Source organism: Engystomops pustulosus, chromosome 2 (assembly GCF_040894005.1).
Source record: "Engystomops pustulosus chromosome 2, aEngPut4.maternal, whole genome shotgun sequence".
NCBI lineage: Eukaryota > Metazoa > Chordata > Amphibia > Anura > Leptodactylidae > Engystomops > Engystomops pustulosus.
This window is the reverse complement of record NC_092412.1, coordinates 188,529,745-188,601,833: the sequence shown is the minus strand read 5'-3', so window position 1 is coordinate 188,601,833 and position 72,089 is coordinate 188,529,745. Positions and strand designations below refer to the sequence as shown.

At 40.5% G+C, this 72,089-nt stretch overlaps 1 protein-coding gene and 1 long non-coding RNA gene across 2 annotated transcripts; one reads left to right on the top strand and one right to left on the bottom strand.

Annotated features, from left to right (window-relative positions):
* The first annotated feature begins 18,101 nt into the window (after positions 1-18,101).
* Positions 18,102-55,428, top strand: PPM1J (protein phosphatase, Mg2+/Mn2+ dependent 1J). The gene is made up of 10 exons (XM_072137619.1): positions 18,102-18,701; positions 37,239-37,377; positions 38,288-38,608; positions 44,036-44,148; positions 45,157-45,241; positions 46,819-46,937; positions 50,644-50,707; positions 52,403-52,510; positions 53,310-53,461; positions 55,052-55,428. The coding sequence occupies exons 1-10, from the start codon at positions 18,445-18,447 to the stop codon at positions 55,191-55,193; spliced, it is 1,500 nt and encodes a 499-aa protein (XP_071993720.1). The 5' UTR covers positions 18,102-18,444; the 3' UTR covers positions 55,194-55,428.
* A 7,987-nt stretch (positions 55,429-63,415) lies between these two features.
* LOC140119029 (uncharacterized) lies at positions 63,416-68,037 on the bottom strand. The gene is made up of 4 exons (XR_011853308.1): positions 67,872-68,037; positions 66,715-66,741; positions 66,416-66,468; positions 63,416-64,953 (listed from the first exon to the last, which is right to left on the bottom strand). It is a non-coding gene; the product is annotated as an uncharacterized lncRNA (long non-coding RNA).
* Between the last annotated feature and the right edge of the window lie 4,052 nt (positions 68,038-72,089).

The following is a 72,089-nucleotide window of genomic DNA, read 5'->3' as shown; positions in this document are numbered from 1 at the left end:
AGCTGAAAAACACCCATAGCATGATGCTGCCACCATCAGGTTTCACTGTTGTGATGAACAGTGCTTGGTTTTCTCCACACATATAGCTTAAAATTAACACTGAAAAGTAAACTCTTTTTAACTAGAAATACTCACTTCACTCCTCTTCATCTTGATCTGGCGGTGTTATTCGCTAGTCTTGACACCCTGGGATCACCCTTAAAAGAAACGTCTAATTTGCAAACTTTAGCGCAGGGACAAGACGTTCGTCGCTTTGGCCTACTAATTATGCATCCTCCCGCACCTGTTGCGTGACTTCACCTCGCTCTTCAACGTTCCCAGACTAGGTGTTTTTTCAACTGGTTGATTTGCTTTAAGACCACAGCACTTTTCATTTCCATTCCTAGCCTTCTCAAAATCACAACTTTTTTTTTTGTTTACATTTTGCACCATTTTCTTACTGGCTTTGCTTTTATGGCTTTGACCTGTGTGGTCCATACAACACAAATACTTTGGTTCACAACAATCATTGAGATATCAAATTTATCTGGGCCAAGGAAAAGCACTCCATGCACTGGAAGGATTTTCAGGACCTATTGTTTCAGGACCTATTGTTTCAGGACCTGTTCTCATAGAAGCTGATATTGTTTCAAGTGGGCAAAAAACAAAAAACTCCAAACAGACCGGGGTTCCGTAGCTCCTTTCCCAAGGAAGTTGGTGTTGTTTTGGTGAATAATAAATATCACTCCCAGAGATCAATAAACCATTTGGTACAAAGACCTGGCAACTGAGCACCATCATATATCTGAGTATGGGTGGAGTCATGGGCATTTATGGGTGTGATTGCTGCTTAGGTGTATCTGTTTAGTCAAATATTGTACCTTGAGGAGTATATATATATATATATATATATATATATATATATATATATATATATACATATATATATATATATATATATCATCTTGTTTTATTTGTTACCATTTATTTTACTTTTAATTAAATAATCCTTTCTTCGAGTATTAGACTATAAATCTATAAAGGCAATTCCAGGATAGGATAGTTAGCACGAACAACCCACTTATTACACTGTGAATAGGGGATAACTTCTAAAGCTGGGACAACCAATTTAATGACACTGTACCAAAAAAAGTACAATCTGTGGTGTGACAGAGTGTCCGGAGAAGTGGTAGATTCTGAACTTCTACGTACTACTAAGATACCAGGATATGTAGGTCAGTTCTTTTGCAGATCACTGCATTTGGGTTATATGTAAAACCCACAATGAGCCAATGTTGCTTGAGTGGGGTTGAGAGGGAAGCAAATGGCAAATGTTCGTGTGTGGGGGGCATAACGCTGGGACATGTAGAACAAAAAAATGTTATGGTAATAGAACATTTAGTTAATCTTATTGCTTGGACTTGTTCGATCTGTGTGTCTTTTTCCAACCTTATCTACTATGTTGTATAACTGTTCTTCAGTTCTTTTGTTCTTAATTTTATTTTATTTCTTTTTAAGTATAAAAGAAAAATAAGTGAATTTCTGCTTCTATTTGAATGCATAACATATCTAGATATATTTTATACCCCTGATGTTCCTTCTGCTCAGTCTCTTTAATTTGTGAACCAACGAATATCAATTAAATTCTTTTTTTAGAATAAAGTTTCAGGATCCACAGAGCTTGGCATGGATTTAGCTGAACATGCCTATTACGCTACAAGCCAGACTGAGATTTTGAGAGTCATGCCTAGGAACACGTAGCTTCACAGAGGCTCCTTGTTAGCGGAATAAGTCCAGAATCCTATAAGTTCCATTGAGGTTGTGCATCAGGCTAAAATGAAGTGGCAATATTCCAAGAAGCAGCACTGTATACATGGAATAATATGTTTCACAAGCTGGCATTCTGAAAGTTGGTTAAGAAAGCTGATCCCCACTGATCCCTGAAAGCGTCAAGCTGAAGGTTTGTTCATACTTGTACAAGTAGGTCCCATGAGAAAAGAGGATTTTATTAACTCAAGGATGCATTTCGTACTATATTAATTATTATTACTGAAATTTGCTTTAAAGGCTGAGTGTTAATGGGTTTGCCTCATGAAAATATCCCAATTAATATTCTGGGTTAGGAGATATAGATGTGAGAGGGACAGAGAATCTCACTATAAGGCTGTTTGACACGTTGCGGATTCCATGTACATTTTATACAGTAAAATCAAAGTGACTGTCATTTGGAAAATTATTGTAGATGATGCATTTTTTTCAGCATGGAAATTGTTGTTCAGTTCCTATATATGATCATGAACTACACTGGAGGACATGCTCAATAACTAGAAGCATGGTGGGACACAGTCTCAAAGTTTACTGTTAGTAACCCACAAGGGCACCCTGCTCATGCGAGTGCATGTCCAGGCCCATTTGAAGTCTCATCGAATTCCAAAAAGGCCTACCCATTGTACCTAATACCAATATCTATATAAATATAGTGTATAGCAAGAAAAACAGCTGGAAAGACGGCGCAGGAGAAAGTGAAAAAGTCCAAAAAGCACCAAATGTCCAAAAGGAAAAAACAATAGCAGTAATGATCACCGCATCTACGTCCTTGCCAGCTTAACTTTAGTCCCAAGTACACATAAAGCACAGGCATAGATCCAGGTTACACAGTACCTTTCGCTAATGAGTATATAGTCGGCGTCCTCTCTGCTTGCCTCCCCGGGTTGGCATTTCTCCGGCTGTACTCGTCAATGAGATACTCAAATAGCAACTGATTCCAGGTTTGAAGGGTTCAGTCTTCCGACTGGATATTTGAAGTCTGCCTATGACCATCTGAGTGATCTAGCGGTCATGTGGTTCGATAAGACCAAAATAGAACTATCTTTTATCAATTCTACTTGCTATGTTTTAAGGAAGAAGAAGGATGAGTACAACCCCAAGTATAGCACTGGCAGAGCTACCACCTAAGCACTCAGTGGCACCCTCTCTACGTCAAGAAGACGCATATAGTTAACAGCTAGTTAACAGATAGTTAACAGCAGTGGAACCTCTGTACCCGCAGACCAGCGCTAGGCCGTGCTTCACCACCCACTCTGATACCTCAGGAATACATCTGCCCCAAGCCAGACATGAGTATAAAGAGGAGGGTAGTGTAGACTCCCTGCCCTATCCGCCAAAGTTAGTTTAGCATCGAAGCAGGGCCGGATTAAGGTTGGTGGGGCCCCTGGGTGCAAAATATGGTGGAGGCCCCCATTGAATGTAGTCCAGACAGGGAACAGCAATTGCTATATACCACTCCCCAGCAATAACCATATACAGTGCCCAGTATTCACCATTTACAGCCCCCAGACATCACTATATACAGCTCCCCCAGACATCACTATATACAGCTCCCCCAGACATCACTATATACTGCTCCCCCAGACATCGCTGTATACAGCTCACCCAGCAATCACTATATACAGCTCCCCCAGCAATCACTGTATACAGCTCCCCCAGCAATCACTGTATACAGCTCCACCAGCAATCACTATATACAGCCCCCAGCAACCACAATATACAGCTCCCCCAGCAATCACTGTATACAGCTTCCAGTAATCACTATATACAGATCTCTTACTTACCATTGGTGGAATAAATATTCACTATTTATCTTGGAGTGCTGCTTCCTTCCTTGGAGTTTGTATGCATATGGGATCCTGAGTCAGTTCCTTGAAGCCTGCACCCACATTGGATTTAATCCGGTCATCCACAGTGCTGCACCTTCTACCTATTTATCTATATACAGACCTCTATAATAATTATATACACCCCCTATAGTAACTACATAGAGTCCCCTATAATAACTTCATAGGGTCCCCTATAATTATATTGAGTCCCTCTATAATAACTATATAGAGTCACCCTATAATAACTATACACACCGCCTATAATAACTATACACACCCCATGTAATAACTATATACAGTCCCCCTAGAATAACTATATACACACCCCCTATAATAACTATATACAGTCCCCCTATATTAACTATACACACTCCCTATAACAGTGATGGCGAATCCTTTTAGAGACCGAGTGCCCAAACTACAACCAAAACCCACTTATTTATCACAAAGTGCCAGCACAGAAATTTGTACTCCCTGCTCTGTCACAACTTTCATTCATATCAGCAGACATAACTATATACAGTCCCCCTATAACAACTATATACACACCCCTATAATAACTATATACAGTCCCCCTATAATAACTATATACAGTTTCCCTATAACAACGATATATAGTCCCCCTATAACAACTATATACAGTCCCACTATAACTATATACATACCCCCTATAACAACTATATACAGCCCCCCTATAACTATATACACACCCCTATAATAACTGTATAGAGACTCCTATAATAACTGTAGAGAGACTCCTATAATAACTATATACAGTCCCCCTATATTAACTATGCACACTCCCTATAATAACTATATACAGTCCCCCTATAACAACTATATACACACTCCCTATAATAACTATATATAGTCCCCCTATAATAACTATATATAGTCCCCCTATAACAACTATATATAGTCCCCCTATAACAACTATATATAGTCCCCCTATAACAACTATATACAGTCCCCCTATAACTATATACACACCCCTATAATAACTGTATAGAGACTCCTATAATAACTATATACAGACCCTCTAAAACTAAATACAGTCCCCCTATAACAACTATATACACACACCCTATAATAACTTTATAAAGTCCCCCTATAACTATATACACCCCCTATAATAACTATATAGAGACTCCTATAATAACTATATACAGTCCCCCTATAATAACTATATACATCCCCCTATAATAACTATATAGTCCCCTATAATAACTATATAGTCCCCTATAATAACTATGTACACCCCCTATAACAACTATATACACCCCCTATTATAACTGTATACAGTCCCCCTATAATAACTTTATACATCCCCCTATAATAACTATATGCAGATTCCTATTATTGCTATATACACTCCCCTATAATAAATAGATACAATCCCCCAATAATAACTATATACAGTCCTAGATAAAATACTAAAATTGTACTCACCGTCCATCATTCACCCGATGCGCACCGTCCTCATCCTTCCTCACGGTGTCAGGGTGGATGCAGGTGGTGTAACTACAGCGGTAGCAGCCATAGCAGCCGCTATGGGGCCCGCAGTGTCAGGGGGCCCGCCATCCGACCTGACACAATAAAGAATGGAGGATGTGCACCATTATATCTATATTGTACAGCACATGTCCAGCATGATATGTATATAACATATACTGTGATGTATATATGCAGTATCTGTGATGTGTATATGATGTGTGTCTGTATACACTGTATGTGGCAGTGGATTAAAGGAAAAAAAGTGAATCTTCCTGCTACATTGATTTCAGGTTCAACCAATGTTTGATCACAAAATCATTTTATTCAACAAAGTGTCAATTAACGGACTTCATTAATTGACACTTTGTTGAATAAAATGATTTTGTGATCAAACATTGGTTGAACCTGAAATCAGTGTAGCAGCCAGTGTAGCAATCCACTGCCATTTTCAATACGGTCCTTCCAGGAGGAACCGGTAGGAGCACTGCAGCGCTACATCATCTCTTGACACACTCTGAGTAGTTATGCACTGAGCATAACTACCCCAGGTAAGAGCATAACTAACCCTACCTTAGTCACCAGAAATATGATTTCCTTGAACCAATGGGTGTTTGCCCTATGAGCGCCTTTGTGTCCTTTTATTTTTCGTTTTAGTCTACTGTATACACTGTATGTGAGTATGTTGCATATGGCACTGTATGTGTATGTATATGCTGTGTGTGCACATGAGTGTATTTATATTTGATTGTAACTCGCATGTGTCAGTATACTAATATGTCCATTTTTTAAGTGGGAAGGGGGGCCCCATGTAGTAGCCTGCTAGGGGGCCTTGTCTCTCCAAGTTACGCCACTGGATGGATTTAAACAAAGATGGCAGCGCCCTGCTACACTCACGGCGTGGTGATGTCACACGCTGTGCCATCTTTATTGTTCCCCCGCTCTGCCATAGACTGAAGTCTGGCACATCGGCGTTATTCGGCCCATCGCCCAGGGACCCCGATGCCAAATACACTGTTGGCAATTCGGCGATCGCGACCGCTGGAATCGCCCACATTTGGTGGGGGCCTAGGGGCTCGTGCCCTGGAAGCCCCCCCTATGATCCGGCCCTGCATCAAAGTACAAATCGGTGGCTAACTTATTAAAACTTAACTTTTTAATTAAATAATAAAAATAGCAATGTGCAATGTACCCTAAAGTGAGAAAAGTACAATGACTCCTACCGGAGCAATACGAGTGGCAGCCATCAAGGACTAGGTAAAGTGCCCATATAAAGGCGCTGACTGCTATTCTTCCTTTAGCCAAAAAATACCAATGGAGATGCAGAGGTCAGGTCCGAGGTAACAACAGGAATTCAGCAGAGCAGGGAACAGGATACACTGGGAAGCTTTCTCTATGGCAATGTGTGCAAAGATCCAGCAGGGAATCCTGGGAACAGCTGGCTTTTAAGGAAAGCTGGGAGTGCCAGCACCAATCAGCCATGCGGTGGACCTTTAAATCTTCGAGTGCCGGGGTGCGCACGTCCTAGAGAGAGGGGACGTGCACGTGGCCTAGCCGGGAGAAGAGCAGGATCACGCAGAGGTAAAAGCGGGCCAGCGACCGGGGCAGTGCCGTCACCGAGAGGGGCGCGGGTGTGCCCGCGATCCGTGACATGGATCGCAGGGGCACCCTTGACAAGAATGTGAAAAGTATGGCAGAAAACTGGCGCATTGCCCTTGTGTATCATCCAGTGTAGAAGGGAGAGATAACGAGAAACAACGGGGCACATTATTTATGTCGTTTTTGTCTATTTTTTGGTGTGGGCTGCCAATTTTTCCAGATACGTCTCCTATGACCTTCTTTGATTTATTATGTGTCGACACCACATACTTTCTCTTTTTCCGATGCTTACAACTTTTAATAAATAAGCCTCTCAATTTGGTGCTCAGCAATTTTCAACACTCCCATACTATTGAATTAAGCAACAGGACACATGTTTGTCTTGCCACTCCTATTAGTGATAACAAGACCCCCATTCTGAAGATAACTAGGGGTCTCATTCTTATGATCAGTGTGGTTGCATTAAGTCAGACTCTCACCAATCAGCTTGTTATCTCCCTTTCTGTGTATAGGGAATAATTTGAAAGCATGGTAGAACCCATTTAATACATAATACATTTGATACATGTATGCACCATGGGGGCCCTGAATAATTTTTAAAGGGAACAGTATATTTTAACTAATATATATTTTGATATCTAATATCTAAAGCTGAGTGTAGGTGTGTCCTCAGCGGGGAAGCGACACATGCAGGATATTGGGCGCACGATCTTAGTGAATCTCGCCGGACTTCATCCTCGTCAGACAAGGCACCTCGGGATCAGGACAGGACCGAGTTAGTAAATGTGCCCCAAAGTGTCAGCAGGGGCTGAGATCCATTAGCCCCCCAGTACCCATACTGGCAGGCTAATCTCCCACAGACCCACTAAAACGAGGTCACTGTGATGTTCTGGGTGGTTGGGTGATTGTCCTGATGTGTCCTGCCTCCTGATCCCAGTCCCGACACACCACAATTGCAGGGCCAATGTAGCAGAGGAATTGAGACCATGAGGCAAGATCAGATTCTTCTGCCTCTACACATCTGCTTCTGCTCTTTAGCAGACATGTGTGGAGGTAGCAACTCCCCTAGACTGGCTTCTGCCCCCTACCTTGAGTCCACTTCAGAGCTTGGAGAAGGGAAAGCAAGACTGCTGTGGAGGAACAAAGAAAAATTAAGTTATAATGTTTTTTTTTGTTTAATACTCAGCACAAGGAGGGGACAGGGGCTACAATGTGAGGACAATAGAGGACAGGGGACACCATATGATGGGGATGGAGTACGGGGGACACAATATGACATGGGTGGATGACAGGGGGCCTCAATTTGAGGGGGTGGAGGAGAGGTGGCAACAATATGAAGAGAATGGAGGATTTGAGGCTACAATATGAAGGAAATGGATGACAGGGGACCACAATATAAAGGGGATGGAGGACACGGGCCACAATGGAAAGAGAAGGAAAATAGGTACCAAATTGCTGTAGAGAGGGGCCACAGTGATAGGAGGAGGGGTGCTAGGAATATAGAATATAATGGGAAATTATAAGTAGTGGAAATAAATACAAGTGGGGGACCAAAAGTAAAGAGAGGATATAATTAGAGAGAATTAAAGAGGGGGTATTAAATGTTGCTAAGTTGCATTAGGGGGTGTTATATAGGTCCATAGAGGAGTTTGTCACAGGAAGGGGGCATTTTACTATGTGAGGGCCATTAAGGTCAATATCATACTATGCTTGGAGGGGGGTGTTATGAAGAAAAAAGGGAGGGACTTTTTGTCTAGTACAAAACTTGGGAGGTAATTACAGTATATGTGGATGAGTTTGTGCATAAATATGCGTAGGAGAGTTTGTTATGAGAACGTATGAGTAAGGACAGACAAGAGCCCTGGCATAGGAGGAGGACACCATGACCAGAGAGGAGTGGAATCTCGTATTTTAAGCAGCTGTTGAGCTTTAGCACAAGATGGCAGGGGAAGGAGGAAGGTGCAAGTGTTGTGTATGACTTGTTCACGTGTGTTCGTCCATATAAATTGCTAGAGTGTGAATAAGAATTGATATGCATGTGCAGAGGTATCATAGTATATGAGGCTGGAAAAAGACGCAAGTCCATCAAGTCCGACCTTTAAGAATTAAATAAATGTTTTATCCCCATAACCTGTGATATTTTGTCTCTCCAGAAAAGCATCCAGGCCTCTCTTGAACATGTACATAGAGTCTGTAGAGCCAGAACAACCTCCTGCAGCAGAGAGTTCCATAGTCTCACTGCTCTTACAGTAAAGAACCTTTGTCTATGTTGATGGTAAAACTGCCTCTTGTCCTGGTCACAGGCCTAGGTATAAAAAGATCTTTGGAGAGATCCTTGTACTGTCCGTTCAGGTATTTGTACATTGTAATGATGTCTCCCCTCAGTCGTCTTTTTTCTAAACTGAATAATCCCAAATTTTGTAATCTGTCATTGTATTCTAGTCCCCCCATTCCCCTAATAATCTTGGTTGCTCTCCTCTGTACCTGTTCCAGTTCTACTATATCCTTTTTATATACTGGTGCCCAAAACTGTACACAATATTCCATGTGTGGTCTGACCAGCGATTTGTATAAGGGCAAAACTATATCTTTATCATGAGAATCAATTGCTCACCTGATGCATTCCATAACTTTATTACCTTTAGCAGCAGCCCCCTGGCTCTGGTCACTAAAATTAAGTTTACCATCCACCAATACCCCCTAGTCCTTTTCAGCTCCAGTTTTACCAAGTAATCGACTGTTTAGAACATAATTATACTTTTTGTTTCCATGGCCCAAGTGTATAACTGTACATTTATCTACATTAAACCTCATCAACCATTTCTCTGCCCACTCCTCAAACTTCCACAAATCTCTCTGTAATGCTAAACTATCGACCTCAGTATTTATTACTTTACACAGCTTAGTATCATCTGCAAATATTGAAACTTGACTGTGTAAACCCACTACAAGGTCATTAATAAAAATATTAAAAAGAAGTGGCCCCAATACTGACCCCTGTGGCACTCCACTGGTAATGTCAACCCAATCTGAGAATGTGCCATTAATGACCACCCTTTGTTTTCTATCACTAAGCCAATTACTTACCCAAATACACAGCACCTTATTTCACACCATCTATTTTTCAATCAATCTTCTATTTCTCTTCTACTGTATTCATCTCTCATATCCACCTACTGTATATATAATCTACTTTATAGTTCTGCATCTAGAAATCTCTATCATCTTTCATATTTATCTTCTATCATAATAATTATAATGAATAATTCTTTATTTATATAGCGCACAGAGATTACACAGCACTGCACAGAGCTTGTCACATCAGTCCCTGTCTCCATGGGGCTCACAATCTATTCAACCTACCAGAAAGTTTTTGGAGTGTGGGAGAAAACCGGACGACCCAGAGGAAACCCACACAAACACAGAGAGAACATACAAACACTTTGCAGATGTTGACCAGCGCTGCAAAGCTGTAGTGCTAACCACTGAGCCACCGTGCTGCCCATCAATCTCTCTCATCTATCTATCTACTATAAAATTCTCCAATATTACAGTTTGTTTTGCTATACTAAAGGGAGCCTCTTGTTGACTGTGACTGGTCATAAAATAGTTTTATTTTGGGGCCCCACTTTTAGTTTTGCCCAGGGCCCCACTTTGTCTAGAACCAGCCCTGTCCCCCATGATAAGTACTTCACCATGCTTTGAAGCCGCATCCATTTCACTTATCAGCATTTCCTCTGCTGCCTCCATTATATTTGGAGCCTTATAACAAACCCCTAGTGATATTTTATTATTCTTTTTCCCTCCTCTTATCTCCACCCATAGGGACTCCACATTTGTGTCACCGATGTCATCTCGCAGGACAGGCTTGAGGCAAGAATTCACATATAAACAAACCCCTATGCCTTTTTTTATTTATACGATCATTTCTAAAAAGACTATAACCATCTATAGCAACAGCCCAGTCATAGCTACTGTCCAGCTATGTCTCACTGATACCCACTATATTTGCGCTCCAACATAAAGAGTTCCAGTACTCCATTTTGTTTGTGAGGCAAGGTGTGTATAGGCAAGAGCACTTACATGTACTGAGGTGTGTATAGAAGAAAGCACATGCATGTGTAAAGGTGTGTATACAAGAGGGGTCATGCACTGCGTAGTGTGTACAGTACTGTGGGAAGAGTTTACCACCCACTTATGAAGCTTTCCTATTCTTCCACTAATTACTCCTCATTTTTATGCTCAAGTCCCATTTATTCTTGGTCCCACTTTGGCTTGGATGCATGTATGGGATATAGAATAATTAGCTTATCCAGCAGTTAGATTACCACAGAAGCTCAGCACAGAAAGCACTGGTTTTACTGGTAACTTTCCTGTCATTTTCTTTCTATACCACTAGAGGCCTCTATAACCACATGTACATGTGTCTAAAAACAATAGCCAATAACAGAATTTATGTACAACACCCCTTATTAATTTATGTAGAAAAACCCTATAATAAATTTTGTGGAACCTGTCATATTGATTTGGGACATTAAACCATTAAGACATTAATTCTGTTATATACATCAGAACAATGTCATATCATCACCTGTGTAATGGGGACATGCAGGTCTTGTAACTATCAATGGTTGGACATAGAACCTCCTGGATGTTTGGGGTAGTCACCCAAACTACCCACCACCAAAATATTTGAATGGGGCCCACCACAGTATAGCTACATGCAAATATTACCCAATATCCATTTGCAACTTCCTAAAACTGACCCATAGCTTACAAGTCTTTGCCTTGAACTGTAATGGTTCTAGGAGCCCTGACAGTACCCTGTTAACTGGCATTTGCCTTTAACTCAGGCCCTCTTAGCTCTGTGAGACAATATATGCCCAATGGTAGGGCCTGGAGACCCTCCAAACTCAAGAGCCCACCGTTGGATTCTGGGGGAACCTTTAGCAGACACACATTGTTTTTGGGACACCTGTGACTGACGTGCAGTTTTATTTGGAAGCCTGTAACTGGCATACACTCAAAGGGGCACTGAACTTGGGTTGGCACATGCTATTATGAGGCACCTTTGTTTGGCACATGCTCTTTTTGGACACCTGTGGCTACCATATACTGTTTGTGCTAGCTGTGATGCACATGTTGTAGCTAGGCACCTGTGACCAACACATGAAAGCAGGGCTGGATTAAGGTTGGTGGAGGCCTGTGGGCACAAACTTTTGCTCCCCAAAATTGTTGTTAGTAATAAACATGTCCAGCCCCCTGTAATAAATATATCTCAAATGCAGAGGGTCTGGAGTTCAAATCCCAGACTGGGTAAAAATTTATTTAATTTAATTAAATAAAGAGCTTGTGTCTGGGGAAGCCCTGGAGACCATATATGGACAGATGCTGATCTGAACCAGATGACGTGGTGCCTGCTCACCCGACACATCTCTCAAAAGGATTCCCTGCCCGATGTCTGCTCTGGGGAACCCTAGGAGATGTGACCATATATGGATAGAGATCTGAACCTGATGACGTGGTCTCTGCTCTCCGCTAACCCTACACTTCTCTCAAAAGGATTCCCTGCCTGATGTCTGTAGAAGCCATTCAGTACTATTAGTTCAGGCTTTGAAAGTGTTTACTATGTGGGACACAGAGCTGGGACATACGGGACCTGGAGGGAAAATCCGTGAAAATCTGACAGCTGCCCGTGACACAGGGCAGAGGTAAGAAAAACGGGACTGTCCCGGCAAAACCGGGACGGTTGGGAGTTATGCTAAAATGTATACAATCCCACTATAATATACACAGCCCCCTATACTAAATATATCCAGCCCCCTATAATAAACATGTAGAACCTCCCTATAACTATATACAACCTCCTTATAATAACAATATACAGTCCTACTATAATTCAAAAATTTGACTTTTTCTCATATATTATATAAGGTCCTGTGAGAAACACATACAAGAAAAAGCCTATGTGGCTAACTAAATCCTGTAAAAAGCAGATTAAGGCCGCAAAAATAGAGACTGAGAGAAATATTACCAGGGAGAGCAAAAATAATCCCAAATTATTTTTCAAGTATATAAATGATAAGAAACTAAAAACAGAGAGTGTGGGTCCCCTTAGAAATAACATGGGGGTCATGGTGGAATGTCGCCATCTCAACTGTCTTTACCCAGGAAAATCCCCTGGTGGAAGACACAATGAGGAATAATGTAAATTCTTATGGAATGTCAACAGTTTAACCCAGGAAGAGGTACAGTGATAGACAGAAAGTTATTTTTAACCCCTTAAGGACGCAGGGTATTTTCGCTGATTTCTCGCTCTCCATCTTCAAAAATCCATAACTTTTTCATTTTTCCGTGTACAGAGCTGTGTGAGGGCTTATTTTGTGCGTAACAAATTTTACTTTCCCATGATGTTATTTATTATTCCATGCCATGTAGTGGGAAGCCGCAAAAAAATTCCAAATGTGGAAAAATTGAAAAAAACTGCATGTGCGTCATGTTCTTGTGGGCTCAGTTTTTACGACTTTCACTCTGCGCTCCAAATAACATGCCTACTTTATTCTTTGGTTCGGTACGATCGCGGTGATACCAAATTTATATAGGTTTTATTGCGTTTTAATAAATTTTCAAAAATTAAACGAATGTGTACAAAAAAGAAAAAAATTTTTTTGCCATCTTCTGACGCTAATAACTTTTTCATACTTTGGCGCATGGAGATGTGTGAGGGGTCATTTTTTGCGAAATGAGCCGACGTTCTCATTGCTACCATTTTGAGGACTGTGCGACATTTGGATCATTTTTTATTACATTTTTTATGTCATCTAAAAAGGTGTAAAAGTCGCATTTTGGACATTTGGGCGCCATTTGCCGTTCCGGAGGTCACCGCCGCCCGTAACCGTTTTTATATTTTGATAGATCGGGCATTTTGGGACGCGGCGATACCTAATGTGTCTGTGATTTTTACTATTTATTATATTTTATATCAGTTCTAGGGAAAGGGGGGTGATTTGAACTTTTAATATTTTATTATTTTTTTACATTTTTTAAACTTTTTTTTTTCTCTTTTTTTCCACTGTTTCTTAGACCCTCTAGGGTACATTAACCCTAGATGGTCTGATCGCTCCTGCCATATACTGCAATACTGCTGTATCGCAGTATATGGCATTTCTGCTCACTATACATTACAATGAGCCACAGGCTCATTGTAATGCATGTGCAGAAGCCATGTATCCTCGGGTCAAACGAAGACCCGAGGCTACCATGGCAACCGATCGCCGCCCCCCGATGACGTTCGGGGGAGCGGCGATCGGAGGTAAGATGGCGGCGCCCACGCGCCGCCAAATTTAAAGTGCCGCCGGCGACTTTGCCGGCGGCAAAGAGGAGGTTAACACCCGCGATCGGTGCAAGCACCGACCGCGGGTGATAGCGATGGGTCTTTGCTGCGATATGCAGCAAAGCCCATCACTGTATGAAGAAGGCTCAGCCCGTGAGCCTTCTTCATACAACCTTCACAGCTCCGTGGCGGATATATCCGTCACGGAGCGTGAAGGGGTTAATATTTGAAGATTCACTGAGGACTGGTTATGTTCCACAGGACTGGCGCATAGCAAATGTGGTACCAATATACAAAAAAAGGATCAAATACAATCCTGAAAACTACAGAGCCGTGAGTCTAACTGCTGTGGTGGGGAAAATATTTGAGGGGTTTGTTAGAGATGCTTTCCTGGAGTATCTCACTGTGCACAACCTTATAACCCAGCGTCAGCATGGGTTTATGAGAGATCGGTCCTGTCAGACTAATCTGATTGGTTTCTACGAGGAGGTAAGTTCAAGACTGGATCTGGGGGACGCTGTGGATGTTGTATATCTGGACTTTTCAAAGGCATTTGACACCGTGCCACATAAAAGGTTGGTATATAAAATGAGACTGCTGGGAATAGGAGAAAATCTGTGTATTTGGGCAAGTAATTGGCTTAGTGATAGAAAACAGAGGGTGGTCATTAATGGCACATTCTCAGATTGGGTTGACGTTACCAGTGGAGTGCCACAGGGGTCAGTATTGGGGCCACTTCTTTTTAATATTTTTATTAATGACCTTGTAGTGGGTTTACACAGTCAAGTTTCAATATTTGCAGATGATACTAAGCTGTGTAAAGTAATAAATACAGAGGTCGATAGTTTAGCATTACAAAGAGATTTGTGGAAGCTTGAGGAGTGGGCAGAGAAATGGTTGATGAGGTTTAATGTAGATAAATGTAAAGTTATGCACTTGGGCCATGGAAACAAAATGTATAATTATGTTCTAAACGGTCAATTACTTAGTAAAACTGGAGCTGGAAAGGACTTGGGGGTATTGGTGGATGGTAAACTTAATTTTAGTGACCAGAGCCAGGCGGCTGCTGCTAAAGCAAATAAAATTATGGGATGTATCAAGAGAGGAATAGATTCTCATGATAAAGACATAGTTTTGCCCTTATACAAATCCCTGGTTAGACCACACATGGAATATTGTGTACAGTTTTGGGCACCAGTGTATAAAAAGGATATAGTAGAGATGGAACGGGTGCAGAGGAGAGCAACCAGGATTATTAGGGGAATGGAGGGATTAGAATACACTGACAGATTACAAAATTTGGGATTATTTAGTTTAGAAAAAAGACGACTGAGGGGAGACCTCATTACAATGTACAAATACCTGAACGGACAGTACAAGGATCTCTCCAAAGATCTTTTTATACCTAGGCCTGTGACCAGGACAAGGGGGCATCCTCTACGCCTAGAGGAGAGGCGATTTTGCCATCAACATAGACAAAGGTTCTTTACTGTAAGAGCAGTGAGACTATGGAACTCTCTGCCGCAGGAGGTTGTTATGGCGGACTCTATGTACATGTACAAGAGAGGCCTGGATACCTTTCTGGAGAGAAAAAATATCACAGGTTATGGGGATAAAACATTTATTTAATTCTTACAGGTTGGACTTGATGGACTTGCGTCTTTTTTCAGCCTTATATACTATGATACTATAATAACTATATACATCCCCATATAACTATATACAGACTCCTTATAATAATTATATGCAGTCCCCCTAAAATAACTATATACATCCCTGTATAACTTTATACAGCATCCCTATAATAACTATATACACTCACCGGCCACTTTATTAGGTACACCATGCTAGTAACGGGTTGGACCCTCTTTTGCCTTCAGAACTGCCTCAATTCTTCGTGGCATAGATTCAACAAGGTGCTGGAAGCATTCCTCAGAGATTTTGGTCCATATTGACATGATGGCATCACACAGTTGCCGCAGATTTGTCGGCTGCACATCCATGATGTGAATCTCTCGTTCCACCACATCCCAAAGATGCTCTATTGGATTGAGATCTGGTGACTGTGGAGGCCATTTGAGTACAGTGAACTCATTGTCATGTTCAAGAAACCAGTCTGAGATGTTCCAGCTTTTTGAAATGGCGCATTATCCTGCTGAAAGTAGCCATCAGATGTTGGGTACATTGTGGTCATAAAGGGATGGACATGGTCAGCAACAATACTCAGGTAGGCTGTGGCGTTGCAACGATGCTCAATTGGTACCAAGGGGCCCAAAGAGTGCCAAGAAAATATTCCCCACACCATGACACCACCACCACCAGCCTGAACCGTTGATACAAGGCAGGATGGATCCATGCTTTCATGTTGTTGACACCAAATTCTGACCCTACCATACGAATGTCTCAGCAGAAATCGAGACTCATCAGACCAGGCAACGTTTTTCCAATCTTCTACTGTCCAATTTTGATGAGCTTGTGCAAATTGTAGCCTCAGTTTCCTGTTCTTAGCTGAAAGGAGTGGCACCCGATGTGGTCTTCTGCTGCTGTAGCCCATCTGCCTCAAAGTTCGACGTACTGTGCAATCAGAGATGCTCTTCTGCCTACCTTAGTTCTAACAGGTGGCGATTTGAGTCACTGTTGCCTTTCTATCAGCTCGAACCAGTCTTCCCATTCTCCTCTGACCTCTGGCATCAACAAGGCATTTCCGCCCACAGAACTGCCGCTCACTGGATGTTTTTTCTTTTTCGGACCATTCTCTGTAAACCCTAGAGATGGTTGTGCGTGAAAATCCCAGTAGATCAGCAGTTTCTGAAATACTCAGACCAGCCCTTCTGGCACCAACAACCATGCCACGTTCAAAGGCACTCAAATCACCTTTCTTTCCCATACTGATGCTCGGTTTGAACTGCAGGAGATTATCTTGACCATGTCTACATGCCTAAATGCACTGAGTTGACGCCATGTGATTGGCTGATTAGAAATTAAGTGTTAGCGAGCAGTTGGACAGGTGTACCTAATAAAGTGGCTGGTGAGTGTACATCCTTCTATTATAACTATACACACCCTTCTATTATAACTATATATAGTCCCTTTATAATAACTATATACAGTCCCCCATTCTCCCTATAATAACCATATACAACCTTCTATTTTATATATATATAAATATATCTATATATATATATATATATATATATACAGCTTCCCTATAACTATATACAGCCTACCTATAACTATAGGCAGCCTCCCTATAATAACTATGTACAGTCCCCCTATAACTATATACAGCCCCCTATAATAACTATATACAGTCCCCCTCTAATAACTATATACAGTCCCCCTCTAATAACTATATACAGCTCCCTATATTAACCTCATACAGCCTTCTATTATAAGTATATACAGCCCCCTATAATAACTATATACAGGCTTGTTATAACTACATACAGCCTACCTATAACTATATACAGCCCCCTATAATAACTATATACAGCATTCTGTTATAACTACATACTGCCTACCAATTATTATATACAGTCCCCCTATAATAAGTATATACAGCCCCGGGTAAGTAATTGGGCCCCAGTGTGTCTCCCCGCAATGTGACCAAGCAGGTCAACTATGCCACAAAATATAGAATATAACTTATATTTGGTTGGATTTGTGGTGCGGCTCGTTCTATGGAGAGAGGAAGGAGGGTGAGAAGCACTCACTCCCCTCCTCTTCTGCACCTGGGGTTTTAGCACCGGTGAGCACGCAATATGCAGCCTAAGAGGAATATTGTGGTATAAAAATTTACAAAACTAGCAAATGCAGCTATTTTCAAATATTGATATGAAAAAAATGTCCAACTGCGTAGTGGAGTAGATAATTATTATTATCATCCTATTACACAAGACATGGATGGGATACAGGGCTGGTGAGCCACGCCCCATTATTTAGAACTAAATCTAGTGCTGCCGCTACTAGAATTGTTCAGCTCCTCCTTGAGATCTGCCTGAAGGTCAGATACATTTGCTGATGTTATTGTTTGGAAAGAAGTGTCTAATGTATAATAATAAACGGACTGCAATTTCCTAGTAGGAAGCAGCAGTGAGTGGTGCAGCAGTGGGGGTTGGTGATGACTCCAGCAGAAGGACTGGCACAGTGCACAGTGCTGCAGCATCGGATAGGTGACTGAAGAGCATGGCAATGCCACCTACTACAGGGGCTCCACAAGGTGAGCAGGGCAGCGCCTAGTGCACACCACTGGGTGTCACCCCAGCATCACATCCGGGTGTATACACCTGTGTCTGAGCACTGTGCATGTCCTTGTAGAGCTCTTATAGCCGCACTACTACCTGGGTGCCCCCCGGGCAGTGTGGGTGCCCCTGTCCTGCTCTAGTGATGATCAGCAGAGTAAAAGCTGCTGTGACTGGGCTTCTGGGGGGCTCCCTGTCCAGCAAGCAAAGTGCCCTGCCTGCACCCTGCACCCCCGAGAAGGAGACCCCGAGTGTTCCCGTCGCCAAACCTCAGCCTCCGTGTCGGCCGTCCTTCCTGAAGTTATCGCCAGAAGAGTTCCAGAAATCGGGCGATCACAATGCCAGGATCGTGCTCACCCTGGAGACCCCCGAGGAGCTGCACTGGGGCACAGGTTATGCAGAGTGAGTACAATGTGGTGTATATATAGAATAGAGTGTCTCAGGAGCAGCAGCCGATACACAATAATACATTATTCATCTCACATGAATCATTTATTACCACTGACCAGCCAGGATTGCATCCTGCCATTTGTTTACAGAGTTGGCTTACTATAGTTTGTTTGTTAGTAAGGGTTGGCATAGTATAGTTTGTTTGTTAGGGTTGGTAATTTGGTATACTATAGTTTGTTTGTTAGGGTTGGTTCACTATGATGTGTTTGCTAGGATTGGCATACAATAGATTGTTAGGGATGGTATAGTATAATGTGCTTGCTATTGCTGTCATACTATAGGCAGTTTGTTAGGGTTGTTATTCTGTGATGTGTTTGCTAGGCTTGGCAAACTGGTGTGCTTGCTAAAGTTGGCATACTATAGTTTGCTTAGGCTGGCGTATTATAGTTTGCTTACTAGTGTTGGGATACTGCGTTGTACTTCAAGGAGTTCTATAGCCTTTACAATCCGGTAATAGATTGTGAGTCAATGTTTGGTCGTGACTTCAGGAGTCACAAGTTACGTGGGATAAGTGTGTTTATGTTATATACGTTGTTTTTATATAGAATTGACTGCTTTTGCTGTCAGAGCTAGAATAATACACAGTAAATATGTAACTTGTGTCTTTATTTTTATACATTTTATGGAAATATAGTGAAAGGAGTTTTACAGGGTATGATTACAGGGTACCAAGTACTGGGACCCCCAGTGATCATGAAGAGGGGGGGCAGCAGTTACCCTTTAATTATCTGTATAAAAGTGAAGGTCTCCTGCTCATGTTCAATCAGATATTTAATTAATTACCTCCATTGGACATGCAGGAAGGCTATCTTCCAGGTCTTACATCATTTACAGAATAAATTCACATAAAATCCACATTAATACAAAGTTTGAGAATTTCATACATTTTTACTTGCCCATAAACTTTCATGTTTAAAGGATCGGCCGAATAGCTAGGTGACAGCACACACCCCACTCTTTCCAGGCCCTCTGACATCACCGGGTGGCTAGTAGCTTCTCGACTCCACCACGCATGGGAGGGGGGTTGTCGGTTGTGTATGACCATCTCCGTCTCATTTACATGTTTTTTTAAAAGTAATTTTCGGAACAAATATGTCCTTTCTTTATGTATTAAAAACAGTTCCAGATATGAGAATGTAATGCTAAAGGGTCATTGTAGCCCTTTTTAGGGTTTATCCTTTAGTGGCCCCTGCGTTTGGAAAAGTTTTATTGCCCTAATATGCAAATTTGTGAAAGAGGCTACATGGGGCATTGAGTAGCCGGAGCTGAGGCTACATGGCCCGGCTATTTCATGCCCCAGTAGCCTCTTTCTACTGTGTCATCTTCAGCGTGCAGCTCCTGGTAGCTGCCCACTCTCGTCCGCGCTCTGCATGCTCAATTGCTCCGGAGCAGAGTATGCACAGTCAGACTCTCTATGCAGAGCACGGACGAGTGTGCACAGGTACCAGGAGTTTCATGCTGAAGATGACATAGTAGAAGGATCGAAAGAGGCTACTGGGGTGGAAGTAGCCGCGCTGTGTAGCCTCAGCTCTGGCTACTTCACACTCCAGTAGGCTCTTTCACAAATTTGCATATTAGGGCAATAACACTTTCCTAAATGCAGCTGCCACTTTAACCCCTTAAGGATGCAGCCATTTTGTAGCTTAAGGCTCAGCCCCATTTTTTGTATTCTGACTTGTGTCGCTTTATATGGTCATAACTTTTGAACACTGTTAAAAGCCATTCTGAGATTGTTTTTTCCCTACATGTTGCGCTTCATTTTAGTGGCAAATGTTGGCTGATAAGTTTTGCGGTTTTTACAAAAAAAAAGAAAGAAAAATTATGATTTTTTTTGAAAAATTTCCCTTTTTCGAAATTCGAAATAATTTCATTTCAGGCAGATAGGTTTACCATCTAAATAAGTTGCTAAATAACAATTCCCATATGTCTACTCTACATTTTTCATAATTTTTGAAATGTCTGGATAATTTATTTTGATGTCACGCGGATTACAAATCGAATATCGATTTTTACATATTTTCAGAATTTGCTATTTTGCAGATACAGTTTTGAATGAAATTTTACACATTTAACATCAAAACCCCCATATATAATCAACCTATTTTCAAATCTGCCCCCTCAAACTATCAGAAACAGCTTTTAGGAAGATTGTTAACCCCTTGAGATCTTCATAGTAATTGAATAAAAATGGAGGTGAAATTTAGAATGGTCAATTTTTGTCGGTACGTTCATTTAGCCCTAAAATTTACACATTTCCAAAGTGTACAGAGACCCCCCACATTTGGCCGTTACTTGTTTTATGGGGGTACAGCGAGGCGCAGAAGGGAAAGAGGGACCTGCAGCTGCCAGGATTTTAGTTTCCTCATTGGCCCCTATACAGCTATACAATTTTCGCTTTTTCGTTATTGGGGCAATGTGATGGCATTTTTTTTGCGGGATGAGATGCTTTTTCCATTGTTACCATTTTGGGGTTGGTATCCCCTATTGTTGAAAATTTAGGAACTTTTTTGTGAGAGCAGGAGTAGAAAATCATCAATTCTGTACTGGATTTTTTACTCTTTTTTTTTTTGGTGTTCACCGTATAGCCTAATAATCATGTTAATTTTATTCTATGGGTCGATACGATTACAGAGATACCATACATGAATATGTTTTCTTATGTTTTACTAAATTTGTCAAATAAAACCCCAATGTGGGAAAAATCTATCATTTTTGCATTTTTGTCTTTCAAGTGGCATAACATTTTAATTTTTTGGATATGGAGCTGGTTAATGGCTTGTCTTTTGCGGGACATGTTGTACTTTGCAACAGTATCATCTCGGAGTACATATTTTTTTTATCACTTTTTCTTACATTTTTGTGGGATTGAATAGGTAAAAATCATAATTTTTGGACAGTTTTTAACAGTTTTTATTTATGGTGTTCATTGTGCAGGATCAATAATTTTTTACTTTTATTCTGTGGGTTGTTACGTTTATATGTGGGGTTTGTGTTATGATTTAGACTTTTCTTTGCGTTAAATGTCTCTTTATATGTTATGGGGATTATGAGTATTTTTATTGATTTATTACGATCGCTACCGAAAACGGTGCGGGGGGGGGGGTAAGTGGGGGAAAAGACCCCCCAAAGGCAGGTTAAATGCTGCGGTCGCGTTGACCGCGGCATTTAACGGTTTAAACACCTGCGTGTTACACTGGGGTGTTGGCTATTAGTTACAGCCGGCACCCCGTGTTTCCCGATGCCAGTTCGGCTCCGATCCAGAACCAAGCCGGCATCAGCTGAGCACTAAGGGGTTAAAACTATTTTGTTCTCTGGTTATTTATTCTTGCAAGCGAGAATAAACATCAGCATTTGGAACAATATTGTTTCATGTCTAAATATAGATATCACTAATGCAAATTTCTGCAGATATATCATTTGCATATGAAATAAGTTAAATTATTATATAAATCTACGTATTGCATTAGTAGAAAAAGTTAGTCGAGTCCAAATATATTGCAGGTGTTATTGTTTGTGCAATTGTTACTTATTAATACATTGCAGAGTGTTGCTACATTCTACATTAATATAACAAGTTATTCATTATTGTACTGAGGGGCTAGAGAAACCAAAGGCAACACATCTACCACACAACTATTAGGAAAATGCATTATTAACCCCTCAACACTCTACATATCATCAATAATAATTAAAGAGGACCTGTCACCCCGGAAAACCCACCCACCAAATGTGCCCCCCATAATCCTCCCCCCAGCCCCTTTTTCCCTAGGCATTTTCTTTTAAATTTATGTGCAGTAAATTGATTTAAACCAATCCGATCTCTTACCAAATAAGAGGTTGGATCCTGTATCTGGTGTGCTGGCAGTCGGCGGTATTCATTAGGGGGACTTGTAGGAGAAGCCGGCAGCATCGCATCTGCCGGCAATGTGAGTTAGCCAGGCTGCGCCCGCAATGTGGTGAGCTGCTGGCTCTCACCACGGAGAGCCAGCAGCGATGCGATGCTGCCGGCTTCTCCTACAATATGACTGCTGTCAGGGGCGTGCTGATACTCTTATTTGGTAAGAGGTCGGATCGGTTTAAATCAATTTACTGCACATAAATGTTAAAAAAAAATGGCTAGGGAGAAAGGGGCTGAGGGGAGGATTATGGGGGGCACATTTGGTGGGTGGGTTTTCCGGAGTGACAGGTCCTCTTTACTAGTTTAGTCGAGCAGTAAAGTATCCAAACCATCCCCTAAGTAAGCTGGTCACTTTTAGTTGTCACGGGTGCTATGCTTGCTGGGTTTATTAGCTCACAAGATCCACCATCTCAATTTCCACCTTATTCTGATCTTTATGGAACCGGTAGGACCATAGTGGAAAGAGACACAAGTACCATATTTTTCAGACTATAAGGTACATCTTGCTATAAGACGCAGATTTAGTCATCCGTAATAAGAAAAAACTACCGTATATACTCGTGTATAAGCCGAGTTTTTCAGCACAAAAAAATGTGCTGAAAAACGTCCCCTCGGCTTATACACGAGTCAATAAAGTCACTAAAATACTTAAAAAATACTTAAAAAATAATAAACTTATATACTGTGCAGCGCTGCTCCCCCGATGTCCGCACGGCTCTTCAGGCTTCCGCGCCTATCTTCTTTCTTCTGCTGGGCGCCACCGAAAGTATGATAAACCAGGAACACTTACTCATAGATCAAGCTTCCGTGACTATGCTAATCTTCTTATATTTGTTATCCATGGCCTCCAATTATCTCAAATCAATTTTTAAAATTTCGCTAAGAAGCCTGAAGGGCTCTTGAAGTGTTACCAGAGCCCCCAAGTGCTGCAGATTTACAGGCTGTTACAATGTAAAACACAGGTCTCACCCAATCCCCTCCTCTGTCTCTCCTCCCTCTGCCTGTGTAATCTAGCAGCTGCAGGAAGTGAAGGGGGGATCTGTTCTGCTCATTGTACAGCACTGAGGGGCGCTCGAACCCATCTTCCCCCAGATTACCACAGTCATGGTGCCTGGATCTACTGTATGAGTAAGTGTCCCTATCATAAGGTCCTGGAAAGGCGACTGGTCATGGACAGCTAGAGAAAACATAAAATCAGTGGCCATTCACTTCAATTCAAGCAAGGACGAGTTAAAGTCACCCTGTATAATGTCCATATACTCCAATAGAGTATATACACATGGGTGTCCTCATGAGACAACCCTTATAATAGCCATGAAATTGACGCAAACCAGCACAAGTCCCCCTGGCTGACTACATCTACTAAGAAAGGCATTGTACAGAAAAATGAAACATAACCACAAGCAATAGAGGAACAAGTTCAACTGAAAATATTTTTGGGCCTCCAGTCACAAGACTGAGTGCTTCATGAGTGGTGAGCATTGCATGTTACTTCTCACTTACCCACAAAGGAAGTCACATAGGGATAGTTTTTATTTGTAGAGTCTGTCACCATGTCCTCTTCGTATCTAGCTCAGCAGTAAAGAAGCTGTTTTTGTTGATTTTGGTATCATGAAAAGTTATGATTCTGATACATTTAGTGCTTCAGTACCTCGCCATATCTAAAAAAAAATTTTACTGAGGAATTGAACTGGGAACCTATATGGACCTCATACATCTAAGAGTTTGCTATATAAATCCAAAGGCAGCATTGTAAGATATACCTTGTGTTTCTATCTCACTTAGGTTAATATAGTTATTTATTTCAACAAAATATACTATACTTCTGTAGGAAAGAATGCGGAGAGATTTGTGTGCGACAGAATAAGCACTGAATTACACTGTGTGAACATTTACTTATTCTAGAATGAAGAAATGAAGTATACAATGAAGTTCATGTCATATGTGACTTGTTTTCCCAATACTTTCTTGTATTATGATCTGTTTGTATACGTAGGAAGTCAACAGTCTATGTTTTTGGACATTTGAAATAGTTTTACTGATATAACATGTTTGGTGACTTGCTGAATGCAAAATTTTTCAAATCAGCCATAACCTGTTTTTCTAGTTCGTTTTCTGTAATATTCAAATAGTGGAAAAAATAACACAGTGCAGGCGTTATAGCAGTCTCAGCACAATTATATGTAACATACAAACATATAACAGTGAAAGTACAAATGTGAGCAATACACTGGGGTCAGTCGTGAGCTGCTGCAAATGGCCTGATATCCAGAACTAGAAAAAGCATCAAATAAACAAAATCAGTAGAGAGAAAAAAAACTGACTGTAATTCCGCTGCTCAGTTTTCACAATGTTTTATTTTCAATATGGTAAAATGATGGACAACGCGTTTCGGGAGTGGACTGCTCCCTTCATCATGGCACAGAGCCGGCTTGCATCTCCACATACTAACTTACTCTCAGTTTGGTATTTAAAACAGTCCCAGTGGTCCAAAGGTGCCACAATGACCCCCCAATATCAACCTCAATTTTAGTATATAAACGATCTGGGCCAGTTTAAATAGGATACTTAATTTTCGGACATGGTGAAGGGAGCAATCCGCTCCTGAGACGTGTTGTCCATCATTTTACCATATTGAAAATAAAAAGTTGTGAAAACTGAGCAGCGCAATTCCAGCCCTTTTTTCTCTCTTTTCTCTAATATGTCAACAGTTTTCGTTTTTTTTACATTCATGAAAGTATCTTTTCTTGGAGGGTACTTGTCATACTTCAGTAGGCAGAATCTCTGAAGCGGAAAACCAAACATTGTATTTATGAGTGTAATTCTGTATGTATGAACACTATATATAGCAGTTTATGTAAGACAGAGCGGAACTAGTTCAAAATATAGTGGAGATAGTGAGGAACCACAGAAAATGTTTACTGTTTCAGACATTTCTTGGCAAGTTGTGTGGTTATGGCTGAAAGATCGAGTTGAAAGTACATTTTAATATGTAAAAGGTTTAAAAGGTGGTCTGATGCCAATCATTCGGTTGAAGGGACTCCTAGGGTTCAAGTACACTAAGCGGAATTAGAAATATAGTTAAAAAAAAGTTTAAAACAATAAAGCAAATTTTAAAAAATATACAAAAGTTCAAATCACCACCCATTCCCTAGAACACAGAAATGATGTAAACATGTTCGGTATTGCCACATCCCAAAATGACACCACTATCAAAGTAAAAACTGTTATTTCTAGGGGTGCACAAAACGTGTAATTTACACAAAATTACACGTTTTACAAGTATGAAAATGTCTTCCCTGGATGTCATGCCTCCGAGAGTGACAACCTGTTACCATGGCAGACTCGGATCATACAAAGACCCAAAGTTGTTTTCTTCTAGCCTATCTATTACAATGTGGATTTGGCAGTATATGGTAGGATCAATCAGACAACCTATGATAAAAGTATCCTAAGGGGTCTGAAAAATGGTAAAAAAAAAAACAAAAAAAAACAACAATTCTAATTCAAATCACCGCCCTTTCCCTAGAACGTATATAAACATAAATAAAGAGTAAAAATAAACATTGTAGGTATAAGCACATCCCAAAATAGCAGATCTATCAAAATAAAATAACGGTTATTCCCGCCATTTAACCATAACCGAAAATAGCGCCCAAAGTCAGAAATGCCACTTTTTAGCCATTTTGCAACATATGAAAATTGTAAAGGAAATTGATTAAAAGGCTATACATTCCCTAAAATGACAGTAATGAAAACATCATGTAATTTTGCAAAAATGACACTACACACAGCTCTTTACACTGAAGTATGAAAAAAGTTATTAATGCCAGAAGATGGCAAGATGAAGATTTTTTTTTTTTTTTTGCACAGGAGGTTTAAATTTTTGTAAATGTATTAACATTATTAAACCTATATTTTAAAAAAACCTACTGTATATACTGGGGTATAAGCCTCGAGTCAATTAAAAATGTAACATTGTACTCACCTTTTCGATGCTCCCTCAGGTCTTATTCTTGCTTCTGATGCTCCTGCTCCTCTTCGGGTCCTTTTGCTCCTCTTTGGGTCCCCTTGTGATGTCGGTGGCTCACAAACAATGATGTCGGCAAGCAGCTGACGTCATTCTGTGTGTTGGCCGAGTGCAAAGAGAGCCGAATGACCCGAAGATTAGCCGAAGGACCGGAAGAGGATCCGAAGAGGCACTCGAGCATTCGAAGCAAGAAGAGGACCAGCGGGGGTGTCGGAAAGGTAAGTACAGTGTTAATTTTTTTTAATTAAATTCTTGCCATACTCGGGGCAGGGGCTGGCCGGCTATATACTGGGGGATGGGCTGGCTATATGCTGGTTGGGGCTGGCAGGCTATATACTATTGCGACTGGCATATTATATACTATGGGGACTGGTATTATATATACTGAAGGGACTGGCATGCTATATACTGGGGGGGGCAGGCATGCTATATACTATGGGGACTGGCATGCTATATACTATGGGGACTGGCATGCTATATAGTGGGGGCTGGCAGGCTATATACTACAGGGGCTAGCAGCTATATGCTGGGGGGCAGAGGCTGCTTGCTTATATACTTGGGCAGGAGCTGGCAGGAAATATACTGCGGGACAGGAGCTGGCAGGCAATATACTGGCTGGAGGCTGTGGCCAATGCATTTCCCACCTTCGGCTTAAACTCGAGTCAATAGGTTTTCACTTTTTTGTATTAAAATTAAGTACCTCGGCTTATACAGTATATAAATCTCCATGATTGTACCGACCCAAAGAATATAGGAGACATGTCATTTGGTGAACACAGTGAAATCCATAAAAACCAAGCCCAAAAGAAAATGGCACAGATGCATTTTTTTAACAAATTTCACTGCATTTGGAATTTTTTTCCTGCTTTCTTGTACACAGCATGGAATATTAAATACCGTCACTATGAAGTGCAAGAGCTCTTACACACCACTCTACGTTTAAAAATAAAAAAGTTATAGATGGGGGGGAGTAAAAAATGGAAATGCTAAAACAAAAAAGGGAACCTGTCATCCAAAACTGGCCTAATAAACCACTACCAGTCTGTTGTCTAGAATCTTTGCACCTTCCAGATCATGTTTCTTTCATGCCCCAGCATGACTCCATCCCCAAACAAACTTTGAAGTAAAGTGTAAATTGGTGGTAAAAAGTCAAGGAGATGGAGAGTTTAACAGTGAGGTCAAGCTCTCCTCACCTGAGAACACCTCCGCCTGTGACTTAAATCATACATCAGACTTCAGGTGATCTGGTTAGTGATGTCTCCAGGTGCAGGACCATCAATTAAAGTGAAAAAGTTTTCTGAGACAGGAAAAGCTTGAATTCAGTGTTAAACTCTTCGCCGCCTTGACTTTATTCAACTAATTTAAACTCACTTCAATTATGATTTTCTGGATAATGCCACCGCACTGGGCCTTGAAAGAAACATGATGTGGAAGTTGTTCAACTGCCTGACAACATGTCCAAAGTGTTGCAAATCCTAAGGTAGGGAAGTTTAGATCGAATTATAAAATATTTAAGGATGTTCAATTTTTGTTATGTTGGTGAGTGTTTGGTAAAGGTATCCAGTTTACCCACATTTCATGAAATGAGTCTTTGGATAGAAGCCATACAATAATAATTGGAACTATGTTCATTATCTCTGGTGTTGATGGTATAGATTCCAATTCTATGTAATTAAGTTTCTTGTCACTATGAAGACATGTGACAAAATCGTAAGATGGGCAAGTTGAAATATGATCTAGATTCAGTATGTGAGACAGCATATGTGTCAACTATAATTTAGTAAAGTTCCTATGTCAGTATTACATCTCCAACAGAGGTTTGACCTTTGGGGAAATATTTTGGTAAACCTATACGGTGTGAAATACTACCAATAAAATATTTTCTTTAGGTTTCTCGATGACTGACATAGTTTGAGTTTTTGGATGTCTCAAAAATGCAGGTCTTTCTAATCCGTGTTGTTGGTCCCATTTTAGTTAAAATAAGTGTTTACATTAATGTATTAGCAATAAGATTTCTCTATAAACCCTGCTTATTCCCTTAGTTTGAGATACAGGGCCATAATAAATATACTTATGGTTAGTTACTAGCTTTAGAATGCCAACTCAAGCTGTGTAATAGATGTTTGCCTTTGATAGGCACATTGTAGTCATGCTTAAAGAGAACCCGTCATGCAAAATAACCCCCCTAAACTAAATATATTTTCATAAACTGCCATTAGAGAGCAATGCCTCTATCCCTTCATTGTTCCTCTACATGCCTGTAAACCTAAGCAATGAGGTCCTAAAGCTGTATGCAAATGACCTGTGAAATGTCCAATGAAGCATTAGCATATTCAAGCTGTCCACTCTATTCATGAGTGGGAGGCACAGCCACACCCCCAGTGCATGACTGACAGCCTGTGTAATGATGTGAGGCTGTGTAATGATGTACTTCCTGGTGCTGGTGGCCACGCCCCCTGCAGCCTGTGTGTGCATGTGTGTGTGTGTTTAGGAGAGATACAGCAGCTCCAGGCAGCCATGTTATAGCAGAACATGTCAGATTCATGTGTAGCTGATGTCTGTGTCTATCACCTGTATATTAGGAGGATGCAGCATGTCAGCAGATGACATACACACACTAGCCATGCTTTACTATACATTACACACAGACATGAGCAGGGGGAGGAGAGGGGAGGGGTAACAGGGGTGACATCACTGCATCTGATCATGTGACCAGCCTCATTTACATAATAAAGAATAGATGATTTTACAATGATTAATGTATGAAATAACTAGATAAAGGCTGGGATGGGATCCTTGTGAGCTGCTCCAACAGGTAGAGGTGACAGGACAAGTGACACAGACCTGATGACAGGTGTCCTTTAACATCTTGAAATGTATGCAGTGTCATATAAGGGGTTATATCTCCTATATTTTGGATACCTAATGCAATCCAATTTGAGTCATCTAAGTTAAACAATAGTTTTTGAATAGTTTCTATAAGCATGTTCAAGTATTGAAGTGGTGATTTCAATGCTGTTTTAAATGGTGCCATTTTGGTGACAGCAATATAGCACATGAGTGGTTGCATCAGCATTTCAGTTAGCATTTTAGCTTCCATTGCTATCCAATGTTTCATAGTACTATTTTTCCACCAAGATTGACGCTTGGTCATATGTTTTAATGTATGGGTTCCTTAGGCAACCTAGGTTAGGTAACAGGTATAAAGTTTTGCTTATTAAACAAGAAAAATTGAAATATCACATAGTCATAAATATTCCGACCCTTTGCTGTGACACTCATATTTAAATTATATGCTGTCCATTTCCTTCTGATCCTCCTTGAGATGGTCTACTCCTTCATTGGAGTCCAGCTGTGTTTAATCAAACTGATTGGACTTGATTAGGATAGGCACACACCAGTCTTTATAAAACCTCACAGTGCATATTATAGCACATGACAATCATGACTCAGAGACAGAATTGTGGCAAGACACACATCTGGCCAATGTTACAAAAAAATGTCTGCAGCCCTCAAGATTCCTAAGAGCACAGTGGCCTCTGTAATCCTTAAATGGAAGAAGTTTGAGACAACCACAACCCTTCCGCGACCTGGCTATCCAGCCAAACTAAGCAGTTGTGAGAGAAGAGCCTTGGTGTGAGAGGTAAAGAAGTACGCCAAGATCATGGTGGCTGAGATCCAGAGATGCAGGAGTTAGAAAGTTCCACAATGTCAACTATCACTGCAGTCCTCCACCAGTCAGGGCTTTATGGCAGAGTTTGCCGCCGGAAGCCTCTTCTCAGACATATGAAAGCCTGCATACAGTTTGAAAAGAAAACACATAAAGGACCCCCAGACTATGATAAATCAGATTCTCTGGTCGAATGAGATTAATATTGAACATTTTGGTGTTAATTCTAAGCGGTGAGAACCAGTTACTGCTGCTCACCTGCCAAATACTATTTCAACAGTGAAACATGGTGTTGGCAGCATCATGCTATTTCCAGCTTCATGGACAGGACGACTGGTTGCACTTGAAGGAAAGATGAATACGTCGAAGTACAGAGATATCCTGGATGAAAACCTCTCCCAGAGTGCTCTGGATTTCTGACTGGGCTGAAGGTTTACCTTCCAACAATGACCCTAAGTACACAGCTAAAATAACAAAGCAGTGGCTTCAAAACCACTCCGTGACCATTCTTGACTGGATTATCTAGAGCCCAAAACTAAACCCAATTGCACATCTCTGTAGAGACTTGAAAATAGCTGTACCAATGCTCACCATCCAACCTGAGGGAACTGTAGAGGTTCTGCAAGGAAGAATGGCATCTGCAAGGATCTTGGCAATTGGCTGCAATTAAACAAATAGTGAAAAATGTAAAGGGATCTGAATACTTTCCTATGTTAATTTGTTATAGTTTGTTAAGATTAGTTTGTCTAAGGAATAGGTGACAGTTATTTCCAAATAAGGAATTTTTCTGTGTGTGCATTGACAAGGGAATTTACTAGCAAAATTATTGCATGCTCTCTATGATACCCATGTTTAACATAAACAATTTTGAGTTAACTTTATTAAAATTGTGTATTAGATGAATTTTTTTAAATTATGTTTTTAGTCAATAATTATTTTATGTTGTAAGTTTTGGTTTAACAAACTTTCCAAGGGCCAACCATAATTGATGCACATACTTCCTTCCTGCATGGTCTATATAGACAAGGTGTGATTGCTTAGTGCAAAATCAGCTTTTCTAGATTCATTTTAATTTTGAGGAGGTAAACATCCACCTACCTAAAGCAAAACCCAATCACAGAATAGACTTAATTGCATCTTAAATAACTGGTTGCCTAACTGCTGAAGCACAACCAAGTAAATCAGATCTAATAATATGTCTAAGCTGTTACCAGCTATATGGTTACTTGGACTGTTATGTATTAGAATCTACCTTTGAACTGATGATTTTGGCATTTTGTCTTGACATGTACAGTGGCTTTTTTTTTTTTAATATGAGGACTGCAAAACCTGTTTCCTGTTTTCTTGTTTTTTTTTCACATATGCTTACCAATATATACAAAATATATTCTTTTCAGATGTGCAGATAAGAAAAAAAATGGAAAGTGTTCCAGCCGGCACATCTTACCGCCCCGCCCCCACCCCCCCAACAATACCGCCGCCCATCACATTTACCCGCCGGCAGCCGGCACCTGTACCAGCGCGCAGGCTGACACTTCTCCCAGCGGCCCGCCTATCAAATCCAAACACCCAGGACAGGTACCAACCCGCGGGCGGATACTTCCCCCAGCGACACGCCCATCCATTCAACACGCGCGCGGCCGGCACATGTACCTGCGCGCCGGCCGACACTTCCCCCCCTGCGGCCCCCCTATCACATCTGACCGCCCGGCACAGGTACCAGTCCCTGCCACAGCCCAATGTCCCCGCTGGTCGTCGCCGCCCCCCCCCCCACGCACGCTGTATGTATTATATGGTATATGGGGGCACGCTGTATGTATTATATGGTATATGGCGGCACGCTGTATGTATTATATGGTATATGGCGGCACGCTGTATGTATTATATGGTATATGGCGGCACGCTGTATGTATTATATGGTATGTGGTGGCACGCTGTATTGATTTTATATTATATGGCGGATTGTTGTATGTATATGTCCTTTGTAGTAGCTCGCTGTGTTTATTCTATAGTACACGGTGGGATGCTCTATGTATTTTGCATTGCTTTTCACATTAAACCAATATGATTGGATCTGGTCCTGACACTCCTTGATATATTACATATATGGAGTCGGGGGGGGGGGGGGCGTCTTTTTGTAGCTCGCCTCAAGCAGCAGAAAGGCTAGGTGCACCCCTGCCGGCAGGTTTCCAACAGTGGGATTTATAGTCCGTTGTATGTGCAGTGTTAGATGCTTCCTATGCTGTGTGTGCTCTATGTGAATAGACTGCACCAGTCTCACGTATGTTTAAAGGAAACCTACCACTTGGAAATGGTCGTTCTGACCCACACTAACCTGCACATAAGTGGAGCTGGTGCAGACACATATTTTGGTTTAACATATAATCCATCCGTTTGGTTATAACTATAAATTCCTATCTTTGCTAATAACCCATTTGGCGCTCCTTTGTACGTCACAACGCTTGAGAATTAGCATAATAGGGGAGGCATGCAGAGTGCCGTCCCCGCCTCCCCCACCCTGCCTTCCTTGCTTCTGACATCACCGAGCCGGCTCACTATCGACAAAATCTTGTGCTATCACGAGACTTCGGCAATAGTTTGCGCAGCCACCATGTGAGCCGGCAATGCGCATGTCCTAATGCTCCTGTGGGCTCGGTGGCATGTGTAGGTTAGTGAGGGTCAGAACGACCATTTGCAAGTGGTAGGTTTCCTTTAACATCTGCTCAATTTCTGCCTTTTTGCGATGTTTTTCCACAGGAAATCCTCAGATACCTCAAACATAAAATTGAGCAAAAACTTTCCCCTGTAGTAGCAATGGACCCACATACACCACCTCCTATGGGGTGTAGTTTTGTGACTAAATTTGCTTTCTGTGGTGTATTGTTTCCGCCATTGCGTGACTTTGCACAAGAAGCTACATAAGACTAATGATAAATTTCCCCCTATATCTTTTAAAGATAATAGGATGGGCAAAAACACAAGGTCGCAGTCCCGGAGAGCTGTGTAACCATACCATTGTGTAGCAGCAGGACTGTGAAAAATGCATTTGTATTCCAGGATTGTAGCTGGAATTGCTTCACTACTGTGCACTCCTGTGTGAGATCTCTTTACTGAACTACTCCACAGCAGCTTCCCACTGAGGAAGAGCCATTGCAGGATTATGATAAAATATTACAGCAGAGGAGCGACTGGATAGCAGTATGAATGGAGAGATCAAAGAGTGCAACAATTTGAGAAGACTTCTCCAATGCTTAAAGTTTGGCTACAATTCTGGAATATAAATGTAGGATATACTAACATTGTAAACAATGCTTTGAAGCATTGTTTTATTCAGAAATGAACAGAGCAGTTAATAATAGTGAACTTTGCAGTATACTTCATTAATTAAAACAACTTCTGTGTCCCTTTTTTCTGCTTCTTCTGTGAAATGCAGAAAGTTGATTTTTACAAACTGCCGAAATAAGGAAGAAGGGCAAAAAAAAGCCAATGGAATGTCTTATTTAAGTACATTACAAAGTTTACTTTATTATATGAACTATTTCCTGCATGTTTGCAATTTTGTTAAAAGTTTATTTGCAGCTTTAAATATTACAAATATTGAACTCACATGGCCATTTTATGAATCTCAAGCAGCTCATATACTTACAATAGATTTTAGCCCCTTCCCCACATATTTGCAGCCACTATTTTAAGAATCGTTAGATAAGAATAGGCTCCTGCCAGACTCCTAAGAAAATATCCCATCTTCTGTGGGAACTAAGAATCGGAAAACATATGGTCTCTGACTGCATTTTCTACTTATATAATTATTAACCCCTTAACGACAATGCCTGAAAAGGCTTTAATGCCAGCTGAATTTGTACCCCACGGCCAGTTACTCTGCCATTATCCTGCACTAGTCAGGAGTGCAGCATTGGAGCTTAGGGCAACTACGTTACTCACCTTTCCCCTCTCCCCCAAAGTAGTTGCAGTCTCCTTTTTTTCACTGTGCGGTGGCTGTGGGCACCAACTCGGTAGGTGGCAAACATGATGATATCATCAAAATTTTGTTACTATTATTATTACTTCCTTAGTACATTTATAGACATTTTTTTAAAAAATTAGCTTTTTTTGGAGTGAGGTTATATATAATCTTGCACCAAAGGGGGTGACTAAGGCAATGGTTTTTAAGAAAGGAAGGAGGGGAAAAAAAAGAATTAAAAAAAATATATATTTTATTTAGAAATATTAATGTTTATTTCAAAATATTTATTAATAATTTATGGCTGTGTGTTTTGGAATTTATATTTGGCTGTTGGCAGCTGTGCAGGGTTCACTCCGGCTTCTTGTTACTGTGTGAGGCAGGGCTATGGAGTCGTGGAGTCAGTGACAATTTTGGTGGAGTCGGAATCTTAATAAAATAGACCAACGCTGACTCCACAAACATAACGTGGCTCATTTACTAAGGGTCGCACTGCTCATTTTCGTCGGACTGTGCACCTTATCCGGGGATTGCATAGCTTGCACAGGTATTTACCAAGTGTCTGCGCTGGTATTTTGGTGCATGCGATTGTTTTTTGACACTGCTGGCTTCCTTGCGACACAATTTAGGGGGCACGCTGAATGATCCAACCGATTCGGACTGCAAGCCCAAGCACTTACACGCACCACTAAAAAGATGGTGAACTCTGTCAGACCTGAGCAAGGAAGCAACACATCCCTGATAGAGTGCACGATCTTAGTGAGTCACGGCACAGTGCATTGGAGATGGACAATGGACTCCCGGGATGGGGTAAGTAAATGTGCCCCAATAAATTATGAAATTTCCTTTAAATATCTGTTCTATTCCTGATATAAGGAGGTAGGCCAGAGGCAAACAACATGTATTGGTTCAAGGGCAATATTGTTCATACTGCTCAACTTTAAGGGGCAGCCTCAGAAACCAGCAGCTTAGATGCACCAAATGCCACCACAGAAATTATACACTAATGACACAGTAAAGAAATAAATACCACCCCGGAAACCAAATACTGCATTCAGAGCAGACAATAATAGTGCAGACCCCAGAACAGATAAGAATAGTACTGGAGACCAGATGGCAAAAAAATAAATAAATACTCTCCTTTCCTGGCTCTTCTGCTCCCTGGACTACACTGCAGCTTCTTTTCTTCTTCCATGTGCAGCTCTTCCCAGTTTCCTGAGCTGGTTGTATGTATGGGCATCAGCCCCGGAGCAGTGCTGTGCCAGGAGCAAGAGAGGACTCAGGAGCAATAAAGTACAGCTGACAAGTATATACCACTCCTGGGTCCTATCCTACTCCTGGCGCCATTCTTCTGAATGTCCTTAACCTGATTCATAGAAACATTGTCAGGAGTCAGGACAAGGTGTAAAGTGGAAGGAGAGGACCCAGGAGCAGTGAGAACTTCTCAGTTGCACTCACTGCTACCCAGCCTCCCGGTTATAGAAGTACTCATTGGACGCTGACTGTCAGCAGGGTGCGGAGCACAACTCACGGTTCGATAGGCCTCATGTGGCCTGTTGGCGCAGGTTTTGCACCCCTCTTCTAGGATTTTAGTTAAAATGAATGTGTGTTGCATTTTATGTACATGCTCAGTAGTGAAACTCATTTGCTACAGATCAGAGGAATAAGGCATTGAAGAGGAATGCCTGCATTTATCTCAGCACTGCTAGAGTGACCAGGATAACAGGACTGTGGAGTTGGAGTAGGTGGCCATTTTGGTGGAGCTGGAGTTGAAGTTAGGGAAATTGAGGAGTCAGAGTCAGAAGTTTGGCTTACCAACTCCACAGCCCTGGTGTTGGGGCACTCTGACTTTTGGCTACTGTAGGGGCATAATGGCCATAGAGGTTTAACAGGTTATTTAACAATGTTCAGCTTCGTGGGTACCCTCAAATGGCTGATTGTAATGGTAATGCTGTATAAATATAACTACTAAACAGCTGGAGTAGATACATTTATATAGTGTTAACATGATATTTGGCTCTTTGAGAGAAACCACAACTCTGATGTTTTGTCATTATTAGTAAAGGAATTCTAAAATTAAAACCAATCATGATAAACCTGGGATCCAGTCACTATGACTGCTTATCTTTCTAGATTTTTGTCCATGGCCTCCTTGCTTCTAAAATCAATTATGCTAATGAGTCTGAAGTGCTGAAAGTCCTTGCTGCAGTGAGATTACATCAGGCAGTGAACTGCAGAGGGGGTAGATGAAACAGTGTAACAGCTTGTGAAACAGTGGGGCTCCTGTAAAACCCCTATTGCCATTCAGGCTAATTTGTATAACTTTAAAAGTTGATTTTAGAAGAAAGAAGGCCATAGATAATAACAATAAGATTGCCAAGGCACGATGCCTAGATCCATTAGTAAGTGTCCCTGGTTTATCATACTGTATTTTTTCAAATCATGGTATTATATTAAATTTTAACAAAGATAATACAAAGTTGCAATATAAAGAGAAATACAGGTTAAACATTTGAGTTTCACCTTGTAAATTTTCTTTAATGTATGTATTTATTTATTCATATATTTTTAAATAACTATACATTTTAAGATGCTTTACATTTGGTAAAGGTTTATATTCACAGTGGAAACACAAGTACAATAGACACAAAACTAAATTGCTTATAATCTTTGAGAGGTGCTGAGGTGCAGCCAGTCGATAACTATCAGACACTATCTGAGAAATAAGGGGGTTCTCTGAATAATCATATAAGGACATTTAGATGTTATACCTAAAGGCCACTGTAAAGAACTATATATATGGGCACTGTATTGACACATTATTTTCGCAATGTGTAAAACAGTATGAAAAGGTTTGTCTATAATAAGTCAATATCACAAATGTCCTTTAGCCAAACTGTCCTTGAACCTCATTTGTATTTGTATTGCAGAGTGATAAATGCTGGAAAAAGTCATCACAATGAAGACCAAGCATGTTGTGAATTTCTGGTTGTGGAAGATAGTGATTTGAAACATAATAGTTTGCAGAGTGACCAGAATTTAAACACTGATTTACAAATACTTTGCAAGGTAAGTGTTACTGGGAATTAACAGTGATAAAAGTAATTAAAGGGGTATTCCCATGAAGATTCTTAAATATACTCAGGAATATAGTCAGATTCTTCTCATGAATAGCTTTTCTTGTCTGCACACTGCAGTACTCTCTGCCTCCTGCCCCTCCCCCTTGCATTATAAGACTAGCTCAGACACAGGCACTTCCTGTCGGCAAGGAGCAGTGTGCAGAGACTTACTCAACAAGCTACAGACAAGATAAGGTCTTTATAGTAGTGATGGAAATCTTCTTAGTGAGCTGGCTCATTAGGCTCCTCTCACTAAGAAGAGCCGGCTCTTCTAGCTACTGAAGGGCTCCCTAATAAATATATAATAGGGAGCCGCAGGCCAGTCAGTCACAGGACACCACACCACTTTTAACCCGATTGTAATGGGTTAAAGGGGGCGTAGTGAGCCGGCTCCCGTGCTTCACGAACGACCCATCACTACTTTATAGTAGAGCTGACTCTACTATGTATCAGATACTAGAAGAATGTTCAGAATCTAAATGAAAGTGTAGATAAACCTGTACCCTGATAATCTAAGCACATTGTCAGCACATTGACAGCATCTCATAGCACATAAGAATCATGAAGTGTCTGCTTAGAGAGTCCACGCCTACACACTTTTGTACCTTTTGGGGTATATTTATGAAAAGTGACCTAAGGTTCGACAGTCTTATTCTGCACCATAATGCACCTTTATAAGTGTTTAATGCTGGATGATAAATCTGTCCTAGTATAAGACAGTGTAGTCGTTACACTTTAAGTCATAATTATGCAACATTTAGCCCAGTTAAACTAGTGGATTAGAGTTTTCAAACTTCAAACATTTCAATAGTATTGTTTATGTAGAATGTAGTAAGTCATCTGCTCTCCCATTTCTTTAGGTGAATGATAAATTCAGTTTCTATTACTGGGGACTCTTTGATGGCCATGCTGGATATGGTTGTGCATTAACTGCATCAAAACTCCTTCAACTTCAAATTTGTGATCAGCTTAGAGAGCTTGTACATATTCTACAGCAGACTACAGCCGCGCCTCTGTGTCTAGAACCTGACACTAGGAATAGGAATGAAAATGTTTCAGGCATGTCGACTCCTGAGATAACTAATCCTCCTGCAGAGACAACAATGCGTTTCCATCTAGAAAAACAAGTGTTTCCTGAGAGTCTTGTCATTGGTGCACTGGAAAATGCTTTCAAACAAATGGTAAGTAGATAAAAACATTGATGCATACTGTAGGGCCAGAGTGATATTTATAACCCTAAACTTCATTTACAGCCAGCCCAAAAAAAAAAAGTTTCAGACAACTATGGATCTTACAGACCAAGGGATATTCTCAATATTGGTCACAGGCCTGTCACATTAGGGATTGTCCTGCACACTATATACAAGCTAAAACTTCTTAAATGGGTATTACAAGTATTTTAACAAGTTGCGTGCCAAATGGTTACACTTTTCTGTGCTGCAGGTTCAGCTTCCTATTAACTCATCATAAAACACATGGCCACTCACTGGTCTTTGCAATAGCAGGACCATGAATGGCAGTTGACCATTGAGCCCTGTGACTGGCTGAATGGTGATGTGAACGACGGAAGTGTACAAACTTTGAGTCTTCCATCACTTCCAGAGTAAGGACCCTACAGTGTGGGAACAAGGGGTTTTAGCAAGTGAATAGGGTTTTTCATGTTTATAGAGCCATATGCTTATAATACCCAATTAAACTTTACTTATCTCCAAACTATGCAACCCTATGTTAGCCTCTATCACACAACAAATGTGGGTTTTCCACCAGACTTGACCACTGTGACTCCTGTTGACAAAACACTTACACGTCAGATACTGATGGCTTTAATTATCATGGAAATTATCTTTTCTAAATAAATCTTTTGCCTTCTAATGATGGGCGCTATAAACCCTTTATGGAGAGGGACTAATAAACATGTTAGGAATATGTACATCGATCAATATATAAGAATAAATATCCCCATACTGTGATAACTTGAGCTGAATAAAATTCAAAATCTTTCAAGCAGTTTCAACATTTTGTTACCCTTAAAAACTTAAATTAAATTAAATAGTGATAAAAAGGTAGTCCAGTTTACAAAATCTTATCAATGAAAAGGCCAGCTTTAAGCCGTGTACACTTTTTTTAAGTTTAAAAAGTTATAGTTGTCAGAATACAGCAAATTTTTCAAAAAGGCATTTAAACACACCAAAAACTAAATAAATTTGGTATCCCCAAAGAATAAAGGAGATGGAGTGAAAAGCACGAAAGGCACTACTAATGATTTTTTTTCCTCTTCTACACCATTTAGGTTTTTAACAGCTTTTCAATATCAATTGGTGCCACTAGAAAGTACCATTTTTACTGCAGATAATATGTCCTGATACGTCTTTGTAAAACTAAAAAATAAAAAGTTATGGCTTTACGGAAAATGGGGATGCTCAGGAAATTTTGTACTTTGCTGTATATATGTAATACACTCACTGGCCACTTTATTAGGTACACCATGCTAGTAACGGGTTGATCCCCCTTTTGCCTTCAGAACTGCCTCAATTCTTCGTGGCATAGATTCAGCAAGGTGCTGGAAGCATTCCTCAGAGATTTTGGTCCATATTGACATGATGGCATCACAACGAACAGTTGGACAGGTGTACCTAATAAAGTGACCGGTGAGTGTAGATGTTCATTCCACAATCTACACATAAAACATAATTTTCCATCTGGTATGCTAATGAAATTCAGTATGTATGTATCCATAATGTTTAATATATGTTCATTCCAGTTTATTCCTCATTTAGAGCATCCCGGAGATTTAGTACATGGGTGAATATGTGTAAAATATGTTTAGGGTGTTCAAACTTTATTAAACATCTTGTTACGTCAACGAGTAATAAAGGGCACCTCAGGATTATGGGCTTAGGTTCAGGAAGGGAGATGCTGGACCGCCCTCTGACCTCCAGAGTGATTTTAGCTGCCACCACTCATCATATATGTAAGGCTGAGGAGAAACCTTGGATAGATTATGCCCACTCTCTGCACACATTTGCTAATAAATCAATTTAGTTAATGTCTCTCCTCAGTTATGGAATCATTAGAACACAAAAAGGCTCTTATTAATTTGAAGTTTTAATATCAAAAAGGACAGTGCTTACAAACAAAAGGGGTTATCATACAAAAAGGGAAACAATTAAATAGACATTCATACAATGACAAAATAACAGTTTGATAAGATAAAAGGGATAAAACCAGAACTTAATACATTATGTTATGTGAAGAAGATGTAAGTGATCTATCTATCCACTGGAGATCCCCAAAGAATGACCAAATTCCTATTTGCAAAGTTCTACCCAAGTATGATTTTAACATTCCCTATAGCCCCCTTTCTGTGATGACATGATGATGGCTAGGCTATCTATCTTTATATTATGATGTCTTGCCATGCGAGCATCCAAAAAATTGGTCTTACTTCCATCTTTTCCCTCTTCATGTCACACATGCATACATACTAATCATGAAGATGTCAGAACTAATATTTTGGGAGTTATTAAATTGCTTTTGGTTGCTGAAGGTTTATTTGTTTGACAAAGTAACAGCAGAGATGTGGCTGGAGTTATTAGGGAAAGGTATGTGGCCGAAAATATGATATGAAATATATAATGCCACATATTTATTTTATGTGTATAGCAAAAGGGTTTTTTATAGCTGCGACCTGAGAAATACAGGCCACTTCTTTTTGCCAACTTCATTAATGGATATAGAGTTAATGTCACCCACACATCATTAAATTCACAATAGATTAGATTAGAAAAATTCCGGAGGAATTCCGGGGGGGGGGCCCTTTGTCTACCACTCCTAATGTCAACATATTCCTAATTTTGCTCTAAGGTGGGGAATTTATTAATACTGGCATTTTAATTCCCCCCGGTGTCCTGTATCTACTAATCGGCTCGAGCATCCCCAACGTTTATTGATTTTTATCATTCCTTATGTCCATATCCCAGATAATTAAAGGAATCTAGCACCAGCTCAACACCAATAACTTGCAGGCATCTGAAAAAGTTCTATAATTTTATATGTTATAATTTTTATGTTAGGATACATTTACATGGGACTACACAATGCCCTTGACATTTAGGAAATTGGTTTGTTTTGTGTGTGAATGAGACTGCACACTGTGACCCAAGGGCTCACAGAACCCTAGACTCATCCCAGAATTAAATGGTAGTAGACTTTGCCTCCAGTGATGAAAGTCTACAGTAACTTTCAAACTGTATGTCTGAGTTATGGTTTGTGGTGTATATTACAGTCTCAATGAGACCTGGCATCTCTCATTAAGCACTAGGTTAAAAATATGGTGTAAAAAGTAGTACACTGTCTCATTTCTTGTCAGCTAGTAGTCTTGGAGTAATAATAAGACAATGACAGAGACAATAACATGAGTAAAAAGCAGTTTTGAGCCGATAATAAAGAGTCTCACAGCTAAAAATGTATCAGAGCCCCAATCAAATCATGAGAAGTAAAAACGGTCTAGGAAGACAGAAAAGTATTGTAGAGGAACTGATCTGGCAAAGATAACCGGAAAAATGGTTTCCATGACCTCCATAATTTTGAATGGAAGAAATATGGAGCAACAAGGAGTTGGCTGTCCCACCAATCAGAGTTATTATAGAAGAATAGGGTCAACCATCACTGCAAATCTCCATCAATCTTGTCTTTATGGCAGTTTTACCAGGGAAAAATCCTTTACTTAATAATAGACACATGAATGCCCACCTGGAATTTGTAAAGAAAGCATCTAAAGGAATGTGATAAACAAGATTCTCTGGTCAGATGAAACAAAGATTAAACATTTTGGCCTCAACTCCAAGCATCATTTCCGGAAGAAATCAGGCATTCCTCAGTACCACAGCTACAGATTAAAGTACAGAGTTATTGTTAATGAAAACCTAAGCCCCAGTGGTTTGGACCTCACACTGGACAATAGCTATAGCACACAACGAAGACACGACAGCAGTGGCTTAACCTATTAACTACATTTTTTGGTCTTAATTTTTCAAGATAAAAAGCATTATCAAATTTGAAGACTTATTATCCGCCTACAGGTCTTACCTCTGCAATGTTTGTTGACCAATACATCTAAAGAGTTAACCGTAAGCTCAACACTCCTACCTTGCCAACTCATGGACTGTTTTTTACCTCCTAAAAGGGGTTTGGGCTTAATAACAAGGATGTGAATAAGCAGCAGAGTGGAACTAAGGAGTTAGAGAAAATCTACAATCAAAATCAAGCATGATAAACCAGGACACTTACCGTATATACTCGAGTATAAGCCAAGTTTTTCAGCACAAAAAATGTGCACAAAAATGTAAACAAACAGTGTACTCACCTCCCGACGCCCTCCCCCACCGGCAGATTGGCACACACTGTGATGTCAGAGAGCGGCCGAAGATAGAAGAGGACCTGCCGGGGGGGGGGGGGGGGTGCGTCGATAGGTGAGCATGTGGTTTGTTTTTTACCTACACGAACTATATTGGGGGCGGACAGGCTATACACTACAGGGGGCAGGCAGGCTATATATTGGGGAGGCTGTGGCCAATGCATTTCCCACCCTCGGCTAATACTCAAGGCAATAGGTTTTTTTTCCATTTTTTGTGTTAAAATTAGGGGTCTCGGCTTATACTCGGGTGGGCTTATACTTGAGTATATACTCATAGATCTAGGAACTATGAATGTGGTAATCTTCTAAAATCAACTTTTAAACTAATGCTAATGAACCACAATTGCTTTGAGAGGCATTACCAGAGCCCCTCCATGCTGTTGCTTCACAGGCTGTTACAATGTGCAGGAAACATTTTCCCCTTACCACTGTGCTTTGAAACTTACTTTGCTGCCATTAGGCAGAGGGAGTGGGAAATTGCTGAGGGGTGTGAGGGAGACAGCGTCAAAGCCTGTACAGCTACAGCACGGAGGGGTCTAGTAATGTTCCCCAGAGCAGTTCTGATGTATTAACATAATTATAAAGTTGATTTTAGAAGGAAGGAAGCCATGAGAAACAAATATAAAAAGATTACCACAGTCACAGAGCCCGGATCTCTGAGTAGTTGTCCCTGGTTTATCATGCATGACTTTGATGATAAGTTTCCTTTCATGACAATTCTGTGAATGGTGCAGCCAGACTCCTGGCAATAACCCAACTGAACATCTTTGGTGAGACTTTTGCTGTCCACCGCTGGTCCCCATCCAACCTGATTTGAAGCATCTTCAGAGAACAGTGCAAGAAGATCTAGGTTTACAAACATTGTATCAACATGCCCAAGAAGGCTACCAAAGGTGCTTGGTCTGAGTACTGAGTAAAGGGTCTGAATAATTATGTCTATGCAATATTTTTGTTTTTACCTTTCAGTAAGTTACCAGCAGTAGAGAATGTTACCATTATGTTTTCACCATGTCAGAATGATGTGGGAAATTGGATTTTTTTTCTATTTTAGCACAAAGTCACAAAACAATAAAATGTTAAATAAAGAAAGTTACTTTCTAGATGTATTATACATGAAAGTATGAACTTTGCATTTTAATCAATAATTTCATTGTGGTTTACAGCCAACATCATTTTCTTCACTTTGTTACAGGATAAGCGGATTGAAAGGGAGAGAACAACACACAGCATAGATGGCGGCTGCTGTGCTCTTGTTACGGTCTACTTGATGGGAAAGCTATATGTAGCCAATGCTGGTGATAGCAGGTACAACTATCATAAACAGCAAGGTTACCACTTCTTACAGAATGTCCCGATCTCAGCAAAAATTTTCTGAACACATGGTTTGGTACTATTGAGCAACTGGGAAGCATATGATGCACATTATAAAACACAGTCAGTTTTCATGAATGGCAGATGCTCTGATTTCTAATGCTATTACAAAGGTTAATGTAAATCAGAGAAATGCAACCTCTATTGAGGTTATAGTCCATCTACAACCTTATATTGAAAAGATGTCTTAAAGGAAATCTGACATCAAATTCAACCATCATATACCAGGGACACTTACTCATAGATCCAAACTTTGTGACTGTGATTATCTTCTTATATTGGTTATCCATGGCCTCCTTCCTTTTAAATCAATATTTTAAATTATGCTAATAATTCAAAGGTGCTTGGGGAGGGAAATTATTGAAGACCCTCCATACTGTGGCTTCACAGTCTGTTACACTGTGCACAACTTCCACCATTATGTGCTGAAACTTTCTCTGCTGCTGTGAGATTATAGCAGGCAGAAGGAAGGAAGGGGGAAGTGCTGAGGGAGCAGAGGGGAGACAATGTAACAGCCTGTTAAGCTACGGCACGGATGAAATCTGGTAATGCTCTCATTAGCATTAACAGATGTGATTACCATGTTCTCATCTATTTAAAAAAAAATCTTTATTTTTGCATAATTAGATATAAATGGAACCAAATTTATATTTTATTTAGAAAACAAAAAAAAAACATTTATACATTATATTGACAGGAACAAAATGCACCTTAAGGTTATTGAAAACATAATTTACATACCACATATAATAAACAGCTGTGTATATAGGATCATGAAATCCTTACTATAGCACATGTTATAACAAGTAGGTGGACATTTACTTGAAGATGTAGTGTAGAATACATCATGAAAACAATAAAATATATATATATGAGTAATAGAAATTAACTTGTAGAAAGTATGTTCCTATTTTGTGAGTATATATTGCCATGTATTTTCAGGGCCATCATCATCCGAGAGGGGAAAACCATTGAGATGTCACATGAGTTTACTCCGGAAACAGAGAGGCAGAGACTGCAGTTGCTAGTAAGAACACAATGCTCTCATTTACTTACCATTCCCTATACCTCATCACTATCTCGGTCCTGCCCATGTATGAATATTTCCTATGTGTGCACATTTTTTGTTTCTCACAATTTCTGCTGTATTTATGATCCGAATGCTGAGGACATTTCCCAGAATAATATTGCAAGATGTTCTTTTTACTGTTACTAACACTGCTCCTGCATTTCTGAAACAGAAAACCACAACATCCCTGACAAGTCAGAAGCCAAAAATAGTCATATACGTATATAGCATGTTACTGTGAGTCAGGTTTGGGAACTTGTGACTTTTACAATGTTATGATGGTAAAATACCTAGAATGCCCTTTTAGACCATGTTCACTTGTATTTTGTTGAATATTTTACCACTCTGCAATGTCAAGAGCCTCTATTTACACATACTACTGTTATATGAGGGTTTTATAACATATTGAAAGAGCTTTTTCAGAACAATAGAGAAGTGGAGGTATTACCGTTAGCAACCAACAAGTCAAAGTCAAGGCATTAACAGAATCTATTGTTATAGAAAACTGCACTAAGTTGGATAAATATCTTTTGTCATCCCTGACACATTTTAAATCCCAATTTAACTTAAAAACCTAGTAAAATAAATCTATTCTGGGGAAAAAACAAACACAGAACAAATAAAAACTAATAGCATTTCCATTAATAGGATACGAGGGATCAGTGGCATACCTACCGTGGTAGCAGCCATAGCAGCTAGTAAAGGGCCCGAAGTTTCAAGGGGCCGGGTCAGTCAACCGAACATACTGCAAAGAATTAACGAGGAGCAGCAACTCTTCCACACCACAACAAGCTGAGCTGTTGTCAGCTCAGAGAAGAAATACTGGGGGAGAGCAGTTCTCTACTTCCTCCATGAGTTAAACTGCTTTTGGGCTGCTTTCTTACCTGTAACCTTCTGCCCCTGTAATGAGAAGGTGACAACATACATTGAAGATGAAGCTGAACTGATCACTTTCCCAAAGCAGTTTTTAAGATTAAATCTGAGCTTTGATTGGTTGTCATGAGCAACTAGAACAGTTTTGGTTTCAGACACTTTTGATAAATGAGGTCCAATGTCTTCACATAGGTAGATAATAGTGTAAAACCAAGATAATAAAGTAATACAAAAGATTGTAATGTTGTAATGTAACCAACATTAATTCTTATTTTTGACAAGGAAACTGCTCTTATGCATATAATAAATTAAAATCTTAAGAGAGGGACAGACAACGTTTTTACTCACTTTATTTTTTGTGACCATAAAATATATATATATTTTTTAGTAAACCATTTATGGTTTTGTTTTAGATGCCAGGATATAGATTGATTGCTTTCCACAAAGACAGGCAGGAATAAGAGCTACTACAATGTGGCTCAGGCAGTTGGCTCACAGGAATATAAGGGGACATGTTCTGGACTTTGAAACAATGGCTAGCACACGTCCGAAAGAGCCTTTGTAGGATCAGCCACCTGATCTTCGGTATAATTAAAAATGTAACTATTTTGTTGGAAAAAGTAATTCAAATCTCACACATTGTAAATCGAATTATCTTTCAGGCCTCTATAAATCCAGAACTGTTGGGTAATGAATTTACTTGCCTTGAGTTCCCACGGAGGATTCAGCAGAAGGAACTTAAGAAAAGAATGTTATATCGTGACCACACCATGACCGGCTGGTAATACAACCTGCGTTTCATAATAGCAAAACATGGAAAAAGAACTTAAACATAATGTGTAATGGAAATACAAAACTCTACCCAGTTTTATCCCAAACTTAGATATCACATACCAAGGGTGTAACCAGTATCTATAAGGCCCAATAGGAAAACTTGTAATGGCCCTCCTACTATAAAATTACTTTTTCAGTTGCACATTTTAAAAAACTTACATAATGCACACAGTGAAAAATAATACACACTGTTATGTCACAGTGCAGGAATAATCTAATCTGTAATGTAACATTACCATCACCAGAAATCCCATCACAGGGATAAGATACTTTACATCATGGCATCACATTTAAGAAATATTGCCAAAAGTAATACTGCAGTGGTTGGATAATTGATGCACACAGCTCCATAACAAAAGGTAATAGAGCCAAGTTAAATTTATGACTTGTGCATTAGAAACCAAAATTCACAGTTTAAAGAGAACCCGTCAGGCAAAATAACCCCCTAAACTAAATATATTTTCATAAACTGCCATTAGAGAGCATTGCCTCTATCCCTTCATTGTCCCTCTACATGCCTGTAAACCTAAGCAATGAGGTCCTAAAGCTGTATGCAAACGACCTGTGAGATGTCCAATGAGTCATTATCATATTCAAGCTATCCAGCTTATCCATGAGTGGGAGGCACAGCCACAGCCCCAGTGTTTGACTGTCAGCCTGCATAATGGTGTAATGGCTCCTCCATGTGCTTCCTGGTGCTGGGCCCCCCTGCAGCCTGTGTGTGTGTATGGGAGAGATACAACAGATCCAGGCAGCCATGTTATAGCAGAACATGTCAGGTACTTGTGTAGCTGATGTCTGTGTCTCACACATGTGTATTAGGAGGATGCAGCATGTCAGCAGATGCAGCACACACACTACCTATGCTTTACTATACAATACACACAGATATGAGCAGGGGGAGGAGAAGGGAGGGTTAACAGGAGTGACATCACTGCCTCTGACCATGTGACCAGACTCATTTACATAAGAAAAGATGATTTTATAATGATTAATGTATGAATTGACTAGATAAAGGCTGGGGTAGAATCCTTGTGAGCTGCTCCAACAGGTAGTAATGACAGGAATGGTGACAGAGACCTGATGACAGGTGTCCTTTAAGAGCATATGATTGATTCTTAAATTATTTATTGTGCATCTAATAAGATATAAAATGGTTTGAAAGTTCCAGGGGAGAAGTGCTGAAGATGTTAGGTGATGGCAACAATGTAGCATTAAAGCCACAGGCTGTAAGAGGCTGCATGCATGATTGGGCAGATAAATGTTAGGTCCACTTTTCAGTTTCTGGTACACAGGTCCACTGTCTCCAATTATCCCCGGGATGCTGGTACTGAGAGGCTGCTCCTGTATAAACCCAGCACAACCATAAACAGTAACAAATGTCAATGCAGCACTGGGGACCAGGGTTCAAGTCCCAGGGTTAACATCTGCAAAGAGTTTGTATGTTCTCTCCATGTTTGCGTGGGTTTCCTCTAGGTCAGTGATGGCAAACCTTTTGGAGACTGAGTTCCCAAACTACAACCAATATCCATTTATACGTCGCAAAGTGCCAACATGACAATTTAAATAGTAACTTATTGATCCCTGCTGTATCACAGGTTTCAATTGTATCGCGTCCTGAGTTCACCAATACATTAGAAAGATGATGGGAAAATTTGGATTGTAGCTTCCCTCCTGGGTCCCCTGAAGAGGAAGAATCAGGGGACCCAGAGCAGGAGCTCCAACGTTAATCCATCTCTATCCACACCTTCCCGCTCCTCCTGTTTAAAAGGATGTTGCCTTAAAATGGCGCTGAGCAAGGCATGTGGTCTTGGACCACAGGAGGAAGCTACGAGTCCTGTCTGGCAAACTCTATGTTGGTGTGAAGGCCTGAGTGCCCACAGAAAGGGCTTTGAGTGCCACCTCTGGCACCCGTGCCATAGGTTTGCCACCACTGCTCTAGGTTTCCACCCACACTCCAAAACATACTGTTAGGTTGATTAGTTTGTGAGCCCTAGCGGAGACAGATTTGGCATGTGTAGCGTTATATAAAGGAATATTATAATATAGAAGTGCAATTTTCACCTGTATCTCGGGATGCACAGCAACCCCAGTTACAGTAGAAAATTTAAATTAAAATATCTCCCCCTCCCCCATTCTGACCTCTGGACAAAAAGTGAAAATAAATTTAAAAAAGAGAGGAAAAAAAATAACTTGAATAATTGTAATTTAAGAAATATTAAAAAAAAAGTCATTATCGTAACAATAGAAGATCCAGTTACCCTAAAACAGACACATGAAATATCTAACGTCATGGCATATAGTGCCAAACACCATTAATATGTCTATTTTAAGGTAGAACTATACTTTTCAGACAAAGCTAGCTAAAATATAGAAAACCACAAAAAAAACAAAAACACAAAACATGTCTGGTCCTCAAGGCACAAATCAATGTGAGCATGAACCAGTTACATCTTATGTCAAGTACCCTCTGTACTTAAGTGATGCAACTGATTAGGGGACATTTACATAAAGTGTCGGTGTCTGCTTGCTTTCCGACTCTCGGAAAGGAGATACATATTTAATATTGTGGAGCTGTGCAGATATATTTCTGGCGCCAAGACCATTTTCTGTCCTTGGGACCAAAATCAGTCCCGAGCTCCAGAAATGTGTCTAGCAGTCGGAAAACAAGTTCAGCACGCTACCTAGGAGCGCAGCAATGGCCGTTGTGGCAATGCATCAGTGGCTAACCTCATCCGACAGCTCGTCCAGTCGGAATTGGACGCCAGAAGGACAGTCAGCAGAGATCCTAATGTGGTGAGTGTTTTGCCTCCAACAGCCATCTACATTTTATAGACTGTTCTACAATAAATCCAAAATCTATAACAATTGCTGTGAAAAACAATTTAATTTTAAACACCATTTTTCAAAAGCAAGTTCCTTGTATGCTAGTGTAAGCCGAGTGCAATAGAATGGTTTTGTGTCCCTGCTAGAACAAATTTCTTTTTATCTAGTTTCCGCCAGTTTACAGCGGCCAAAAATGCCTGCACATATTGGGGCACATTTACCTGTCCACCTTCTTCCTGGTGTATGTAAGTACATGGCTTGCAACACAATTTTAAAGTTAAATCTCGTGGTTTGTCCGAATCCGTCGAATCGTTCGCCGGCCCGCCCCCAAACTTGTGTTGCATGAAAGCCGGTGCAATTGCGCCAAAATCCGGTGCAATGCGACACAATGCCCTTCGAAATCCCTGTCGCGATTCCCGAAAAGTCGGAAAACCCGACAGAAATGCGGCCACGGGACCCTTAGTAAATAAGCTCCAATGTGTCAGAGTTTCCACTCTGCAAAAGCCACATCTCTTTTGGGAGCAGGTGGAAAAAGTCTTTTTTTTTTCTGGCGACGCTAGCTAATAATTAGGTAAGAAAGTGTCACAATACTGATAGAAACGCCATAGTTAATGTCCCCTATTGTATAGAAGCTGTGCACCATGGCCTGACGAGATCTCTTCAAAAAGAGTCCAACCACTCTGATATTGATTACTTTTGTAAGGATAGCTTGTCAATATCATAATCCAGGAAGCCCCTATAAAAAGGTAAACCAAGCTCATAAAGTAACTCTATAAAACAACCAACATACAGTATATTTTTATTAAGAAATCCATTTATATTTTTAGGGCTTATAAAACTATTGAAGAAGATGACATGAAGTTTCCACTTGTATATGGAGAAGGCAAAAAGGTTTGTATATTGAAAATCTAGTTACAGCGCATAAAAAGTAATCTAATAAATAATGGAGTTGTCCTTTTATTCAGCACAGCACTGGCCTCCATTTGTATACATAAGGTGGTGGTGACATGACCACAGTGTGTGCACCCGCTACAGCCTGCAGCCGTTTTCTTTGTGTCACCGCTGATAAGTATACAAACAGAGGTCGGTGGAGATGAGTGTTGTCATGTTGAATGGGAGCTCTGGAGAGGGCGAGTATGAGCTGTATATTATTTTTATAAAAAGTCTCAAACCCAGACAACCCCTTTGAACAAAATGACAACACATTTCTTATTAACTATAGTGATATTACATAAGTTCTACATTTTTTTCTTTTTGTATTGATTTTGGCTCACAGCATCTCAACCAAATTACATTTATAACATGGAGGAAGAAGGAATGTCTGGTGTGGGTCTTGTAATCAGATAAATTAACACCTACCCTCTAAGCGTATCCCTCGTGTTTTCCCTGCCCATGAATAGGAAATGTTAATGTATGCTGACTCTGCGACAGCTCCCCATGTCCCATGTGTGACTTGCCATGTCCCCTAAAATTGCTGCATAAGATTATGGCAAATTGATACTTCGTAGCCAGCCTGGTGATAACTCAAATATTTCAATTTCATGTCGATGTCCTTAGATACCTTTGGGGTATTGAGCGCCAAGCTTTTTGGGGTTAGAGAACCAACAGAATGGATATTAGACAAATGGCTAAATTCCTTCTTAGTGGTGTTTGGTATGGCTAGATTTGCAAAATAATCCTGGGAAATATGCTGGGCATATCTTTCAGGAGACCTCTGGATGATGATCTGACATAATTAGGAATATGTCTCCAAGCTCACACTTTGGTACAGATGTAGCCACGCCCCTCTCACATCACAAAGGGGGCAGGATTAGGTAGAAATTTAAGAAGAACCTGCCAACATCTACTCACGTTTATTTTCTTTTTTGGCCACTGCTGGCGAGTAATTTGTATTCGCCTTGGCCGCCACCACAAACAAAATTGCTCCTGTGGAGCGACCTGGTGGTACCACGCCGCAGCAAGTCCAACCTGCATTGCGGAAGGCTGTGGTGAAAACCGGGTACCACTTAGACCCTGCTCCCAGGTGTCGGCTTACATCATCGTCCACAGTGGTACAGAGGATCCACTACCTCCGAGTCTGACACCTACGGCCTTCATAGTAAATTGTAGGTGATAGCTTGGGAGAACAGCAGGGAGTAGATTTAGCCTTAATATGCTATCTGGGATAGTTGGGCAGGATTTATGTTGCAAATTGGGAGGCTCCTTAATGTACCCCATGACTGAGCTCAAGAATTAGAATGAATTAGTGCAACATTCTGGGCAAGTTTTCCTGATTGTTACATTTTGTTGTTCGCAGGAGTCATCTCAAAAGAGAGGCACAGTTCTTGATTGTTTTTCTTAAGGGGGTTGCCCAGATATATAAACTATTCTATATATGGATGTGAGGGGACTTTTAAAACACTCACTTCCCCTGTGTGTTTATTCACAAAACTGCTTAGTTATCTAGGAGGAGTTGCCTCTTAATGATACAGAAGAACATGAATGGTCCAAATGATACAATAACAAACAAGAGTGAGCTTCACCCTGGTTTAGCAATACTTAATTTCAGGATATATTTGTGCTAATTATTCATTGTTTTTCCACCAGGCTAGAGTAATGGCCACCATTGGGGTGACACGGGGATTTGGAGATCATGATCTGAAAGTGTACAACTCAAATATCTCCATCAAGCCATTCTTATCATGTATGCCAGGGGTATGTACACCATATCTGTATAAAGATTTACATTGTTTAATATGCTGCACACTATTGCCACAGCCTTATAGGATGACACTTTACTGAGATCATAAATTATAATAATCTTTATATAGCGCCATCAAAAGCCATAGCGTTGTACAAATCATAGACTGTATTGCCTCTACACCTTTGTACTGTTCTCTGAGCCAAAATAATTTCTATAACACAAATCAGTTTTTACCTATTCTACAATCTGCATTTTTTAGAATATGATCAGGAACCCCAGCATTTAGAGCAGGCATCCTGTGGTTCCATTCATAAGAATAGGACATGTCCAATCTTAGTTATCTCCAGTAGTCACATAAACTGTGACTCCAACCCATTTGATATTGATGATATATTCCTAAGGATAGATCATCAATATAGATTACTCTAGAAACCCTTTTAACGGCTCAGTACTAAGAACTTGATATATGATATATTTACAGCTGCCTAGCGGGCAATTCTGGATTATGGCAGTGTTCAAAATCTATCACTATTATGGTTGGGCAGAATACTCCAGTCTAGTAAATCCACTTTACATTTAAGCTATATACGGTAATAAATCTGCATATAATACAATGGACTATAAAAAAAAACCTGAAAAAGTATGTTCTTAAAGGATATCTACCACCAGGATGAAATACTGATGGGGAAATGAACCTGCAAATTAGAATTATTTTTGTTGCACACAAACATATAATGATTGATGCACAAATCATACATATAAAACACACATTTATGCATTTCGTATATGAAAGACTCTTTATTCTTGCAGGTGAAGGTTTATGACTTGGATGGTTGTGACCATAATGCTGATGATGTCATGATAATGGGTACAGATGGACTATGGGATGTCATCACTGACAGAGAAGTGGCAGATATTGTTCAAAGAATCTTTACTTCTCATGGTCCTGACCAGTCAAACAGGTACTATCATATTGTGGAGAATATGGGATTTTCATATCATGTCAGGTCTGGAAATTATAGCCTGGAAATGTGTAGCTGAGATGGGCAAGTGACTAAGCATGTGGTCCGGTTTCAAAATCTTCAACTGAGAAATCTAAACACTTTTAGCGGCCTAGCTGATCCCCTTTAAATGGACGGGTGGCATAATTTCATATGGTTAGTTATGGTATGTCTATCCAGTGTACAGGGGCTCTAAAGTCAGATAACATCCATAGAACTTTAATAAAATGTCTTTGTCCAAATTTGCCATTGGTCAGAGTCCCCTCATAATACCGAAGATAAGCACAAATCAGAGGCATAACTACAGCTGTAATGGCTGCTACTGGGCCCATGAGTTTCAGGTTCATAATGTCTGCCTAATTTTTATATGTCTATTGACTGGCGTGCTCCCAGCCCAGGCCCTGCTATAATGAGCAACATAGGCCACGCTCAGCTTAAGCAACCATTCCCACCCCCTCCGTCTGTTCCTGCCCCCCTTCGATCCTGTCCCCCTCTGTTTTGGCTTACTGCGTTCACGGTCCACCCACTGTTAGATCCACCCGCCCTGCTCTCCCGCTCGGCTTCTCCAGTCTTCACTGTGTGCCTCTGGTCAAAACCAGGGGAGGTTGAAGTAGCCAAGCTGCCATTTTGGGCAGAAGAGACCTCGAAGACACAGTGAAGACCCCATCTCCACTTCTACACCGGAGGGCAAGTGTATAAGTTTATTATTTGTGAAGAAAGGCCACTGCTGGGGCATTTTATTAGTAAAGGGAGGCCGCTGCTGGGACAGGTTATAAGAGAGGGGAGGCCGCTGCTGTGACATGTTATAAGAGAGGGGAGGCCGATGCTGGGACATGTTATAAGAGAGGGGTTGCCGCTGCTGGACCTGTTATTATTGAGGGGAGGTCACTGCTGGACATGTTATTAGTGAAGGGAAACCATTGTTTCATTGTTGCATTTTACTAGTGAAGGAAGGCTGCTGCTGGACATGTTATTAGTGAGGGGAGGCCACTGCTGGGCATTTTACTAGTGAAGGGAGGCCTTCACTAATAAAATGTGAAGAAACTGTTTCCAGCTGGAAATAAAATGTTTTGATGCAGTAACCCTTGTTGTAATTACCTTTAAAGCTGTATAATTACAACAAAAAAACTTGTGTATATGTTCAATATGGGCAGGGGATGGGAGGCGCTGTGGTCAGGAGGAGGGGGGTAGCCAAATGTTTGCTATGGGGCCCACGGTTTCCTAGTTACGCCACAAGTAGTTACGTAGATGTTCTTAATTGATTCATTAGAAGGTATAGTTGTGGCGAAAATGTGCTATTCGAGCCTAAAAAGGTTTTTAAATATAATAGGAGAGATAAGACATTGTTAGAAGAGATTTCCATTGTACTAATTTATAACATATTGAATGACTTCATAAATAAATTATCACTGCACCAAGAAAATACACAGCTTTATAATACAATTTATTTCATGCAGCATACTGCCATCTAGTGCCTAGTAATATAGCAGCCAATACTCAATTTTATAATAAATAAAAGTTCACATTTTTCAATGTCTGCGTGTATTTTAGGTATAACCTCGCTGCTCAAGAACTTGTTCTTCGTACAAGAGGAGTTCGGAAGGAGAATAGTTGGAGGCTACCTACTGGAAAGCTGGCCTCTCTAGATGATATATCAGTGTTTGTAATTCCCCTGGCTGGTCAGGGCAGGTGAAGAAGGGAATACTGGATATAATTTAAGAGCACATTCTTGGTACATTACCTCAACAGAAAAAGGAGCAAGCGCTAAGCACTTTAACTCAAAACACTTTCCTCAAAGACTGTTTTGAAGCATATTTTTCTGCAGGTATAATCAAGCTTTAAGCCAGTCTCAAAAATGCATAACTATAATAATTACAGACTGACCTAAAAAAAAAAAAAAAAAAGCAGCATTCTTGTGACAGTCACAAGATGCAAGAGGTACATATACAACTTAAATGTATGACTCCACTAATCTCCACGAGTCCCTGTACAACTGGAGAATTTGCAGCATTATATCCATCTTGTAGCTCTTCAACTAAGTGAATTTCCTAGGAATTTTTCATTATTCATATAAACAGTCATAAATTTGCATTGCAGGATGATACCCCCTAGGAGAGCTAGTTGTAATTCATGAACCGACCCATGCTTGGTAACATTAGTCTCGAAACAGCATTTTATATTTGATAACAAAGCTAGTTGTAATATATCAGCTCCTAGTTCTACTCTGGGTGTGTACCGGTACTTAAGTTACTAACTCATCCACTCAACTAAAGACATGGCAGATATCATGTCTGACTGTTTGCATTGCCCTAGACAGAGTGGAAAGGCCTAAGTGAACACATTAAACCATTAAATTACACACACTGGACACACTTGAAGATCGGTGCCCGGTGCCGAAACAAACAGGTGATCATCTCTGTCCTAAACCTAGTAATGTACGTTCCTGGTTGTCATCTAAGCACCCTGCGTCTTACATTTTGGATTTTTAACATTCCACCGCATGAGGTAGCAAATTTTTTGTGGACACAAAGATTTGTGGCTCGAACACACAGCTAAAATGATAAAGCCCCGTTATGTATGGGCATGAGATAGGGCTCCAGTGGTAATGTATGAGCTCTATACTGCACTTCCATATGCCTTTGACTCTTTATAGAGAACTTTTCCTGACAGACCAGATAATGTTTTCTCAAAATGTTTTTATTCATCATTTATAGAACACACAAATAAAAACGGCAGGGGGTTGCTGTGAGAAAGGACAAGCATCAGAATGTATAGGTAGCTTGTTTTTCTACATATTCTAAAGGATTTTAACTATATGAAATAAACTTTGACTGTTAACCCTGTGAGCATGACTTATTATTATCTTGGGGTGGTTGACGTGAGTTCAGGTCTCAAAATATCTTCAATATCACAAAGCTGAAGATTTACTTACAAAAGTGAAGAACGTTCAGTAGGTTTCTAGTCCCACTGTGTGCAGTCAAAGAAATAGTTGAACTAGTTGGGGTCTTCCATATGGACCTTGTTGGATCAAGTGTCCTGACTATTTCCGCCTACGAGACGATTGCCCTTGACGGTACACAGTCAGAAGTCTAAGAGACAGTTAGTACACCGAGTTGATATAAGGTAAGTAGATCCAAAACCAGAGTATAGATCAAAGCATAAGGCGCACAAGGCTTTATAGCAACATAATGAGCAGACTTAAGAAACCAACAGATTTATCATGCAGCTTGAATCCTACATCAGTTTTTTTGGGGGGGTGTATTTTGCCCATTCACAAACACTACCCCCAATCTATTTTGGGGTGGAGGGATTTTGAAGAAATAATACAGTGGGAAAAAAGTATTTAGTCAGCCACCAAAACAAGTGCTGTGGAAGTTCCCCCACTTAAAAAGATGAGAGACCTGTAATTGATGTGATATTCAAACCTAGAAACAAAATCTAGAGAATCACATTGTCTGATTTTTAAAGAATTTATTTAGAAATTATGGTGGAAAAATTAGTATTTGGTCAATAACTGTATCCTTTGTTGGCAATGACAGAGGTCAAACGTTTTCTTTAACCGGTTAAGGACCGGGCCCTTTCCTGTTTTTTCATGTCCATTTTTCACTCTCCACCTTCAAAAATCTATAACTTTTTTATTTTTACACGTTAAGAGCTCTATGATAGCTTGTTTTCTGCGTAGCAAATTGCACTTCATAGTGATGTTATTAAATATTCCATGCCATGTACTCGGAAGCGGGAAAAAAATTCCAAATGCAGTGAAAATGGTGAAAAAACGCATTTGCGCCATTTTCTTGTGGGCTTGGATATTACGGCTTTCCCTGAGCGCCCCAAATGACATGTCTACTTTATTCTTTGGGTTGGTACGATTACGGGGATATCAAATTTGTATAGGTTTTATAATGTTTTCATACATTTACAAAAATTAAAACCTGCTGTACAAATTTTTTTTTTAATTTTGCCATCTTCTAACTTTTTTATACTTTGGTGTATGGAGCTGTGGGTGGTGTCATTTATTGCGACATTTGATAATATTTTCAATATCAATTTTAGGACTGTACGACCTTTTGATCACTTTATAGATTTTTTTTATATTTTTCAAAATGGCAAAAAAGTGCCAATTTCGACTTTGGGCGCTATTTTCCATTACGGGGTTAAACGCATTGAAAACGCATTTTCAGATGCATCGATACCTAATGTGTTTAAGATTTTTACTGTTTATTTATATTTATGTCAGTTAAAAAGTAAATAGACCAGTGATCAAGCATGCATACCACCACATATCCCCCTAAGAAAAGGAGAGGAATCCTGAATGTTGAAAAAAAAAAAAAACAGGAGTTACTTACCGGTAATGATGTTTCCTCGTACCACGACGGCACCAACCAGAGAGAGGGATCCACCCCCGGGGACAGGAAACCTGAGCATAAAAACACGCCCCTCCTATCCTACCTCAGTGGGTTACAGAGACTTGGAAGAACCTTATTATTAGTATATCAGAAAAAACATTTTCCATGTAACCATAATTTTGACAAAATTATTTGATTACCTTTTTTATTTATTTTTAAAAAATTTAAATATCAATATTAATATTAATATTTATTTTATTTTTTGACACCCATGAAATACCACCAATAAGAGGTAGGAAAAAAATCACCAGGGTGGGAATATACCAGGTGCCGTCGTGGTACGAGGAAACATCATTACCGGTAAGTAACTCCTGTTTTCCCCAGCACCACGACGGCACCAACCAGAGAGATTTTCAGAGAGAAATATTTAGGGAGGGAAAAATCATAAGAAACACGCCCCCAGAGGAGAGCGCTTTTCTCTCCAAAGAGTTCAAGAGTACCCACCACATTTAACCGATAGTGTTTTAAGAAAGTGTGGGGGAGTAAACCCGCATGCTCCCTGACAATCCATCTCAATTATGCCCAAGATGTGGCTAGTGCTCGGGTAGAAAAGGCACGGATAGTTTCTGGGGCAGATTCTTCAGTTACTTCCTAGGTCAGATTCTATTTTTTATAAAGGTCTAGACCACCAAGTAAAAAGATTATTTTCTTTTACACCATACACATGATCTTAAGATATATTATAACCGAACAATTGGCCTCTAGGTAAAGAAAAACCTTCTTCCACTTCAGACTTTGGATTAGAAGCAAGGAACATAAGGAATATTCTGTATGACAAATGAAAGATAGAGGAGGCCAGTCCACAATACCTCCGTAACTACATAATTAGGCAAAACCTTTGCGAGTCGGAACATCCTACTGTGGGATCAAAAGTGAAACTGTCTTTTTAACCTAATCACCCATGGATTAGATGTCAACTATACTAACCAGAAAGCATAAGGTTTTTCCCCCCAGAGAAAAACCTGATACTAGAAAATAAAATGTTCCAAAATAACTTAAAATTTACAAATGACGGACAACGGATTGATCTTCCATTTATATTAGGTGTTCCTAAGGAACACGTTAAAGAGCAACTTTGTTTTCATTGTATCTTTTTTTTTTTTTTTTTGACAGTATATATAATAATTTATTAGAACCTCTTTTGGAATCCTGACAGCACCTTGCTTAGATTCCAAAGGTCCGACCACTAGACTCTCTAGTGAGGATTACAGCCTCTACCCTTCATGCAAAACACAAGTTGTAGTGATCTCAAATAAACTAAGACCGGGTAAGGCTGGTATAAAGGCCATCGTTAGAACTAGGAGGGACATGGGTGGCCTGCCGACTCAGATTAACTGGTTTATCTATTTTAAAACTTCCTATAAGAAGGTACAGCTTTGCCCCTAATGGCAGATAGCTTTCTCTATATACAAATGCAGCATAGAGGAATGACTGGATATGAATGGAATATCAGGGTCCTCTCCCCTATTTTAGTATTATGTGAGGTATATGATAGGTGGATGACTCCCTGACGTCATAGGGACTTGTGCACCTGTACACATTGTATCATAGAATGTGGAGGGACATGGGACATGGGTTATTACACATGAATATATTTGATACCCAGATGGATGTTGGTCACTACAAGCTATTAATGGCTAATTTGAAGTGTAATATGGTTGTAGAATGTACCTTATATGATCACATGATTTAATGATGTCCATATACAGGTAGTCCCCAGGTCACGAACAAGACAGGCCCCCAGGTTCGCTCCCAGGCAGAACCCGCATGGAAATCGGAACTGTACGTTCCACAACCGCAGTCCCAGACCAAAAAAAAACCCCTTTTTTTTTTTTTTTTAAACTGCAATATATTACTTAAATCTGCAGGATCTGAAAAGAGACACTGAACATGAGGGCGCTACACCAAAGACCATCACCATTATTATTCTAACTTGCTCTTGCTCTACCTTTGTGACCTTGAAGAGAGGCAGACTGTCGGGCTTATACAAATAAGCAGACCACCATCAGGGAATCATATCCCATTGGGAATCTCCAAGTCTGGGTACACATTGTTATTTGGAGTTCGCTGTACCCGCAAAGCACACAACGCCAGGAGCATATCTTATCAGTAAGGATTTTGTCCTTATTCACCACATCTTGCTCCCTTATAGAGAAATTGCTTGGAGCAAAGATTCTGATACCATTCACCCTAACTTGCTTACCTTTGGAACAGCTGCTCTCAGCAAAGACTCTGGCATCATTCACATTAACTTACTTACCTGTGAAACTATTGTCTCTATCAAGGTCTTTGACATAATCCCCATTATCTTGTGTATTTTGGGTACTTGTGGAACCACTGCTCACAGCCTGGATCATTCACATTACTTTGTGCACCTGTGGAAACTATTCACAGCAAGGATTATGTAATCATTCATATTACCTTGGGTATTTGTGGAACCACCGGTTTCAGCAAGGAGTATAGCATCATTCCAATTACTCTGTGCCTGTGGGACTATTCACAGCGACTATTATTGTGTATTTGTGGAACCACCGCTTACAACAAGGAGTATAGCATCATTCACATTACTCTGTCTATGGAACTATTCACAGCCACTATTATTGTGTATTTGTGGAACCACCGCTCACAACAAGGAGTATAGCATCATTCACATTACTCTGTGCCTGTGGGACTATTCACAGCAACTATTATTGTGTATTTGTGGAACCACCGCTCACAACAAGGAGTATAGCATCATTCACATTACTCTGTGCCTGTGGGACTATTCACAGCAACTATTATTGTGTATTTGTGGAACCACCGCTCACAACAAGGAGTATAGCATCATTCACATTACTCTGTCTGTGGAAGTATTCACAGCCAGGGTTATATCATCATTTACATCTCCTACCGTATCTTATGTATCTGAGGAACAACTATTCCCAGTAAAGGTTTTGGCATTATTTATCATAACTTGCTTGGTTTCTGGAACACTGCTCCCACAAGGATTCAGGCATAATTAACAATATCTTCTATACCTCCTGTTATAAAGCTGCTCTGTCTTTAGTGAGGAATCCCATCTTTCCATGCACTGGCGCTCAAAAATCACCAATACAATTACTGGAACTGTGGATAATACCAGCGCCCCTTCCTAACTAATATAAAGTCAATGTGTCCAGTGACCCCACAACCACAATGTATTATATGAGCAAACCTTTTATATCCTATTGTATGCAGATGAACAAGGTTGGAGAGAGCAGTTTGAATTAAGTTAGGAAATTGCACATCAAAGTTACCAAACTGCAATATGCCATAAAAGAGTAGCTTTCAAACTTAACAAGTTTGCAGGCATAGAAGCACCCGATAATGAGGGTTTTTCTACCTCTTGTAATTTTGAGCCAGGTGATCCATGTTGATGGAAACTCACTTTCTGTGTCCAAGCAATGCTTTATGAAAGCGGCATGTGGTTTAGACCCAAGATAACTGAAGAGCAACCATGTGCTCTGTGAAGTGTCACAGTCCTGAACTTCTCGCCATACCTGGAGGGGAGGCTAACCTGCAAGTCGTTAGATGATTGACTGAACTACCTGAAACTCTCATACAAGTGCAGAATTCCCTTTAGCTGTACTTAGCTGTAGTAAGCGCTCATAGGCTATAATTCAGAGCATGCTTGCAAACAGTTTATGTAGCATTTTTTGTCTCCTGATCTGCTCAGTTAAACATACACCACAATCTGACCATCAGCGAGTTCTGTGCAGGACGCCATAATAAACAGAAACCATGTGTTTCCTTGAGGCACCTCCACACTAAACTCTTCTCCACACTGGGAGAAGAGGTTAACCTGCAAGCCGTTAGCCAATTAACTGAAGCTGGCTGCAAGGGTAATTAATCCAAGCTGTAACCCAAGCTACTGAACAGGATTTTAGACCTGACGAGAGCAAGTATGTTCAGCTTAGAATGGCTGGTAGTTTTCCAATGTATCCATGGGTTAACTAGAATCCATATTACACATTTCATATCATGAGTGTAATAAAAAAAGTAGACTTACCACCCGGAACTCTCCTATGGGTACGATGGTTTTTCCGGGTCTGTGGGGATCGGTGACCTTTTTGTCAGGTTCTGTGAGCCCCCTCATAAGAGATAATCCAACAGACACAACCCATTCCACTGGAGGTGTGTACTGTACAGGATGCCCGAAGTCCCATCCTGTTAGCGCCATTCACCACGTGAGGTGTGTTTGGAGAGGAGGAATCACACCATGCAACTGTGAATCCTCCTTCTGGAGAGGTCGGATACTGGACACATCTCCCTGCATACCTGCTCCCACTCTGGGGTCGGTACCGTGCAGCAGAAAACCAGAACAGGCACACTCTAGTCCCCATTATACATCATGTTGTTTCTGGGGCTAGGACACACATAATGGCAACTATCATTGCTGACACTTTGCCTAGACCCGCAGCACCTCGCCTGTGCTGCTTTGGATCGCTCCAGATCTGGATAACCTCCAGCTCACTGGCCGGGTTCAAAACCTAGTACCTGCCGTCTGACAGGCACCAGGTAGTAATTCTCTTAACACTCAGGTTCCCGCCAGGGACAGGAAACCACTGAGGTAGGATAGGAGGGGCGTGTTTTTATGCTCAGGTTTCCTGTCCCCGGGGGTGGATCCCTCTCTCTGGTTGGTGCCGTCGTGGTGCTGGGGAAAAAAAAAAAAAAATTATATATACAATCCATTTATATAAAGTCAGAAATATTGGCTTGCCGAACAAACCTGCAATGAAGTGAACGGGAGGAAGATTCAATGGGAAACTTTTCCTCCTACATGTGGACTACATCAAATAAAAAGTTTTGGAATATTCCAGCAGGTTTTAGTTGCACTGAGCACAATAGAGGTAGGCAGAGCTCTGGTGAGAGATATCTTACTGTTATTTGCTCCAAGAGGTCTGTTTTTGTGCATCACTTCCTTATCCTGCTTCTCACTAAAGGCAGATCTGTGAAGTCAACTAAAAGTTTAGCAGGCAGGAGAAGTCTAACAGGATTTCATATATTAACCTGAACCATTAATTTACCAGCAAAAAAATTAAAAAATAATAAAAACATTTAAATGACAGTTTCTCTTTATTCTTCATCACTAGCAAACATCACTTACAACCACAAGGAGGCAGCAAACCTATTACTGTGAAAGACATTTATAGTCTATGCAGGTGCAGGTCCCAGAATTCAGCTCTTTAAAAATATCTAAACCCCCTGTATGGCTCATCTGTCCCAGTAGACAGTGTAATTTAGTCAGCAGTGGCCAGTAAACTGTCAAGCTCTGCTGTCGTCAGCATTTTGGGTAAACTGTCCAAAACGGATAGCTGTTGGGTTGAGCTGTCAGATGTTGGACACCTATCTATCAGACATTAATAGCGAATCAACAGGTAATGTCTTGTGTAAAATCCCCATTTAAGTTAGAGAGACCTTATTTTTTTCACTCATTGTAGAGAACCATTCAACGTGTCTCAAACACAGTATTCTATACAAAAAAAAAAAACAATACAGATTCGGATTTATGGAATAATGAACGGTTTTTAATTTTTTTTTTTGGAGATGGACAAAGACCATTTACATAAAGCTGGAAGACAATTTCTGGAAACAGCACAAGAAAATTACAAAAGAGAATTTACAACTTTGTTGTGATATAGGGTTAGATATACTGTAAAGCAAATGTGTCACAGATTGATTTTGTATAAAAAATGTATACTATTTACTTATTATTCTGTTCATGATTATAGGAAGAGTCATCTTACCTAAAGTCTAGTAATAATATTTGGGAATATGCTTTTCAGCAGCCTCATGGCGATAGAACGCAATAGTCTAGAGGCAACTACTGTATTTTTCGGACTATAAGGCGCATCTTCAATAAATGCCTGCTAAAACGTCTAGTTTCATATATAAGGCGCACCGGATTATAAGGATGAATGTGCACAGTTCAAGGCAGCTGTTGTCTAAGTATGGTTCATATATAAAGCGCACTGGACCATAAGACGTATCTTTGATTTCTGAGAAAATCAAAGGATTTATTGTGTGCCTTATAGTCTGAAAAAACGGTAAGCGAGATTTGTTCTAAAAGGCCTCATCTTCTATTGTAATCCGATGTGTTGTACAAGACAATTCCTGCATACAAATCCCCACGGAATCATCATATGTCAGTATAAGGCCTAGCTGCAACAGTGAAAATTTCAGGATATAGTACATTTTATTAAAGAAAATCTACCATAAAAATTAAGCATGATAAACCAGAGACACTTGCTCAAAGGGGAAGATTCATCGGTGTTTATACGGAAGTTTTATGGCGCATTGCAGGAATATGTGATTATTATAGTCACTACGCCACCTACACGCCATGTGTGCATGGAGGGGCACGGCTGCTGGGGAAGTGGTCCAGCACAGTGTTACTTTTTAAAAACCTGCAAATTAGACCAAGGTACTGTGACTGTGGTAATCTTATATTTGTTATGCAAATCAACTTTTAAAATTATGTAAATGAGCTTGAGGGGTCACCCTAACCCCTCAGTTGTTACACTGTCCTCCTTGCTGAGCAGGAAGTGCTCACTGCGCAAGTGCAGAGGGAGGGGGAAGGTGAGACAATAACAGCCTGTAAAGTTCAGAGGTGTTAGGGTAGCCCCTCAGGCATATTAGCATAATTTCACAAGTTCATGCACCACTGTTTTAACTTCACTACCATTTAACCTCTATTACAAAGTGGATTTTAAATGCAGAATGTATATGTAAAGATGTCAGAGGATACTTTACTTGTTACAAAAACACAACATTGAGTGACACAAACATCAAGTTAATAAAATCCTGCCAATTAAACAGCAATTTACGTAGATCTTCAAGGTAGAGGGAGGGCTGTAGAAGTCCTGAAGACCTGTCTCGCATCTGGCAAGGCAGTAGTTTGTCTAGTTATCTCCATGGGCAAACACCACTGCCCCCTAACTACACAAACTACTACCTCAGTCAGACACGAGCATTACAACTTGTCTGAGGTGTGTAATCCATTTCTGTAAGAAGAATATACCAGTAAAACTGTTGACATAAAAACATAAACATATCAAAAAGAAAGGTCCTTTATTAATTTATAAAAGGTCCTATATATAATTGCATAATATCAAATTACATATCAAATTAGCTATGGATGCGGAAAAAATGAATGTGGATATAAGACGGATTTTCTTGAATTCCATCTTTTATGTCAAATTTTGTCATATATAAATATATAATAATATAGCACATATAAACATGGTGTAGTGAAGTGGGGATCTCAGAGGTAATTTATACAGTTGCCTTTAGTTGTCAGGGTACAAGGCAGGATTGTGCATGAGGAGACATGTAGTACATAAAAACCTTACACAATGTATGAAATTATCAAAATAGTATCTACCTTAAAGGAAACCTACCACGTCACCGGCACTTTCTATTCAGGTGCAAAGAAGGTCGCGCGTATGGTGCGCCGAGAATGTATCATGGTGCGCAGAAGGGGGGTTGAAATCTAATGAATAAACGAGTTTTTCAAGCAATACAGTGCCTTCTGAAAATTAGGAAGATATGCTCCGGCACCAGCTCACCCTGACATGGTGCCAGGTATTTGAGGGTTATAACTACCATTTTTAAGAGGTAGGTTTCCTTTAATGGTAATTCAGTAACCATTCCACATGCATCAGAAACCATCTGCTATGTAAAATGTCAAGTGAATTTTAGAAGCTGCAGGGGAAAGATCTCAACATTGGCATTGCAAAAGTGGACTCCCGTACCACGACCCATAGCAAGTGTGCCATATATTTACTGCCAATGTAGAATATGCAGCAGAAAGGCATTTCCTCAACAGATTTTTCCGCAATCTCACGTTACAAAGCTTGTGCGTTATGATGCGGATTTACCGTGCAGAAGTTTTTTTTTTACAGAAAATCTAACCAGTACACATACCCCAACAAGTCATATTCAGTCTGTAAATACAAACTGTATGATAAGTAAATATCATATATGTCCCATCATTATAGTAATATTTGAGATGATAATGATGTGTACCCTTGGGACTGCAGCCTCATATTGTAATCATGTATGGAGCTGTATTACCACTCAAATGCAGGGACTCCTATAATCATATATGACTAAAGCTGGCAGACAAGGTACTGGTACAGTGTTAGGCTATATTCAAATAACCGTATGGGGGACATTTATACGGCGTATATACGTCCCCCATAGACGGCAATGGGCGCGCGGCACCGTACTGTTCCGTAGACGAGAGAAAGATAGGACATGTCCCATCTTTCCCTGGAATACGGCACAACTTTTTTTTTTTGGAACACACAATAATTAACAAGATATGACCTCATGTAGACACAACCCAAAAGTTGGCTGCACATGAGGCAGATTGCCATTGGCGTGTATGTTGCATTTAGTCTCTGCAGCCTCAAGAAAAATAAATAAACTGAAGGTTCACCTGGTTTCCCAGCCTAATCCCCGAAAAAAAAAAAAAAAAAAAACAGACCTGTCAGTTTTTCCCTAGACCCAACGACTTTTATTGCACTTCATGATCCGTATCTGTGAAAAAAAATAGGACGGTTGATGGATTTACAAAGAACGGCAACATTGCAGTTCAGATCACATCCTTCTGTTGTGAATCAGTATTACAACATTCACCTTCATTTGGTGCAGTCTTATATCTATATATAACCATGTAGCTGAAGATTTGTACAGCAATTCACAGAGAAATGCCCTAATTTACCCAAAATAAATCCCATTGATGCTATGGCTTTACGACCCGGATGGACCTTCTGTGAGGCTTACCTTCAGGATAAAGACAACAATCCGATCCTACAATAGCAAATGAGAAAAACAAAAATGAATTTAAGAGTGGCCCGTGCTTGACACAAAATAAGTTAACATGTAGACACTAACATTTGCAGCTTTTACTTTGTACAGGTAACCTGTGATCGCAGGCAAAGACCTCAATCGTGTGGTCAATATAACCAACGACAGGTTGTGAAAACCCACAAAACCCTGCTATACAGGCCGATGAAAAAACAAATGAAAAAAGGTCCAATCTCAAAATAGCTCAGGTGAGAAGTGGTTGTACATACACTACCCGTACCGGTATAAACTCGATATGCGCCTCCCACTATAACCGACGCCAACACGTGCCAGCTACAGAATAGAAAACGTGCCAGCAAACCTGGCATCTCATTCTGTAAGCCCTGGCACATGACACCAACAACGGACTATTTGTGTACTCCCCGGCACTTTTTAACCTTCACGGCCATAGTTCTGCTATATTTTATTTTAACCGCATTTCAAGTTGCATAGAAAAAACAAAAACTTTTGGGCGGCAAATACAGCTTCCTAACCTGCAATGGGTTAACAGCTCTCCCCGCTATGCCTCAGCCATCCTTACTGCAAAGGGGAAAGGTGCTGCTCTAACAGACCGCCTGCTCAGCCAATGGTAGAGGCCAAATCCAAGCTCCGAGCCAATAAAAAGAGTCAGGGCGGGAGGCAGCTAGGTTAGGGTGTCTCTCGCTCTGCCACGCGTGCACCCATCAGATGACACTGCTGCAGACCAGGCCTGGAAGTGCATGTGTTGGCGGAAAATACAGCACCATGTGAATACACCCCATACACACACGTTTACCTATAGATACAGATACGCTGGCTATATACACCAGGACGACGGGAATGTAGGCGCAGAACACAAATCCATGTGATTCTTGGAATGTTGTAGCAAAATAGTCAGAAAATAGCAATCAATCCCTACAAATATGGCGCTTGCGAGACTATTTTTCGACTGCAATCGCCCAAACTTTGGAGTAAGGGTGTAATACATGGATAATGCCCTCTTCATGTTACTGGAGCCAGGCAGCAGCTGTGTGTGGCAGAGGGCAGGCTATACTCGCAGGTCAGCACTGCAGGCAGGACACACGTGCTACACGTGACACGGACAACACACTCACCCGGTGACGGCCGCAGCTGTCCTAGCAGTGACCTCTCCCCCCGAGCACATGGACGGCTTGTCCAGGCCCAGCGCGTCCTCTCCCCGCCGTCCTGCTCCACACACGGGGCCTCCTCCATAGCGGTAACCGAGGGACTGACTTAGTGACTTCTCCTCGCCCCCTCCGTTACACCATCCCATCCCAGCGGCGTCGCACCAATAGAAGCGCGCGCGTGTTTTCTCTTAAAGGGGCAACCGCCGGCGGGGTGAGGAGAGGGCCCCTACCGTACATGTGGGGGCACTGCCTCTGTATGAGGGACACATTTACCTTCATCAATTACATATACCCGCAGGAAAATCCACCTCCGCCCTCCCTGTATTTCTAGAAAGAATCTGCCGGTCACTCAGTTTCTCTATGAGTGGTGACATTCTCTGTCAGAAGAAAACGCCTTTCTATTGAAGTCATAGAAAAGGGAGTTTGTGTAAAAACTCTTTAGGCTAAGTTCACACTACTGTTGCTTACCACTGTTCAAAAAAGTAAAGAATTGAGTTTTAGCGTATCAATAAAAAAAATCCTGTTGATATCAATGTAGATTTTATGTCTTCCGTTGTGTTCTGTTATCCATGTGTTTTTTGAATGGAAAAAATGACGGGGGCTGCAGTACGTTCTTCCGTTTGAAAAAAAATGCATGAATAACTGATCCCTGCCAAACTGACCAGAACGGATAAAATTACATTGATGTCAATGGGATTTTTAATTAAAACGTTAAAGCCCTGGTACGTAGTGAGCCTTAAAGGGAACCTGTCACCAGGAGACCCATTTTTAGCACTCCCCCAGTCCCCACAGAGCATAGTACATACACTGCGAAAGTGTTTTTGTATTAAAAATTGGTTTTACAGAAAAAAAGATATGTTATATTGTACCTTTCATTAGCATCTGTTGTGTGACTAGGCAGTTGCCCAATAGGAGGGGCTGGAAAGGAGCAGTTCCCCCCCACCCTTGGGAAACATGTGACCTTTTCAAATATATGAATAACTCCCAACACTTGGGATTGGCTGTAGAGGAGCAGGGGGCGTCGCTAAGCCAAGTGATGGGTGTTTTCATATATTTGAAAAGGTCACATGGAGTAGCTGTTATCCAAGGTTGGGGGGGGGGACTGCTGCTTTCCAGCCCCTCCCATTTGGCAACTGCCTAGTCACACAGCAGATGCTAATGAAAGGTACAATATAACAATGGTGACAGGTTCCCTTTAACCCCTTCCCGACGCGCGCCGTACTAGTCCGGGTGCGCGCCGGGTCCGGGTGCATGGAGACGGCTCGCGGGCCGAGCCCTCTCCATAGCCGGTAAGCACCGATCGTGGGTGCTTTCACTACGATCGCCGCTGGCAATGCTGCCGGAGGCTTCAGAAAGATGGCGCCGCCATCTTGCCGCGGATCATCGCTCCCCAATGACGTCACGGGGAGCGGTGATCCGTTGCCATGACAGCTTCGGGCCTCACGCTATCAGCACATTGTAATGAATGAGGAGTAAAATCCCCATATACTGCCATATTACAGTATGGCAGTATATGGTAGGATCGATCAGACAACCTAGGGTTAAAGTACCCTAGGGAGTCTGAAAAATAGTAAAAGTAAAAGTTAAAAAAAGTTTAAAAAAAAAATTATAATAAAAAAACCTAAAAATTCAAATCACCCCCCTTTCCCTAGAACTGATATTAATATTAATAAACAGTAAAAATCATAAACACATTAGGTATCGCCGCGTCCGAAAATGTCCGATCTATCAAAATATAATAACGTTTTTTCGCTGCGTTTAACCCCGTAACGGAAAATAGCGTCCAAAGTCAAAAATGAAAATTTTTTGCCATTTTGGAAAATATAAAAAAATTAATAAAAAGTGATCAAAAGGTCGCACAGTCCTAAAAATGATAGCAATGAAAACACCATCAAAAGTCGCAAAAAAATGACACCACCCACAGCTCCGTATACCAAAGTATGAAAAAGTTATTGCCGCCAGAAGACGGCAAAATCAAAAAAAAAATTTTTGTACAGATGGTTTTAATTTTTTTAAATGTATGAAAACATTATAAAACCTGTACAAATTTGGTATCCACATAATCGTAGCAACCCAAAGAATAAAGTAGACATGTCATTTGGGGCACACAGTGAAAGCTGTAAAATCCAAGCCCACAAGAAAACGTCGCAAATGTGTTTTTTCACCATTTTAACTGCATTTGGAATTTTTTTCCTGCTTCCCAGTACGCACCATGGAATATTAAATACCGTCACTACGAAGTGCAATTTGTTACGCAGAAAATAAGCCATAACACAGCTCTTTATGTGGAAAAATAAAAAAGTTATAGATTTTTGAAGGTGGGGAGTGAAAAATGGAAGTGAAAAAACTAAAAAAGGCCAAGTCGTTAAGGGGTTAAAGGTAACTTGTCACCGGTGTTTGGAAAAAAAAAAAAAAAAGAGCATTAAACAGGTTCCCATAGAGCTTATTTATGCCTCAGGGCACTCCTTTTTTAACTAACTTGACTGATTGCCACAAATGGAGAAAATGAACTTTGATTCTTTGTCTGGTAACCAGGAAGAGAATCCAGCGAGTCGGACTGGGCGTATGCTCACCCTTGAGTGTAGCAGGCACCTCATCAGCAGGTCATCAGTTACTCCTCAATCTACTTTCCCTTTCCCATATGTCACTTGGGTGTCTCGCCGAAAGCTTTTTCCCTTTTGCATACATAGCGGATGGAGCGGACCGCTCAGACAATCACTGCGCATGACAGCGGCAAGCGGCCCATGCACGAAATTTCAGCGAGACAGCCAAGTGTCATATTGGAAAGGGAAAGTGGATTGAGGAGTAACTTACGACATGCTGAGGAGGCGGCTGCTAGACTCAAGGGTGAGTATACGCCCAGTCCGACTCGCTGGATTCTCTGCCTGGTTACCAGTCAGAGAATTAAAGTTCATTTTCTCCTCTTGTGACCATCGATCAAGTAAGTTAAAAAAAAGGGGTTCCCATATAAAGCTCTATGGGAACCTGCCTAATGTTCATTTTTTTCAAACAGCGGTGACTGGTTCCCTTTAAGTTGACTTATTCCAAGTCCATCTGCACATTGGGGTACTAGTGCCTATATTTCGGCTTGCTTTTCACTCTTTTTTGCTTTCTTTTGTGGCACATGTGCACTTGCATACCTCCATTTTCATAAAGAGAAAGAGGGATAAAATAATTTTTTCAACCAGAAAGACACGCCCCTGACCACACCCCTAGCAACAACCCTTTTTGCTTAGACATAAATTCACAATGATTGCTTTCTTTCAAACTTGTGTTTTATAAAGTCTGATGGTGTGTTTACCCATCGGCCCAAACACTATTTGCAGTTTGCCTATGGAGTTTGCCATCTACAACGTGCGACACAATTCTGTTGAGTCGCTGTAATAAGTGTGAAGCACAGTCAAATCAGTCCAAAGGAATGCCCCTTAAGGTGCAGAATTTTGTGGCACGACGGACTCAGAGCAGCAGCAACACAAAACTGGCCAGACACTTTGTAAATACATGTGCAAGCAGTTTGCGCATTGTTTAAAAGTTATACAGAAACACTTAATAAATGTGGGGCATTGTAAACAATGCAAAACACAGTGTTACAGATCGCATGCTTTTTAATGGAAACGCATAAGGAATCAGCCAAGCCACTCCCCTTTTATAGAGAGTAGCTCCGTCCTGCTACCTTTGGAAAAGGGTTTCACAATTCAAAAAGGAACTTCAAAAAGGAGAATGACCCGTGTTAAACATCTGCAATGTGTTCTTCACACATATTGTTCTTCACATACTATTGTGAAGAATACCTTTCTGTACTCATGTCTTCTGATAAGTTAGCAGATGTTTCCGTACATCTGCAAAACTTATCCGAAGACACGAGTGCAGAACGGTCTTCTTCACAATAGTATGTGAAGAACAATATGTGTGAAGATTCTTCACTTAAATGATCCTGTGTTCACTGTGTTCTTTGTGTTCTTCACTGTGTTTCCTTAAGTGAAAGCTCGTTATCGAGCAGGCGAAATACCGGTCCGAGCAACGAGCCGTTTCGAGTACGCTAATACTCGAACAAGCATCAAGCTTGGATGAGTATACTCGCTCATCTCTAGATTGTTGTCCATACTTTTTTTTCAGAATCACAGAAAAAATCCTGGGTCACTGTTCCCAAAAAACGTCTCAGTCCAGAGTTAAAAGATTGGGCCC

Bases quoted from the DNA above. Each gene is read 5' to 3' on its own strand.
- PPM1J (XM_072137619.1), top strand. From the start codon at position 18,445: ATGATCAGCAGAGTAAAAGCTGCTGTGACTGGGCTTCTGGGGGGCTCC. The intron at 18,702-37,238 runs GTGAGTACAATG...TTTGTATTGCAG, and splicing joins TGGGGCACAGGTTATGCAGA to AGTGATAAATGCTGGAAAAA. The intron at 50,708-52,402 runs GTTTGTATATTG...TTTTTCCACCAG, and splicing joins TATATGGAGAAGGCAAAAAG to GCTAGAGTAATGGCCACCAT.